General features: G+C 47.3%; 4 protein-coding genes across 4 annotated transcripts; 2 read left to right on the top strand and 2 right to left on the bottom strand.

Annotated features, from left to right (window-relative positions):
• The first annotated feature begins 25714 nt into the window (after positions 1-25714).
• LOC123452148 (putative linoleate 9S-lipoxygenase 3) lies at positions 25715-29358 on the top strand. Its single transcript, XM_045128745.1, has 6 exons — positions 25715-26090; positions 26351-26649; positions 26751-26973; positions 27045-27469; positions 27561-28240; positions 28330-29358. The coding sequence occupies exons 1-6, from the start codon at positions 25895-25897 to the stop codon at positions 29099-29101; spliced, it is 2595 nt and encodes an 864-aa protein (XP_044984680.1). The 5' UTR covers positions 25715-25894; the 3' UTR covers positions 29102-29358.
• Positions 29359-30524: 1166 nt separating this feature from the next.
• Positions 30525-33069, bottom strand: LOC123452150 (probable prefoldin subunit 4). Its single transcript, XM_045128747.1, has 3 exons — positions 32927-33069; positions 32646-32756; positions 30525-31093 (listed from the first exon to the last, which is right to left on the bottom strand). Exons 1-3 carry the CDS (start codon positions 32933-32935, stop codon positions 30833-30835), a joined length of 381 nt encoding a protein of 126 aa, XP_044984682.1. The 5' UTR covers positions 32936-33069; the 3' UTR covers positions 30525-30832.
• A 3744-nt stretch (positions 33070-36813) lies between these two features.
• Positions 36814-42227, bottom strand: LOC123452147 (E3 ubiquitin protein ligase DRIP2-like). Its single transcript, XM_045128744.1, has 7 exons — positions 41599-42227; positions 40681-40780; positions 39315-39642; positions 38708-39138; positions 38551-38601; positions 38213-38285; positions 36814-37460 (listed from the first exon to the last, which is right to left on the bottom strand). The coding sequence occupies exons 1-7, from the start codon at positions 42005-42007 to the stop codon at positions 37287-37289; spliced, it is 1566 nt and encodes a 521-aa protein (XP_044984679.1). The 5' UTR covers positions 42008-42227; the 3' UTR covers positions 36814-37286.
• A 2693-nt stretch (positions 42228-44920) lies between these two features.
• LOC123397126 lies at positions 44921-45977 on the top strand. Its single transcript, XM_045091793.1, has 3 exons — positions 44921-45252; positions 45559-45705; positions 45951-45977. Exons 1-3 carry the CDS (start codon positions 44962-44964, stop codon positions 45975-45977), a joined length of 465 nt encoding a protein of 154 aa, XP_044947728.1. The 5' UTR covers positions 44921-44961.
• Positions 45978-71331: the final 25354 nt, after the last annotated feature.

Raw genomic sequence — 71331 nt, 5'->3', positions numbered from 1 at the left:
AGACTGAGATACGCGGTTCTTATCAGGGTCGTCGACACGTCGGGAGGTCCTGCTAGTCTTGTCTTACCTTAGCGATATATCTTGCCTATAGGAATCCCAGTGAAGGTTTGGTGCTCCCCAGAGATGAGGTTTTGCTCTAAGGAATCCGACGAGATCACGAGATTCGTGATAGAGGATTACTTTGCGGCCTGTGTACGTTTGTGATGTACTAGTTGGAGCACCCCTACAGGGTTTAATCTTTCAGAAAGCCGTGCCCGCGGTTATGTGGCAACTTGGAATATTTTGTTAACATCCGGTAATAGATAACTTAAACATAAGCTAATAAAATTGCCAACTGTGTGCGTAACCGTGACTGTCCCCTCGAAGATCTATCTTCGATCCGGAACACGGTGGGGTTATGATTGACGTAGGTAGGGTTCAGGATCACTTAGTGATCAAGTATTCTTGACCGCTAGTATAGACCACCTTCATAAATGTTCTACGTAAGTTAGCCACCTTATCAAGCTTAGGATGCTGCAACCTTAAACACTCTACCCTATCCAACCACTACTAGAAAACAGTTATTTGCCATCTGTTGCTTCTTTGCCGTCTGCTGGCTGATGGCAAAGACCCTCTTTGCCATCAGCTTCCAGAAACCAGACGGCAAAGAGCACGCTGGTGCCAAAGGTACTATTTGCCATCAGCCAGCTCTTTGCCGTCTGCCAGCTCACGGCAAAGAGCATGCAGGCAGACGGCAAAGAGCATGGGCGGCCCACCCCGCAGCCCCTCTCTCCCCCCTAACGGCCACATTCTTTGTCGTCTGCTTTTCTACTCTGTGCCGTCGGGAGGCGGACGGCAAAGAGGGTGCCCCCCTAACGGTCGTTAGCCCCACCCCCACGCGCCTCTCTCCCCCTAACGGCCACCCCGACACCACAGAGTCTCACCCCCGACACCACCACCGCCGCCGCGCCCTCCTCCGGCCTCCCTACGCCGCCCTGCGCCCTCCTCCTCCCCGGCCGCCCTGCGCCCTCCTCCACCGCCACCCTGCGCCCCCTCCTCCACCCCGGCCGCCCTGCACCCTCCTCCACCGCTGCCCTGCGCCCCCTCCTCCTCCCCGGCCGCCCTGCACCCTCCTCCACCGCCGCCCTGCGCCCCCTCCTCCACCCCGACAGCCCTCTCTCTCACCCCCGACACCACCACTGCCGCCGCGCCCTCCTCCGACCTCCCTGCCCCACCACCGCCGTCGTCGACGCCACCCCCACCCCACCGCCGCCGCCCTCCTCACGCCCCTCATCGTGCCCCTCCTCCCCCTGCTGCCCTCCTCCCCCTGCGGCCTCTCCTCCCCATGCGGCCCTCCTCCCCCTTTCGGTTAGTTTTTTTCCTTCTTTTTTTAATAGTTTTTGTCTAATTAGTTATATGTTTTAGTGAGGTTTTGGCTTAGTTTTAGTTTAGTTTAGGTTCAGTTTTAGTTTAGGTTTAGTTAGGTTAGTTTCTTGTTTAGTAAAGGAGAAAAGGAGAAGAAGAAGAAGAAGAAGGAGAAAGGAGAAGATGAAGAAGGAGAAAGGAGAAGAAGAAGAAGAAGGAGAAAGGAGAAGAAGAAGGAGGAGAAAGGAGAAGAAGAAGAAGGAGAAAGTAGAAGAAAAAAAATAAGAAGAAGAAGGAAAAGAAGAAGAAGGAAAAGGAAGGGAAGGAGAAGAAAGAAGAAGAAGAAGAAGAAGAAGAAGAAGAAGAAGAAGAAAAATAGGAGAGGAAGAGAAGAACAAGAGGAAAAAAGAAAATAAGAAGAAGAAGAAGAAGAAGAAGAGAAGAAGAAAACAAGAAGGAGAAGAAGAATAAGAGGAAAAAAGAAAAAATAAAATAAGAAGAAGAAGAAGAAGAAGAATAAGAAGAAGAAGAAGAAGAAGAAGAAGAAAAGAAGAAGAAAAGAAGAAGGAGAAGAAGAATAAGAGGAAAAAAGAAAAAAGGAAATAAGAAGAAGAGAAGAAAAAAAGAAGAAGGAGAAGAAGAATAAGAGGAAAAAAGAAAAAAGAAAATAATAATAAGAAGAAGAAGAAGAAGAATAGGAAAAAAAGAAAAAAGAAAATAAGAGTTAGGTCACATATTTTTTGATTATCTTATAAAACATCATATTTGTGTTGATCGGATGAATTTCAATGTGCAGTTGTTCGACGACCTCCACGTGTGTTGGACGAGATCCGCCCCTACGTTTGTTGGTGAGCACAAATGACTTCTCCTCCTACCCCCTTAATTTGCTCTGTCCCGGTCTTCGTGTCGATGAAACTTGCTAGCTATATATAGGTTTCTTCAATCATGAGTATGCGTGACCAGTATGCGTCTCCCGTTCGAAAGGGCAACATCTATAAATATGCATGTCTTTGCATATTTATAACCGCCATCCTTTTGAATTGTCCAACATTATCCATGGACAGCCCGAGTATGTGTAGACTGGGTTCGTTTTCCCGTATGTTGTGCTCTCGATCCGATGCGGAATTTCGTCAGTGCCTCCCTGTTGTTCTCCGGATGCACATCCTCTCTGTTTTTTGCGGAGATGTGTATCAGGCGAACAGCTGGGAGGTGCTGCCGAAATTTTGCGTTGGATCCGGAGCAGAGCATGGGAAAACGAACCCAATCTACACATACTCGGGTGGGATTAGGACCTATCTTTACCTATTAGCGAGTAGGTTGCATGGACGTAATAAAAATGGCGAACCTGATTAACCAATGAATATAAATGCTAAATTATATAAAAATATATTTCTTCTGTCTTTAGTAGCTACGCAAGATGAGTGATCGTGCGTGGATGTATACCGGTCACCCTAGTCAGAAAGAGATGACGAAAGAATGGTTTGTAAAAACAAAGGAATTTGTGAAAGCCGCATTCGCAAATGGCCAGGAAAGAAACTATTGCCCGTGTCCTGGATGCGACAACTATAAAAAGACGACAGAGGCTGTAATGATTAAATACCTGCAGAGGAGGGGTTTTAAGCCTAATTATATGGTGTGGACATTTCATGGTGAGTCTATACAACGCACAAGAGCTGAGGTGGTCCGTCGTCGCACGGACGAGCATGGTACCGGGATCGAAGACATGGTGCAAGACTTTGATGATGCTCGGGATTCGGAAGATGAGATGGAGGAATCTGCAAAGGCCTTTTATGAAATGTTGGAGTCTTCAAAACGTCCTCTCCATGAGCACACTGAGCTCTGTCAGCTGGATGCAATTGCACAAGTAATGGCTCTGAAGGCTCACTTCAACTTGGGAAGAGAATGCTACGACGCGATGATGACACTATTTGGACGTTTCCTACCCAAAGGCCATGTCATGCCTGCAAACCTGTACCAGTCAGACAAAATACTTCATGTACTTAAGATGCTCTATGAGAAGATAGATGCATGTGAGAAAGGATGTGTCTTATTTAGGAAGGAGTATGCACACTTGGACTATTGTCCCAATTGCGAGTCTTGCAGGTATCTTGTGGTAGACAACGGTATGGGTGAGAAGAGGCAGACCAAAATCGCAGTTAGTGTTCTTTGGTATATGCCAATCGTACCAAGACTTCAACTTCTTTTCATGGTCGAAGAGACAGCGAAACAGAGGACATGGCACAAATTGGGCAAAATAACCAAACTAGATGCGGATGGGAATAAGATGATGGTACACACATCGGATGGGGAAGCGTGGAAACATTTCAATGGATTGCATCAGGATAAATAGGAAAAATGAAAAGAAAGAAGAAGAGGAAGAAGAAGAAGAAGAAGAAGAAGAAGAGAAGAAGGAGACGGAGGAGGAGGAGAAGGAGAAGGAGAAGGAGAAGGCCAAGGACATTCTAGTCCTTCTCCTCCTCCTCCTTCTCCTCCTTCTTCTTGATTTCTTCTTCTTCTCCTCCTCCTCCTCTTTATTCTCCTCTTTCATATTATCCTTGCTTTAATTTCCCCAACAATGACATAATTAGCCCATTTAGCTCCAAAATACTATAATAAGCTCAAAATGGCATAAGAACCTTGGTTAGCTCATGAATATTATATACTTAGCTTGTTTTCCTCTAAAATGGGATAATTAACCCATTTAGCTCCAAAAAGACATAATTAGGTCATTTAGCTCCAACAAGAGGAGAAGAGGAGAAGAAATAGGCAAAATGAAAAGAAAGAAGAAGAAGAAGAAGAAGAGAAGAAGGAGAAGGAGGAGGAGGAGGAGGAGGCCAAGGACCTTCTAGTCCTTCTCCTCCTCCTCCTTCTCCTCCTTCTTCTTGATTTCTTATTCTTCTCCTCCTCCTCCTCTTTATTCTCCTCTTTCATATTATCCTTGCTTTAATTTCCCCAACAATGACATAATTAGCCCATTTAGCTCCAAAATGCCATAATAAGCTCAAAATGGCATAAGAACCTTGGTTAGCTCATGAATATTATATTCTTAGCTTGTTTTCCTCTAAAATGGGATAATTAGCCCATATAGCTCCAAAAAGACATAATTAGGTAATTTAGCTCCAACAAGAGGAGAATAAATAGGAAAAATGAAAATAAAGAAAGAAGAAGAAGAAGAAGAAGAGAAGGAGGAGAAGGAGGAGGAGGAGGAGGAGAAGGCCAAGGACCTTCTAGTCCTTCTCCTCCTCCTCCTCCTCCTTCTTCTTGATTTCTTCTTCTTCTCCTCCTCCTCCTCTTTCTTCTCCTCTTTCATATTATCCTTGCTTTAATTTCCCCAACAATGACATAATTAACCCATTTAATTCCAAAATGACATAATAAGCTAAAAATGGCATAAGAACCTTGGTTAGCTCATGAATATTATATTCTTAGCTTGTTTTCCGCTAAAAATGACATAATTAGCTCAAAAACATCATATTTTGTTCTTCTTCTGACTTTCTTATTCACATTTTTGCAGATTGGATATACTACATGCATGGAAGCTCGCATTCATGGAGTTGAACAATGTCGATGGATGAACTTTATATGTATATCATCTAGTTTTCATTTGAGTTGATGAACAATGTCGAACTATATGTATATGTATATATGGATAAACAGTGCAATACTTTGTATGTTGGTTCTTTCGATATATGGGGATGTACATTGATTTATATGTATATCATATATGTGTGGTGAATTATATATATGTGTTGGCAAGTATATGTGTGGTGAACTATATATCATATATGTGTGGTGAATTATATAAATGTGTTGTCAAATATATATATATATATATATATATATATATATATGTGTGTGTGTGTGTGTGTGTGTGTGTGTGTGTGTGCTCTGAAATAATATAAAACAAAAAAACAGGTACTATATGGGCTCTTTGCCGTCTGCCAGCTGATGGCAAAGACATGTGCCATCAGCTCGCAGATGGCAAAGGTGCCACATGGCACCCAGCTGTGCATCCTGGGGTGTCTATATAGGATCTTTGCCGTCTGCCTCCAGGGTGGGCAGATGGCAAAGAAGAGGGCACAGAGGAGGGGGAGGAGGAGGCAGACGTCAAAGAGTGGAGGGGGGAGGAGGAGGAGGCAGACTGCAAAGAATAAGGGGGAGGCAGACGGCAAATAATAAGGGGGAGGCAGACGGCAAAGCCTCCGTTAACCCCTAACGGAGGCAACGCCTATCGGCTGCCGTCTCGAGCACTTTGCCGACTGCTCCTATGGAAAGCTGACGGCAAAGAGCTTTGCCGTCCGCTTTGTGCGGACAGACGGCAAAGAAGGTATGATGCCATCGTAGGCTGACGCAGAAATTTTGCCGGCCATGAGATTCTTTGTCGTCTGTGGTATTCTCTTTGCCATCTGGGATTTAGTCTTTGCCGTCTGTGATGGCAGACGGCAAAGAAGCTGATTCCTGTAGTGAACCTAATAACTTGGCTAGTTCTGGCACCGAGGTCATAGATTGCTGAGTCCCCGTGGCTCACAGATTCTTTCACAACACCAACAGGTTCAGGTACCCCAGAGACAGGTGATCCCGACGGCACGCAGCTAGCGTGGCAGTACGACGAGGAGACCGACCGCCTGTACGTGAACTATCCAGAAGATTGAGGCATGGTTGTGATCGTGGGCCAGCAGGCACGGTAGCATAGCCATTTCCCTTGTTTTGTAGTCCGTAGCGGAACTACTTTGATTGTATGCGTGATGTACTCTCGTATATTTATGAGAAGGCAATTGAACCCCTGATTGTCTATCTGTTATTATTATGTATGTGTTGTGATACCTTGTTTGTGAGACGCTTAGGTGCGCTCCTTTCCAATTCGGGGCCTCGATCCCCAGATCGGAAAGGACCGCATCTTAGTCGTTACAAACAACCTATACTAAGTAAGATAAACAACTAAGTGATAACAAGATATATAACAAAAAAAATATGTCTGTTACATAGTAAATTGCATAAGTAAGGTTTCGGGTAAGAGATAACTGAGACACGCGGAGACGACCGTGTATCCCGAAGTTCACACCCTTGCGGGTGCTAATCTCCGTTTAGAACGGTGTGGAGGCACAGTGCTCCTCAAGAAGCCAGTAGGGCTACCGTAATCTCCTCACGTCCTCGCACAATGCAAGATGTCGTGATTCCACTAAGGAATCCTTTCTTGAAGATATACCCTAGAGACAATCATGTATGATGATATTTACTATGTGTTTATGAATAAAGATAGTCCTTGGACATTGTCAATGATGTGTATCAACAAGTACGTGACTTGTTTGTGAGACTATGTATTGTATGATTACTGTCCTTAATGGTCCCTAAACGAAAGGGTTGTGAGGATGCGCAACCATTCAGATTAGCATATGGCACAACAAATGGTTCGGTCTCACTAAGAATATAACATTGGATGCAAGCCAGATAATATGAACTCAGAAAGATCTCGTTGAATTCGATGTAGTCGGATCCGAGTCGAGATAAGGTCTGAGTTGGACAGACCCAACTATGAGACGCAACGATAGGGCATCTGTGAGTCTCTAGTACAACATACATTTTGTGTCCTAAGACCTGAGCTGGCACATGTACGTGAAATGGTGACATACTTGCTTTATGTTGATCAAACACTACTTCGTGACTGGATAGTTTCAAAGGTAGGTTTCGGACTTTTTCAGACCCATGTGGCAAGACATGGTCGAGCAAAATAGGATTTGTCACTCCGGTCAGGAGAGATATACTCTCGACCCCTCGGGTGATATGACCTCGATAAGCATGGCCATGCAATGAGGATTATGAGATAATCCGAATGTTGGTCGGATTCACCGGAACGAGAAAGAGGTCATGCTGCAACATGGATGACCATTTCGCCTTGTGCATGTGAACATATATCGTGTGGCAAAGAGAACACTGTTGGAAATATGCCCTAGAGGCAATAATAAATTAGTTATTATTATATTTCCTTGTTCATAATAATCGTTTATTATCCATGCTATAATTGTATTGATTGGAAACACAATACATGTGTGGATACATAGACAAAACATTATCCCTAGTAAGCCTCTAGTTGACGAGCTCGTTGATCAAAGATGGTCAAGGTTTCCTGACCATAGGCAAGTGTTGTCACTTGATAACGGGATCACATCATTAGGAGAATCATGTGATGGACTAGACCCGAACTATGAATGTAGCATGTGATCGTGTCATTTGTTGCTATTGTTTTCTGCATGTCAAGTATTTGTCCCTATGACCATGAGATCATATAACTCACTGGCACCGGAGGAATACCTTGTGTGCATCAAATGTCACAACGTAACTGGGTGACTATAAAGGTGATCTACAAGTATCTCCAAAGGTGTCCGTTGAGTTAGTATGGATCAAGACTGGGATTTGTCACTCCGTGTGACGGAGAGGTATCTCGGGGCCCACTCGATAATACAACATCACACACAAGCCTTGCAAGCAATGTGACTTAGTGTATGTCACGGGATCTCGTATTACGGAACGAGTAAAGAGACTTGCTGGTAAATGAGATTGAAATAGGTATGCGGATACCGACGATCGAATCTCAGGCAAGTAACATACCGAAGGACAAAGGGAATGACATACGGGATTATTTGAATCCTTGACACTGAGGTTCAATCGATAAGATCTTCGGAGAGTATGTAGGATCCAATATGGTCATCCAGGTCCCGCTATTGGATATTGACCGAGGAGTGTCTCGGGTCATGTCTACATAGTTCTCGAACCCGCAGGGTCTGCACACTTAAGGTTCGGTGACGTTTCGGTATAGTTGAGTTATAGGTGTTGGTAATCGAAAGTTGTTCGGAGTCTGGAATGAGATCCAGGACGTCACGAGGAGCTCCAGAATGGTCCGGAGGTAAAGATTGATATATAGGAAGTCCTGTTTTGGTCACTGGAAAAGTTTCGGGCTTATCGGTAATGTACCGGGAGTGCAGGGAGGGGTGCCGGGGACCATCGGGAGGGGTGTCACACCCCAAGGGGTCTCATGGGCTATGGGAAGAGATAAACCAGCCCCTAGTGGGCTGTAATAAGTTCCCACTAAGGCCCATAAGGTTTCAGAAGGAAAAAACACAAGGTGGAAAGAGTTTCCAAGTGGGAAGGTGGAATCCTACTCCAAGTAGGATTGGAGTAGGACTCCTCCACCTCCAATTTCGGCCAAACCTTGAGGGTTTGAGGCTGCCTCCTCCCCTCCCTCCCTCCTATATATACTAGAGGTATTGGGGGTTTTTGAGACACAACTTTGCCACGTGCTGCTCGACCCTATACCACGCAGTTTTTCCTCTAGATCGTATTTCTGCGGAGCTTAGGCGAAGCCTTGCTGGAGTAGATCATCATCACCACCGGCGCGCCGTCACACTGCCGGAGAACTCTTATACCTCTCCGCCCCCTCTTGCTGGATCAAGAAGGTGGAGATCGTCATCGAGCTGTACGTGTGCTGACCGCGGAGGTGCCGACCGTTCGGCACTAGATCGGAACGGATCATGAGAAGGATCGCAAGACGATTCGTGCAACGGATCGTGAGACCGTTCGTGGGACGGATCGCGGGACGATTCGTGCAACGGATCACGAGACGGATCGTGGGACGGATCGCGGGACGGTTTGTGGGGCGGTTCGAGGGACGTGAAGACGTTCCACTACATCAACCACGTTTCTTAACGCTTCCTGCTGTGCGATCTACAAGGGTACGTAGATCCAAGTCTCCTCTCGTAGATGGACATCACCATGATAGGTCTTCGTGCGCGTAGAAAAATTTGTGTTTCCCATGCGACGTTCCCCAACAAACACAAGTATGATGTACATGTTTGCCTAACCAGCTTCATCGGACACTCGGAGTCGGCACGCTTTGCTAGAGGCCGCTACCGACTAGTCGAGTTAGATGTGATCTGACTCGCGACCAAGTGAACGAGAACCTAACGGATCGCACGCTTAAGGGAAGGAGCACATGGGATTTAGAATCCGTGTGAGGCCCAAGAGTTGAGCCCGCGTCGGATGCCTATATATAGTGGAGGTGTGGCACACTCATTTGGTTGATCGCTTTGGTGTCGTTATTAGGGTTTTTATATGAGTTGCAACTTGATGATAAACTAAGTGAAGAGGAACACCTCGACCATCGGGGCCCGTCGGCCCGACTCGTGCCAGTTCTTCAGATTCAAGCTTGGTGAACCTCGTCCTCATCATTGCCCATGCCTCGTGTGGCACCCTGATTTTTCTCAACTTTTTATTTTCAAAACCTTTTGGATTTTTATTTGAAAACATGGTGGATTTTCAAATCTTTTCAACCAAGTTGGATTGTGAGTCTCTAATTTTTTTTCAAGCAACCCAAAACCCTCCTCCTCTTGCCAAAACATTTCTTGGATTAATTTTCTTAATGTCGGGCTCACTGCGAGGGGCATCCCCAACAACATCTCTATATGATGAGATATGTGGAAGACGGCCACAACACAAACATGCAAAAATGTTGAGTGGGTGGCGGAGGGTTACTGTATTTTTCCTTTTTAAATTTCTGTTCCAATTTATATATTAATAAAGTGAGTTTTGTATCTTTTATGTGGAACAAGTAGCAAGTTTTATTACCCGATCTTCCAAGAAAAAAGTCCTTGTGTAATATTATAGCAAAAGGGTCCATGCATTGCAACGGAAAAGAAATACCACGTACTCTTAATTTACAAAAATTGATCTATGATTTGAGTATTTGTAGCTACGATCCAAACAAAGATGATCTTAGCCTAAAAGATGCAATTCAAGATTTCACATGTCTTCTATTTAAATATGGCTTGCATGTAGATTTAATACATACAAAGAAATGGTCAAGTGATCTTCAATTTCGTCTCTAATCCTGATTTCGTTGACATATTCATCCATAATCCGAATCGGTACCGCTATGACAGAAAGACGGGTAATGCATCCTAGATAGTATTTTTAAAATTGTTAACACGTAAAATAACATCATATTCAGATTCTACATATTTTCTTAATCAAAACCCATATATAACATGTTAAATTTGGAATTACGGTTTAGAAGATATGAGTATTTTTAAAAACATTTCATATGTACTGCGGGTTTATTGTGAGAAACATCATGCGGTTTTCTATAAAATATCATGACGGACTAAGAAATCTATTTCTTTTATTAATAGGTATAGATTTTAAATTTCATTTCTTTATTTAACACTGAAAAACTAATTTCTATTTATTTTTAATGACGAGTCTAAATTGTATGTATTTTGTCACACTTCTATTCAATTTTAGTCTAAATGATACATGAAAAGACTCTTTTGCCTCTGATATGATATGTGTATGCGTGAAAGGACGTGCATGTCGCCTAGAGGGGATGAATAGGCGATTTAAAATAATTACGGTTTATGCTTGAATAAATACGGAATAAAACTAACATTTAATTAGTCAAGCACAAAACCTAAAATAATTAGGCTCATCTATGTGCACCAATAACCTATGCTGAGTAAGCTAAACAACTTAGTGATAACAAGATATATAACAAGAAATAATATGGCTATCACAAAGTAAAGTGCATAACTAAAGGGTTCGGGTAAGAGATAACTAAGGTACGCGGAGACGACGATGTCTCCCGAAGTTCACACACTTACGGATGCTAACCTATTTTTGGAGCAGTGTGGAGGTACAATGCTCCTCAAGAAGCCACTAGGGCCATCGTAGTCTCCTCACGCCCTCTCACAATGCAATATGTCATGATTCCACTAAGGAATCCTTTTTTGAAGATATATACCCTAGAGACAATCATGTATGATAATATTTTCTATGTGTTTATGAATAAACATAGTCCTTGGACATTGTCAATGATGTGTATCAACAAGTATGTGACTTGTTTGTGAGACTATGTATTGTATGACGACTCTTTTAAATGGTCCCCAATCGAAAGGGTTGTGTGGACGCGCAATCATTCAGATTAGCATATGGCATGACAAATGGTTCGGTCTCACTAACCATATAGCACTGGATGCTAGCAGCATAATATGGACTCAAAAAGATCTCGCTGAATTCGACATAGTCGGATCCGAGTCGAGATAAGTATTGAGTTGGACAGACCCAACTATGAGATGCAACGATAGGTCAACTGTGAGTCTTACTCCAACATAAATTTTGTGTCCTAAGACCTGAGCTGGAGCATGTACTTGGGATGGTGACAGACTTGTTTTAGGCCGATCAAACACTACTCCGTGGCTGGATAGTTACAAAGGTAGGTTTCGGGCTTGTCCAGACACATGCTGCGAGACATGGTCGAGCAAAATGGGATTTGTCCCTCCGATCAGGAGAGATCTACTCTCGGCCTCTCGAGTGATCTGACGTGGATAAGCATGGCCATGCAATGAGGATTATGAGATAATTTGAATGTTGGTCGGATTCACCGGAACGAGAAAGAGGTCATGCTGCAACAAGGATGACCATGTCTCCTTGTGCATGACAACATATATCGTGTGGCAAAGGGAACACAAATATGTAGTACACGTTTGCCTAACCAGCTTCATCGGACACTTGGAGTCGGCACGCTTTGCTAGAGGTCGCTACCGACAAGTCGAGTCAGATGTGATCTGACTCGCGGCCAAGTGAACGAGAACCTAAGGGGTCGCACGCTTAAGGGAAGGAACACGTGGGCATTAAATCCGTGTGAGGCCCAAAAGTTGAGCCCGCGTCGGGTCCCTATATATAGTGGAGGTGTGGCACACTCATTTGGTTGATCACTTTGACGTCGTCATTAGGGTTTTTGCATGAGTTACAACTTGATCATAAACTAAGTGAAGAGGCACCTCTTGACCATCGGGCCCCGCTGGCCTAATACGTCTCCAACGTATCTATAATTTTTTATGGTTCCATGCTATTATCTTGTCAAACTTTGGATGTTTTGTATGCCTTTTATATCTTTTTTGGGACTAACTTATTAACTCAGTGTCAAGTGCCAATTCCTATTTTTCCGTGTTTTTTACCCTTTTCAGAGGAGAATATTAAACGGAGTACAAACAGAATAAAACCTCCGAAAAGATTTTTTTCCGGAACAGAAGATACGCAGGGAGCGTGAGAACCAAGGCAGAGGCCACCAGGGGAGGCCACAAGCCCCCTAGGCGCGGCCAGGGGGCCCGCGCCTAGCAGGCTTGTGGGCCCCCTGTGGCTCGTCTGCCCTACTTCTTCCGCCTATAAATCCCCAAAAAATCCAAAACCGCCAGAGAGAACCACAAAAATACTTTTCCACCGCCGCAAGCTTCTGTCTCCGCAAGATCCCATCTGGGGCACGTTCTGCAGCCCTGCCGGAGGGGGGATTCGGATACGGAGGGCTTCTTCGTCAACACCATTGCCTCTCCGATGATGCGTGAGTAGTTCACCATAGACCTTCGGGTCCATAGCTAGTAGCTAGATGGCTTCTTCTCTCTCTTGGATCTTCAATACAAAGTTCTCCATGATCTTCATGGAGATCTATCCAATGTAATCTTCTTTTGTGGTGTGTTTGTCGAGATCCGATGAATTGTGGATTTATGATCAGATTATCTATGAATCTTATTTGAGTTTCTTCTGATCTCTTATATGCATGATTTCATATCCTTGTAATTCTCTTCGAGTTGTGGGTTTTGTTTGGCCAACTTGATCTATGATTCTTGCAATGGGAGAAGTGCTCGGTTTTGGGTTCATACCGTGCGGTGACCTCACCCAGTGACAGAAGGGGTAGCGAGGCACGCATCGTGTTGTTGCCATCAAGGGTAAAAAGATGGGGTTTATAACTATTGCATGAATTTATCCCTCTACATCATGTCATCTTGCATAAGGCGTTACTATGTTTGTCATGAACTCAACACAGTAGATGCATGCTGGATAGCAATCGATGTGTGGAGTAATAGTAGTAGATGCAGAAAGTATCGGTCTACTTGTCTCGGACGTGATGCCTATATGTATGATCATTGCCTTAGATATCCTCAAGAATTTGCGTGGTTCTATCAATTGCTCGACAGTAATTCGATCACCCACTGTAATATTTGCTATCTTGAGAGAAGCCTCTAGTGAACACTATGGCCCCCGGGTCTACTTCACATCATATTTTCAGCCCTACACTTTTACTTTTTGCACTTTCGGCCTTCAGATCTCACCTTGCAATCAATCATGAAGGGATTGACAACCCCTTTGTAGCGTTGGGTGCAGGTTTGCTGTTTTTGCGCAGGTACTTTGGATACTTGCCTTGATACTCCTACTAGATTGATACCTTGGTTCTCAAACTGAGGGAAATACTTACTGCTACTGTGCTGCATCACCCTTTCCTCTTCAAGGGGAAAACCAACGCAAGCTCAAGAGGTATCATGGCCCGACTCGTGCCAGTTCTTCAGGTTCAAGCTTGGTGAACCTCGTCTTCACCATTGCCCATGCCTCCCGAGCACCTTCCTCGCAGGCCGATGTTTTCCACAATTCAAAAGCGCCATGCTCCTTTAAAGCACTCAGCTAGTTCGGCAATCCTTTTCGGAGGATTCTTGGCCGGCCATAATGCCTTCAGCATGCTCTTCATCACCTTTCGCCCTCATTCCTAAACTATGGACAATTCCTTTAGAAGATCACCACTAAATAAACTGGCTTCTTCTTCAGGTTACCCAGTCAATAGTGCTATAAAGGGGAATAGAATTTCTGTTAATATCATAACTTTTATTCGTATATTTACGAGTTCGACATATTACTTACCTAACATTCAACCCTTCAATCTCTTGTTCTCTTCCCGGTGCCCTGCCGGAGGGTACTTTGGAGTTGGAGGGCTTCTTCATCAACATCATCGCCCCTCCAATGACTCGTGAGTAGTTCACTTCAGACCTACGGGTCCGTAGTTAGTAGCTAGATGGCTTCTTCTCTCTCTTGGATCTTCAATACAAAGTTCTCCATGATCTTCATGGAGATCTATCCGATGTAATCCTCTTTTGCGGTGTGTTTGTCGAGATCCGATGAATTGTGGATTTGTGATCAGATTATCTATGATATATATTTGAGTCTTTGCTGATTTCTTGTATGCATGATTTGATATCCTTGTAAGTCTCTCCGAGTCTAGGGTTTTGTTTGGCCAACAAGATCTATTATTCTTGCAATGGTAGAAGTGCTTGGTTTTGGGTTCATACCGTGTGGTGACCTTTCCCAGTGACAGAAAGGGCAGCAAGGCACACATCATGTTGTTGCCATCAAGGGTAACAAGATGGGCTTTTATCGTAGATACGAGATTGTCCATCTACATCATGGCATCTTGCTTAAGGCGTTACTCTGTTCTTTGGACTTAATACACTAGATGCATGCTAGATAGCGGTCGACGTGTGGAGTAATAGTAGTAGATGCAGAAAGTATCGGTCTACTTGTTTTGGACGTGATGCCTATAGATATAATCATTGCCATAGATAACGTCACGACTTTGCGCGGTTCTATCAATTGCTCGACAGTAATTCGTTCACCCACCGTCTACTTGCTTTCATGAGAGAAGCCACAAGTGAACACTACGGCCCCCGGGTCTATTCACACCTATCGTTTCCACTTTCGCTTTTACTTTGCTTTGTTTATTTGTTGCTTTCAGTTCTCACTTGGCGAACAATCTATAAGGGATTGACAACCCCTTCATAGCGTTGGGAGCAAGCTCTTTGTGTTTGTGCAGGTACTTGTGATACTCCTTCACTGGATCGATACCTTGGTTCTCAAAACTGAGGGAAGTACTTACCACCGCTGTGCTACATCACCATTTCCGCTTCGAGGGAACACCAACGCAAGGCTCCAAGGCCACGGGGGAATCCTTTGCATATTTGTCTAGGAAGTCCCTAAAGGCGTAGCCGTAGCAGAAGGATTCCTGGTGCCGTTGCTGAGGAGTATCAAGACAAGAATAGTCTCCCGTCAGCACGCTTGTTTCTGGCACCGTTGGAAGGTCTTTTGTTGCAGTAGCACTAGTCAGTAGCTTTAGTAGTAACATCATAGTTGGCGCGACAACCTCGATGGCAGCACAATGATGGAGATCATGCTGATGGAGATCATGGTGTGGCGCCGGTGACGATGGATATCATGCCGGTGCTTTAATGATGGAGATCAAAAAGCACAAGTTCATGACCATATCATGTAACTTATGATTTGCATGTGATGTTAATCCTTTTATGCACCTTATTTTGCTTAGGACGACGGTAGCATTATAAGGTGATCCCTCACTAAAATTTCAAGATAAAATTATGTTCTCCCCGAGTGTGCACCGTTGCGACAGTTCATCGTTTCGAGACACCACGTGATGATCGGGTGGGATAGACTCTACGTTCACATACAACGGGTGCAAAATAATTGCACACCGGAACACCCGGGTTAAACTTGACGAGCCTAGCATGTACAGACATGGCCTCGGAACACAAGAGACCGAAAGGTCGAGCATGAGTCATATAGTGGATATGATCAACATTGAGATGTTCACCATTGAAGCCAACTCAACTCACGTGATGATCGGACTTGAGTTAGTGAATTTGGATCATGTGACACTCGAATGACTAGAGGGATGTCAATTTGAGTGGGAGTTTATGTTGGAAATATGCCCTAGAAGCAATAATAAAGTGGTTATTATTATATTTCCTTGTTCATAATAATTGTCTATTGTTCATGCTATAATTATATTAATCGAAAACCGTAATATATGTGTGAATACATAGACCACAACATGTCCCTAGTGAGCCTCTAGTTGGCTAGCTTGTTGATCAATAGATGGTCATGGTTTCCTGGCCATGGACATTGGATATCATTGATAACGGGATCACATCATTAGGACAATGATGTGATGGACAAGATCATGTGGTTCGTCTGCTAGAGATTTTATAATATCAAGTATCATTTCTTTAGACCATGAGATTGTTTCACCTCCGAGTTGTCTTCTTTATAAGGGCTCCTCGGACGCTAGTTGAACTGCTTCTTAAGAGTGGTTGAGAATTCGGGCAGACCCCTTCGGACAGGATCAAATAAAGGCTCGTCTTTGATATAGAACCATTGTGAGTACCACTCTTCAGAAGCTTCCCTCGGGCTCCCCATCGGATACCCGGTCCCAGCTATGCGCCATACCTCAGCTTCGCCAACTTCGCAAATAGTCCCTCCCTCAGTTCGGGTGACAAGGCAGATTTTTTTCTCCACAATTCGAAATGGGCTTCACAACCGAGGAACATCTCACAGAGATCGACAAACCCCGCAATGTGGAGGATGGATCCGGGGGTAAGGTGTTGAAGTTGGATCCCATAATAATCCAATAAGCCTCGTAGAAAGGGGTGAATAGGGAAACTGAGACCTCGTAAGAGGAACGGGGCGAAGCATACTCTCTCCGTTGTGTTGGGCATGGCGAATCTCTCTGCAAAGGCCTTGCCATTGGTGGAGGTTAGCCCGGGGCGGGAGGGTTCTAGATCTAAGTCAAGCAAATACCCTTGCACCTCCAGCTCGGGCAGACGAAGGCGCGAGATTGAGCAACTATCCCAATCTCCTCGAAGAGAGCCATGAGAGCGCGAGGATGAGCCTGGAGCTTTCGCCATGTCTTCATTTCTCTAGTGTTCTTCCCGATGTATTGGAGGGCTTGAGGTGCATTGCTGGGGGGCATGCGCAGGTTATAAATTAAGTAACTTATTTTTTTCCTTGGGAAGGAACCACTTATTTTTATTGACGCACGGGAATCAAGGAGGTGGTAACCCTACGGGGGGAATATTTATCTTTGTGGGCCCGATGACATTTCATCAATCGCAGATGAAAAACAACGTGTAATAGGATCAGCCAAATATAAGGTGGAACTCGCCCTGCAAGCCCAAGATCGCAGAAACATGAAGATGGTGAGCCTAGACTGCGGCATTGAAGGCTAGTTCAGGGGCTACTAAGGGAGTTCGGGACTAGAGGGGGTCTTCAGGCCATTTATCTGTTCTTATGGGTCAGACCCCTGGGTCGTTCGATCATTGTTGAAGATATGGAGATCAAGGTGGACTCTTTCGAAGACTTGGCGTGCAGGCCAAGACAACGTGCTAATCCGCATATTCCTTTCCTTTATGTAACTGTCATTATGTAAAACCTAAACACCCCTGGTGTCTATATAAACCAGGGGGTTGTAGTTCATGGAGGGCTTGTGCTCATTACGATTAGGGTTTTAGACCACAACATCCGATCTCGAGATAGATCAACTCTGTACTCTCTACTACTTCATTAATATAACAAGTGCGGGGCATAGGGTTTTACCTCGATCAAAAGGGCCCGAACATGGGTAAAACACCATCTCTTTCATCCCTTGTTACCCATCGGTCCAAGATCCACAATTCGGACCCCCTACTCAAGATCAACTGCTTTTGACACCGACGACCATGCCCCCCTCTAGCTTGCCGCAGCAGGCGGCCGCTCCGTTGTTCGCGTGTCGGATCGCCACCCCAGCCTTCGCCCTCGCTGGCCGGCTGGAAAAAAAATAGGGTCGGCTGCCCAAGTAAAAAAGAAGGTCGTCTGCAAAAATGAGAGAGAGGGAGGGAGAGAGAAAGAAGGAAAAAAGAAGACCGGTTGGCCTACCTGCCCATGTCACCGCCTAGCCGACTGCCTTGCCTACCCGCTCCGACGTCACACTGGTTGGGTGAGGCCGGCTGGAGAGACGACTTGACTGCCCCCACTCCCCTGCCTGGTCAATTGGGATGTGCCGGCTAGGGCGCCCCTCGACTGCCCATAGGCTCGGGGTCCCTACCGAGGTGCACCTCCGCCCCATGTGCGCGAAAGGCAATGTTAGCTCTCGTCCGCATATCTTTACACCATGCACAAAAATGGATAACCCAAAGAGGCCCTCGAGGGTTGTCCTTGCTTTTTCAGCTTCTTTATTGTCCAGCCCGGGGCTAGCCGGTTGGCTCGATACGTCCTCCCTATAGATGGCTTAGTAGCATGTATGATACCGAAGGTCCACTCTTTGTCTCAGCTACAAACTATACACCGGTTGTCCGGCTAGCGAGAGCAAAAGTTGAAGGTCACCCCACACGAAAAACGTCCGAGAAGAAAACTGCTTGGGCGACCCGAGCATTTCCGTTGTGAATGTTCGCTCGATGGAATCCGCTCCCTAGCGTCCAAGTACTGTACGCCCCACTCTGCGACCCACTCTTTGTCCCACCTACATACCGTAACCTAGTTGTCTGGCTGGCGAGAGCAAAAGCTAAAGAGCGAATGGGACACAAAAATGATCGAAGGGGGCTAGGACGAAGCCGAGGCGGCATCCCCTTGCATAAATCTTGCACCGCTAAAGCTAAGTATTTGATATATCTACACCTAATGGCTAGCTTTATCATTTGCATGATCATTTCCGTGCCCCCTCCCAAGCCCTGCTCACTCCCTTGTCCGGAGGCTCGGAGGCTACATCCACTGGGTGCGTCGGCACGCCGTGCTAACCAGAGAGATGAGGCACCCTTGAGCCATTAGAGCATCTACAGCCGGACCCCTCAAATGATCCCTTATACGCCCGTGGACGCGCCCGATCAGTGACCGAACATGAGAGAGAAGGAAAAAAGTGACTCAACCAGACCCCTCATATCGTCCCTATATGCACGGGCACTCCGTGAACTCTCATATTCGTCTCAAATATGGGGAGGATATGAGGGCTCGCAGACGCGCCCGGGCGCGCCCGATCAGTGTGCCACATAGGACGCGACCCCACCCCGGTTCACCTTTTTTTATTCATTCTTTTCTTTCTTTCTCTTCCTCTTCACAAATCACGTGTAAATGACCGGACATATGAGAGCAAAAAAAGAGAAATGTGGCTGCATGGACGGACAAATAGGGAACACATCCGGTCAGTGATCGGATGCGTCCGCGGGCGTTTGACGGACCCGATTTGAAGTTTTGGGTGTAAATGCTCTTAGAGCATCTGTAGCACACCCCATATAATGTTCAAACCCGTAAAAAATGACGTATTTACAATTTCGGTCGGAAAAAAGACGCGAAGCAGACCTCGTAAAACGTGTTCGACCCGTAAACATTTTAAGGGACTAGGTAAATCCATCCGCGAAAACCTTATATGTGTAGTTTTGGAGACAGTATACAGTTCAACCCGTAAACTGGTCAAACCTTGTTGAAGCAAACGCGTCGTCACGGAACTGGTTAGAATCTACCTGGAACTCACCGAAATCCGTCGTCGCATGTCGAAAGAAGCCGCCACACGCCGGTATTTGTCACCACCAGTCCGATTTGCGGCCAACTCGACTTCCACTGTCGAGGCGAGGGCGTCCACAGGCACGGCGAAGCAGGCCACAGGTGGCCTGAATCAGGGCGGGGCTGCCTCGGAAAAGAGCGAGGCAGGGGTGGGGGAGCTCGCATGGCCACGTCAGGGAACGCGTGTGCAACAGCGGGCAGTGTCGAGCTCAAATCGGGGACGAAGAGAGCGACAGGGAGCGTGTGGTCGGGGCGGGCGGCGCAGGGCACCTCTACTGTATGCGTGGCCCGGAACGGACAACGCTGGGGCGTGGTGGGGGCGAGGCGGACGGCGCCGGGGTGCCACGGCGAGGCACACCGTGGCCGGAGATGGCTCACCGGGACGGAAGGAAAAAAGAAAAATGAGCTATTGTGAGATACAGTTTCATTTACGGAGTGTGCTATGGTTTACGATGTCCTTTATACGCGTTTTTAAGGGTCGTTTTTTAAAGAATCTGCTAATGATGGTTTTACACCCTCAAAAATAGTGTGCGGTAGTAGTGTACATCATGCACCACTTGTTTGCCGAAAAACATCTATAATGCATCTCACATGATTATATTTTATAGCCGTGTGTGATATGAGCTACATCGCACATAATTTTGTTTGCAAAAGTTATGCGCGTGACACATGATTTTTTTTAATTGCGCATGATATTTCAACAGCATGTTGAAACATATTGCGAGTCTTCTTCCATTAGTTTGGACTTTTGAATGAAATGTCTGAAGAATGAATTTAATATGGTGTCCGAGTCAAGAGGTCTTGAGCTCAAGACTCCACGTCTAAAGACTAAAATAGCCTAGACGTGGAAGGGTCTAAAGACTAAAATAGTCTAGACGTGGAAGGGGGTGTTGAAACATATTGCCAGCCCTTACTTCATCAGTTTAAATTTTTGAATAAACTGACTGAAGCATGAATCCAATATAGCACACACATTTATTTTACCAAGCCATGTGTGAGTATACATCACAGTTTTACCAAACATATGTCGCAGATGGATTAATAACACGATTCTGCAAGAGACAGGGCATGTGCGAATGAATGCGGCTTATCTGGCCGCGGACACGCCGTACTTCATCGATGCAGCGCGCACATGCAACACGCCTACACGAGCCCCCGCGAACAGAACGCATAGCCTGCTGCATGCGACCATATATAGAAGGCCCTATGGCCCCTATCAGTCAAGGAGTAGTGAAAATGTAACCCGTCAAAACAACAAAGGAAAAGTAAAAGTGTGATCCCTGTTCCAATCTGACCCTTGGTACCGCAGGAGAGGCAGTGCGTGCATTCTACAACTAATCATAGTTCTATACTAACCACTGGACGTCAACCGAAAGGTTAAACTGAGCCTGTCTCTTCATCCACCAATGCGGCGAGGTATGAGTGCAGCGTAGTAGTAGCAGCAGTAGTACTGCTATATACGTGCACGGTTGGTGGCATCGCCTGACACCGCATGCCACGAATTAAATTGTGTGATAGTAGCACGTACGATATGATGAGCGTTGAGCGTGGGCCGTGGGGGACATGGCATGTTTGATCCCAAGGCTGAGGCATATATACTACTCCCTCTGTTTCTAAATACTTGTACAGAGGGAGTAGTCTACACCTAGTGATGAGGAATATATCGGTGCACCCAGCTTTGTGGTGGCTATACGTGCACCGGACGCATAGATTTTTTTTATAAAAAAAACTAGTAACACATCGACACAACATCAATACATGTTACCAAAAGATACGTATCAAAAAATTAAAACAGTTTCGAAATACAAAAACGATAAACTTGACATCAATATGATAAAAGATGCTCACAACGATGACAAACTCCGCATAATGGCATCTTCAAGACCTGTACGGGTGATTGGCGCGGTTGGTCGTGGTGCACTGATTGGTGATAACTATACGTGCTCCCAGGGGGGGTCCGCTCTCCGGCCGATCGGACAGCCACACGTAGGACTCGGCACCTCTGAGTCGCCGTCAAGCTGTGATCATGAAGCGATGAGAATAAAACCCGTGCTCGCGCATGTGCATGATGTGCCCACTTTGGCGGCACGTACGTACTACAGTACGAAGGAGCTTAAAAATATCTGGAACGCGGCGCGCGCGTGGAGCACGAGCCGGCGCCGCGTCTCGCCCGTCGCGGTAGGTGGCGCCACGCCAGCGGTCGGTCTGCGTGCGCGGGCAGGAGCTACGCCGCGCCAAGCAGGGGATGCTGTTCGCACATGCATCACGGCTGCCGGCGCGTGTTGCACATCACACTTTGTTTTCTACTCCTAGTTTTTTCCGAGCGCGTGTCGTCACGTCACTAATGAAACCCGTTCCCGCCCTAAAAGAAAAAAACGTTCCCGTAGCATTGTGTCGTGACTCGTGAGTTGTGGCCATCGACGCAGCGGAACGTCCCGTGCTAAACGAGTTTTTGCTACACCTACGTGGCGAGGGGAGTGACGTGCTGATTTTTGCAATGTTTAATTTGGACTCTAGTGGGGGGTTAAACCGAGCTTGTCGAAATGACTTCCTTTTTTTTTTTTTTTTTGAGGAATTAAAATCTTTATTCATAAAAGACATTCACTATGCAGTCAGCTAGAAGGCTACTGATAAGGAAGCTCGGTGTCTCTGTGAGTCAGCTTTCGGTGACAATCACCTCGCAGGCACGCTTGACGCAAAGATGAACTGGACTGTTAGCTGATCTACTTACATGCTGAATTACAAAAGAATGAAAAGGGATAGATAGCTCATTGATTTTTAGAAAAATTGATGCCATAACTGAACGACTGTTGTGACGAGAGCTCTAGAGGTTGACCACCTCGAGACTGTTGGTTTCCATTACTACGTGCGAGTACCCTCTGAGATTGGCGAAGGTGACACCGTCTCAAACTGCTAGGGCCTCTGCGATCATGGGGTCAGTCACTCCTGGGTGCAGCTTGCACCAAGCGCCCAAGAAGGCTGTAGGTGCGCGTACCACGCCACCAGCTTCACTCTTCCCTTCGTCTCGGAGGGTTACCGCATCGGTGTTGATATTTACCTCGTCCTCCTCAGGGGGCGCCAACCATGGCCTCGCAAGACAGTTGCCACCTGCAATGGAATATCCAACATAGCAAAATGCTTCTCGGGTGAGCCGCATTGAGTTGGCCGGATCCAGTTTATCGCCGTCATGCGTCCAGCGATTGCGTGATGTCCATATGGATCATATCACAGTGATGATCGTTGCTTGTTCTTGCGCCGACAAATCTAGTCCGCATAAGATATCAGCCGTTCATGTGGAAGGATGGAGCCGCGGGAGTTTGATAACCATCAGTTGGCGTGCTTCCTCCCAGAACCCTCGAGCATGTGAGCAATGTATGAGGGCATGCTACAAATCTTCTTCCTGCGACTCACATAGCTTGCACGTGCTTATATTACGTATGTGCCGATGTTGAAGCGTGCACTCATCTCGTAGAATTTCATGAAGAACCCACCATGAGAATACACGCATCTTCGGGTTCATCTTAAGAGACCATAAAGTTTTCGATAAATGATTTCCGCTATTCAGAAATCCTATTTCTACGAACCAGCTAGTATTACTAAATCTTTACATAGTAATGTGTGAGGCAGGATAACTACCTGGAGCAAAACACGTGAATAACATGTTTCTAAAGTAAAATGGTTACCTAAGAGCTACTCCAATCGTACGATCCATTACATCCTTGTATGTCTGTTTGGATCATCACAAATACAGAATGCAACCCATCGTGCCGATTCAAACGAACGCGCGTCTGTTTTTTATTCGTCCGCGACCCATTTCAGTCCTTCAATCTGCTAAAAAAATACGCCCACTAGCGCGCGCCATGGACGACGACGTGCCGACTCTCAACACCGTTGCCAGCCTCGCCTTCCTCGTCTCCATCGGTCCCGTCTCTGCCAAGGGCGGACGCAAAGGGCAGGCGACGACCATGAAGAAGAAGGTTCTGACGCGTGGGGAGCTCGCCGTCCAATCGGCGAGGAGGAAGCACCGCCGACATGAGCAAGAGGCCAGGAAGGAGGCCGCGACCGCGTGCAGGATCGCCCCCAACAAAGATTCAAGCGAGGAGAAGCGCCAGCCAGACAAGAAGGAGCAAATTAGGGTCTCTATCAACATACAAAACAAAAAGCTCGCGTTGGAGATGAAGAAGCACACGAAGATGCTGGAGATCGATGCCACCAAAGCAAACACGGGAGCAAGAGAAGTCTGGCTCGCTTGCATGACGAAGGGAGTCAAGATCATGAAGGTGATCTTGAGCACGGTGTCACCGATGAAGCGGTCTTGATTTGAGAAGATGCAGGCCGACATGCTCAATCTCGAAGACGGATGATCCATAACGTGGTGTGCGAGCATGATAACCACGAACGAGCTGACATGGTGAAACTACTTCCTAATTTTATGTGGTGGCATGTATGCCGACCTGCTGGCAAGTGTGCCCAACTCAAAAACTGTGTATTCCTTTTGTATGCTCGCATATGTATGCCGACCACTGTCATATCACGGACGTAAACTCTTGACGTTGGCATGATGTGTGGTCACGAATCATTTTTTACCTTTGAAAACTGTTAGGCATGGATGGAAAATGGGTCAACGTGTTAAACGCACGACCAATCCTATTTCTACTAACCAGCTAGTATTATTAAAACTTTACGTAGTATGGTGTGAGGCAGGATAACTACGTGGAGCAAAACACGTGAACAACATGTTTCTAAAGTAAAATCATTATCTAAGAGCAACTTTAACCGTACGATCCATTACATCTGTGTATGTCCGTTTGGATCACCGCTGATATAGAATGCAGCTTATCGTGCCGATTCAAACGGACGTGCGTTTGTTTTTATCCGCCTGCGACCCATTCCAGGCTTGAATTTGAGCCAAATTTGCGTCAACGCGAATAAGAGAAGGACGCACACGACTTCCGCCCTTCTCCTTCACCTGGCCCGCCCGTCGGTGGTACGGCGCCATCATTTTCCTTCATTCTCCCAAAAAAAGTACGCCCACTAACGCACGTAATGGAAAACGACGCGCCGACTCTCAACGTCGTCACCGGCCTCGCCTCCCTCACCTCCATCGGTCCCCCCTCTGCCAAGGGCGGACACAAAGGGCCGACGGCGACCATGAAGAAGAAGGTTCTGACGCGTGAGGAGCGCGCCGTCCAATCGGCGAGGAGGAAGCACCGCCGACATGAGCAAGAGGCCGGGGAGGAGGCCGCGACCGCGTGCAGCATCGCCCCAACAAGGATTCAAGAGAGGAGAAGCGCCAGCAAGACAAGATGGAGCAGATTAGGGGCTCTATGGACATACAAAACAAAAAAGCTCGCATTGAGGACGAAGAAGCCGATGAAGATGTTAGAGATCGAGGCCACCAAAGCAACTACTAGAGCAAGAGAAGTCCGGCTCGCTTGCATGATGAAGGGAGTCAAGATCATGAAGATGAACTTGAGCACGGTGTCTCCGATGAAGCGATCTTGATTCGAGAAGATGCAGGCCGACATAGGCCGACATGCCCAATCTCGAAGATGAGTGATCCATAACATGGTGTGCGGGCCTGATAACCTCGAACGAGATGACATATTGAAACTACATTCTCATTTTATGTGCTGGCATGTATGCCGACCTGCTCGTAAGTGTGTCCAGCTTAAAAACGATGTATTCTTTTTATAGGTTGGCATATGTATGTTGGCCGTTGTCATATCACCGACGTGAACTCTTGACGTTGACATGATCTATGGTTACGAATCATTTTTTACCTTTGTAAACTGTTAGGCATGGATGGAAAATGGGTCGACGTGTTAAACGCGCAACCAATTCATTTACAACTGGGAACGAAAACGCCAACCCAAACAAATAAAAAAGAATAAAACGTGTATTTGATTGAATCGCGCGGTTGAAGTTGTTCTAAAAATAACATCGCTCTCCGCTATTTGTGTACTCGAAATATTTTGGGAGGAAGATCACTCCGGGATCCGGACATCTCCACCTGCCTGCATGCCACCCTCCTCCTCTGTAGTCTATACACAACTGAGCTGATGCATTTGTCTTGATGCCGCAATAATCAATCAGCCCACGCCATCCCGATGCACGCAGCATATACAACCGAAATCCTATCTTGATCTTGATCCCCTGAATAATAAACAAAACTTATCGGCCACAGTAGAGCCCGGCCGGACTCCCAGCGTCCACACAGTGCTCGCAGTGGCAGGCCATCACACCCTCCCCCTCGCGCATCTATAAATTGGCCTCCCGGTCGCTCCTGGAGCTCTCACACAGCAGCACCACAGCGAGCTAACTTAGCAAGCGTGCCACACTCCCCAGAGATCGAGCGAAGATGTTTGGCGTCGGCGGCATCGTGAGCGACCTGACGGGGGGCCTCCGGGGCGCCCACCTCAAGGGCTCCGTCGTCCTCATGCGCAAGAACGCGCTCGACTTCAACGACTTCGGCGCCACCGTCATGGACGGCGTCACCGAGCTCCTCGGCCGCGGCGTCACCTGCCAGCTCATCAGCTCCACCAACGTCGACCACAGTGAGCACTCACTCGCCACTCCCCGTTTTGTAATCCCTGCCACTGTGATACATGGAAAACGGAAGCAGATCCGCATCCTCACGGCCGAACCAAGCAAATAATATATATAAAGAACTAAAATGCACGTATGGTTACGGATGCATGCTTGAGCTTGAGCTTGAGAGACAGGGACGTGCAAAAAATAACTTAATAATGGAGTAACTAATGTGAGACATGACGCACGGAGGAGTTTACCTTACTACTAATTAATTGTCGAGCAGACAACGGTGGGCGCGGGAAGGTGGGCGCGGAGGCGAACCTGGAGCAGTGGCTCCTGCCGACGAACCTGCCGTTCATCACCACCGGCGAGAACAAGTTCGCCGTCACCTTCGACTGGTCGGTGGACAAGCTGGGGGTGCCGGGCGCCATCATCGTCAAGAACAACCACGCCTCCGAGTTCTTCCTCAAGACCATCACCCTCGACAACGTGCCCGGCCGCGGCACCATCGTCTTCGTCGCCAACTCATGGGTCTACCCGCAGGCCAAGTACCGCCACAACCGCGTCTTCTTCGCCAACGACGTGAGCATTTTATACGAGTACCACTCCATGGTAGCTAGTACGATGGATTTCGCTTGCTCGTTGCCTGACTGGTCGGTTCCGTTGGGACATACGTGCCGCAGACGTACCTGCCGCACCAGATGCCGCCGGCGCTGAAGCCGTACCGCGACGACGAGCTCCGGAACCTGAGGGGCGACGACCAGCAGGGGCCCTACCTGGACCACGACCGCGTCTACCGCTACGACGTCTACAACGACCTCGGCGACTCCCGCGACGTCCTCGGCGGCTCCAAGGACCTCCCCTACCCGCGCCGCTGCCGCACCGGCCGGAAGCCCTCGGACAGCAGTGCGTGTCTCCTTCCTTTCGATCTCCCCATAACGTGTACTTGGTCTGACAAGCATGTGTGGCCGACGCAGAGCCCGACCACGAGAGCCGGCTGCTGCCGCTGGTGCAGAACGTCTACGTGCCGCGCGACGAGCTCTTCGGCCACCTCAAGCAGTCGGACTTCCTGGGCTACACGCTCAAGGCGCTGGTGGACGGGATCATACCGGCCATCCGCACCTACGTCGACCTCTCCCCCGGCGAGTTCGACTCCTTCGCCGACATCCTAAAGCTCTACGAGGGCGGCATCAAGCTGCCCAACATCCCCGCCCTCGAGGAGGTGCGCAAGCGCTTCCCGCTCCAGCTCGTCAAGGACCTCATCCCCAAGGGCGGCGACTTCCTCCTCAAGCTCCCCAAGCCGGAGATCATCAAGGTAGACCAGAAAGCGTGGATGACTGACGAGGAGTTCGCCAGGGAGATGCTCGCCGGCGTCAACCCCATGATGATCAAACGGCTCACCGTGAGTGACCCACTCCATCTACCGGCCATTGAACAAAATCGTCCATACATGTCACTAATCAATACTCACACCGTTTTGACCGCGTGTGCAGGAGTTCCCTCCCAAGAGCACTCTGGATCCGAGCAAGTACGGCGACCACACCAGCACCATGACCGAGGAGCACGTGGCCAAGAGCCTGGAGGGCCTCACCGTGCAGCAGGCGCTCGCCGGCAACAGGCTCTACATCGTAGACCAGCACGACAACCTGATGCCGTTCCTGATCGACATCAACAACCTCGACGCCAGCTTCGTGTACGCCACAAGGACGCTGCTCTTCCTGCGAGGGGACGGCACGCTGGCGCCGGTCGCCATCGAGCTGAGCTCGCCGCTGATCCAGGGCGACCTGACCACCGCCAAGAGCGCCGTGTACACGCCGCAGCACGCCGGCGTGGAGGGCTGGATATGGCAACTCGCCAAGGCCTACGCCTCCGTGAACGACTACGGGTGGCACCAGCTCATCAGCCACTGGCTCAACACGCACGCCGTCATGGAGCCCTTCGTCATCGCCACCAACAGGCAGCTCAGCGTCACGCACCCGGTCTACAAGCTCCTGCACCCGCACTACCGCGACACCATGAACATCAACGCGCGGGCGCGCGGGCTGCTCATCAACGCCGGCGGCGTCATCGAGATGACCGTGTTCCCGCACAAGCACGCCATGCCCATGTCCTCCATGGTCTACAAGCACTGGAACTTCACCGAACAAGCTCTCCCCGCCGATCTAATCAAGAGGTGCAACATTTTTACATTATATAATTGACGAAACGGTCCTTGATTTGATCAAAATGATTAATCCATCTTGATGGTTGATGATGATGTAGGGGCATGGCGGTGGAGGACGCATCGAGCCCGCACAAGGTGCGGCTGCTGATCAAGGACTACCCGTACGCGACGGACGGGCTGGCCGTGTGGGACGCCATCGAGCAGTGGGTGTCGGACTACCTGACCATCTACTACCCCAACGACGGCGTGCTGCAGGGCGACGTGGAGCTGCAGGCGTGGTGGAAGGAGGTGAGGGAGGTCGGGCACGGCGACCTCAAGGACGCGGCGTGGTGGCCAAAGATGCAGACGGTGGCGGAGCTGATCAAGGCGTGCGCCACCATCATCTGGACCGGGTCGGCGCTCCACGCGGCCGTCAACTTCGGGCAGTACCCCTACTCGGGCTACCACCCCAACAAGCCGTCGGCGAGCCGGAGGCCGATGCCGGTGCAGGGGAGCGAGGAGTACGCGGAGCTGGAGCGAGACCCGGAGAAGGCCTTCATCCGCACCATCACCAGCCAGTTCCATGCCCTGGTGGGCATCTCGCTCATGGAGATCCTCTCCAAGCACTCCTCCGACGAGGTCTACCTGGGCCAGCACGACACGCCGGCGTGGACGTCGGACGCCAAGGCGCTGGAGGCGTTCAAGCGGTTCGGGGCGAAGCTGGAGGGCATCGAGAAGCAGGTGGTGGCCATGAACTCGGACCCGCAGCTCAAGAACCGCACCGGGCCGGCCAAGTTCCCATACATGCTGCTCTACCCAAACACCTCCGACCACACGGGACAGGCCGAGGGGCTCACCGCCAGGGGCATCCCGAACAGCATATCCATCTGATCTGAGCACGTCCGTCGTCGAGACCTCATGCTTTTGTGCTATCCTTGCTTGCTTACACCGGAGCTAGCTTGTGTGTGTGTGTGTGACAGAGAGTTGTGCCGGTGCATGAATAATTAAGGCAATAAGGGTGCGTGCACGACGGGTCTGATCGGCATGCGGAAGCTCAGCTCAGCTGGCTACCGGTCAATGCATCGTCGTGTGCAGAAAAAATCCCTTGTTTTGCCCAATAATGAAGTCGATGGTGTGATGTTCCCTCCGGCCCTCCGTTGTTTTTCTTCTTCTTGGCAAACCTCAGGCATTGTTGTGATCTTCAGTTTGGGCGTTGCAAGCTCCTCTGTTTCCTCTGTTTCTGGGTCAAGCTCAAGTTGCCCAAATAGTATCCAGATATTCTCCAAAAATATGAAAATGAGAGCTCACTCTCTGTCCAAGGCACATCTAAGCGACTCAATCAAACATAAAAAAGAAAAAGAACAAAAAATATCTGCATAAAACTTAGATGTGCAATACTTAAGGCACAACTAGATATGCTTTAGCAAAACTGTTTTACTTAAGAAAAATGCTGTACGTAGCATGGAGACTGAAGGAGAGCCCCTATGCTGGGAGCAGCACAAGAAAAGAAAAATCAAGGACTTTGCACATGACATCAAGCTTTCTATCGTATTACATCAAAAGGACACTATTTCAAGCAACATATAGTAGTTCGGTAAAGACATCTTTCCAGCAACCTGAAGGATAATCTTCGTTTTTCATCTTCAGGGTTGCCATCAGTCAGCTGTAATTTGCCCAATCCCAAAACGTCGTCCATGACAAAAGACTTCATCTGCTAATTAGTTTGAACATTTTTGTACACCAATGATTTATCATGTTAATAATAATTAATCCACTCGCTCGTTTTCAAAGCACGCACTCTTCTGTTGAACTTCCAAATTGTCAAGAAAACAGCTGACAAACCAACCATCATTTGCTATTTCTCCTTTTTCTAACTATAAACTTATTAAGACATCCTTACAGGAAGGGGCTGAGCTGCCCCAGGGCCCAGGTCCGGGGCATGCCTTTTTTTTAGCTATTACTCCCTCCGTCCTAAAATTCTTGTCTTAACTTTGTTTAGAAATGAATGTATCTAAATACTAAAATTTGACTAGATACATTCATATCTAAACAAATCTAAGACAAGAATTTTGGGACGGAGGGAGCACCTATGTACAAAATATTTTGCTATATGCCCGGGACCTAGCACAGCACACAGCCTAGGCCCAGCAACAACAAGTCAGCCCAGCACAGGCACACCAGGCAGCGTTGCAGCCCCTAGCCAGTCGACGCACACACGGAAACTCAAGGCACGACCTAATCACACAGCTCCTACCCCTAAAAAAACACAGCTCCTGCGGTCCCCTAATCACACCATTGTGACACTGCAGGAATCTGAAGAAAATTACATGTAAAGCCTAATGACTTCATGTAATACAATCATGCAGGTTCAAACCATACTCACTAGCTTAAAACATTGTAAACATCCCCTCATTGGTTTCTCAAGTGCCCATTTACGTCTACTCTCCCCAGGCTTCTGCTGGACAACCAGCCCCAATCTATAGTCCAACCGAGATCAACCATGCCAATGCATAATGGGGAACAATCATCACGAGAAACAATGTAGCGAGAAGAACAAAGCACCTGAACAAGAACAGGTGTCATACGACCTGACACCTAAAAAGGCAGCTCCGGTTCTCGACATCAATCTTCCTCCAGGTTGATGGCCTCTCCAAATTTCCCGTAGAGGATCTTCTTCAGTTCGGCCATCTGGGCAAGGATGGATTCCTTCTCTTCCTCCAGCTTCTCTAACTTCTTAGCCGCATCCTCTTTCATCTGCTCTAGCCTAGTTTCCACATCGTCCACTGGCATGTGGGCAAACACTTCCCCAATTTGGAAACGCACCACATCTTCATCAGACAAGATGAGTTCATTCCCCGCATCCTCAAGGTTTTCATTTGCTTCCTGGTACATAGAGGGAAAAGGCAAATGACATTTATGTATGGTTCTTTAAGCAGCGTTTTAATTTCAATTATAAATGTAGTATCTATGGTTCTATCAGAAATGAGCCTACTGTACTGTACAAATATTTGGCAGCCAACTTTGGTAGCAGAAGATCAAAAAAATCAAAAACATGTCATAGCAAAGATTAAAATTTTGAAAAATGCCACTGGATGTCTCAATGGCATGTCAGATACTCGGACCTATAAACAAACATGCCATGATCACAGATTCACAGCCAAAAATGTCGACTTTGCGGTCACATTATTTTGGTCTTCCGAATGAGTAAAAATCCTCATTAGGCAATCTTTCATTGCTCATTTGCACATGCAAAGCACTTGACTGCAGCTCAATTTGAGATAAACTGGATATTCAAAATGCCTAATGGCTATAAGATAAACTGGGTATTTAAAATGCCTAGATGGCTAGATATCTAACAAATAGAACGGCCTTTCCAGCGGCATTTCAAAGTTTACGACTCGTGTCAATGTTTTACATGGCATCTCAGAAGGTAGGTTTAGATAGACCAAGGCATTGATCAATACTACTACCTCCGCTCACAAATATAAGACGTTCTATCTTTTTACTGAATCGGATGTATACATACGCCTTTTAGTGTATTTGTTTACTCGTTTCAGTCCGAATGTAGTCCATGTTGAAATATTCAAAACATCTTATATCTGTAAATGGAGGGAGTATTTCCTAACACTTTTCCCTATTTATCTAGCAAAATCATGAGGAGCATAGTAACACATGCCATTGTGTCACTGGAAAGTTCACAGACGGCAAAACAAAATTACTGATGGATTAGAGAATCTCTCAAGTCCTATTGGGTCATTGCTTATATCTATGTGAAGCTTTCACAACTGTAATCCCAACTGCTAAAAAAACGAACCCTTGACTTAGGCTCCAAATCCACAATGCCCCGTTTCTTGGGTGTGGTAGTTCATTAATTCGTATTCTAAAAAAATAGACATATGAAGCTAAACCAAGGGAATTGGCAATGGTAAAAACTATGAAGACATAGGTAGGGTTTGTTTTGTAGTACACAGAATCGCCCTAGCTTCCCAAGAAGCTTTAGTTCTTTGATCAACACTTCACAAAATCTCCCAAGCGTTGCAAACAAGAACTCTGTACTATTCTCAGTTTTTAATGTTAGTATTCATGAGCTGCATAATTGATAATCTACAAACATATAAATCTGGCCTTAGCAAATCTCATCACCTAAACTATCATAGGCATGAAAAGCCCATCATCAAATGACTAAACCAGATTGTGATGCCATACTGCAAGGAATGCATTTGCGAGTCCCTGGAATCATATTATTAACTCTGTCTCCATAACCCCAAGAACCTTGAGACACCCTCAAGTACCATAGCCCTGGACCCTCCTAGCCCCTCTTGCAAAGGGCAAAAGCCCTAATCTCGTATTTTTCTTTCAATGGAAGCGAATTGAACAACTCATACAACAAGAGCATCTGAGAAACAGAAGGGGGGGTGCCAGAAGGGAAAGAAACCTTGGCGAGCCTGATCTCGTCGGCGAGCTCGTGGAGGCGGTTGTTGAGGCGGCCGAACCGGTTGATGTTCTGCTGGTCATCCCACGTCACCTGCGCCTCCGTGCCATCGCCCTGCAGGATCAATCCGCCCAACACCGCAAGAATCGCATCAGATCGGAAGCACGCACGAGAAGAGATGGAGCATCGACAGAAACAGCCAACTCTTTCTTTGCGATGAACAGTAACAGCCCCTGACCATGGGTGGATCTGGTTGGGGCGGCTAGGGTTTGCCTCTTTCCTACCTGCTGCATCTCCGGTTCCCTTCGGAATTCGTCGGCGTCGGCCCAGGGTGAGATGCGCCGGCCGTCGCTGCTGGATTTCGAGCAGTAGGGGGCTGAGAGAGGACTGGAGAAAAGCGACGAAAGAGAGATGGAGAAATATGGGCCGTTGGATTTGCTTGTGTGATGGTAAAGAACACAAATGGACTGCAGCTAGGTTAACCTGCGAGAACAAACGTAGGTAGCGTCTATTTGATTCGCCAGATTCTAAAACCATTTTGTATTATAAATAGAAAAAAACATAGAATTAGAATGTTGTGCACTTTTCAAATCCTATAGGGTTTGCCAAAGGAAAAATATTAAAAACAACCGGCTGATTTTCTCGTAAATCAGCTGCGTCGGCCGTGCGCCACGCGTTTCCCACGGCCCATGAACCGCGTGTCTTTATCCCCAACCACAAGGTGAGCCACTCGTTTCCATCCTATCTGAACGAGAACCTCACTTTTTTCTTCATTCGCCTCCAACCTCGATCTCTTACTCCCACCTATTTTACTGTGGCCTCAACGAAGCAGATGTTGGACGAGTTACAGCATCCACGTTGGCATGCAGAACCTCCGTCGGCTTGTTTTGCACGAGTGTCGTCGACCTTGCGCGGAGGGGGGTGGATGGCGTGTGGCCGGTGTTGCAAAGCTCACATATGCAGCGGGAGGAGCATATGGTGCTGCAAATCTCGCCACACCTCGCGACGACGTCTGTTGCCACGCCGGCGACGGAGCTGCGTTGCAGCAGGCGAGGCTACGAGACGTTAACATGTCACGCCGGTGGTGGAGGTTACGGGAGCGTGTTGCATGCCAACAGGCCACGTCAGTGACGGAGCTGCGTTGTTGTAGGCTATGGGGACACTGCTGCCATGCCCCTCGGTGGAGCTGTGTTGTAGGAGACGGACTATGATGACGGTGCTGCCATGCCAACCTATACGTTGCAACAGTGGTCCATTGCAACTGGGTGGGTGGAGACAACACTGTCATGACCAACGATGATGTTGCTTCAAGGTTTAGGCCAGAAGGAGGTGCTAGGCACTACTGTTGATAACGACTACCACGGCGGGATGCAGCGGGACGAGCATGTGTGTGGTGGGGATGGGCTGTAACTGGATTTTCCTGCTACTTTTTGTCGCAAGGCAATGTGGGATGTAACTGGATTTCTAAAACCGATGAAATGACAATCAAATATTGGAAAAAATGTATGGTCAATCGTAGAGAGCTACTTGGAAGCAACATTGTGGGTAGGCCAAGAATGGGAGACAAGATGATCTCCATTCTCCATAATGGAGAGTCAGGGCCTGTCTTGTTTTATGATATTCTACCTAAGAGAGGGTAGAGTAGGTCCTATGAGAGGGAAGTAGGCCCTAGGTACAGTGTGTTATTATGTGCTACAATGTGTTATAGTTGATGATGATGAGGAGGAGGAGTTGTGATTATGACTAGTGGCCAACTTTTGTTATATGATGTCTCATTGACAAAAATGATGATTAAATAGTGTTGGTGGTAATGACTATGATGATTATTAGCTATAGTGATGCAAGAGTTTTTATATTAATATGATGATGATGTTGATCATGATTATCATGATGATTTGTTATTATGATCGTGATTGGTTATTATATCATTGGGGGAAGGAAAGCGGATTAGATCATGTGTGGATGAATCTTCGACGTTGGGTTCATTAGCCCAGATGTTGTAAATGAATGGTCGGTACGCCACAATACCTAAGAGACCGAGGATAACTTGCTAAAGTCATTACTTCTACATCACGAAGAAAGAGAGGACATTTCTCTCTATTAGTTAGCTAACACAATATGAAACCCTTAAATTAATCCTCCAAAACCCCCATTCAAAAAAAACACCTCCTGCTCCCGGTTGGTATTACCAACCGGGACTATAGGCCTTCCTGCCTGGGCTCCCCGCAGAGGCCACGTGCAGGCCCTTCTGTCCCGGTTGGTAAAGGAATCGGGACTAAAGGTTTTGGGCTTTAGTCTCGACCCTTTAGTCCCGGTTCCGTAACCGGGGCTAATGGACCTCTGGAACCGGGACAAATGGACCATTTTCTACTAGTGCTTGTTGCTCTTCCTCTCTTTATAGAGAGTGGGAAGAGGGCAATGATGTCAGCGGTGTGCAGGATTGCTAAGCCACCAACTTTGGAGCTCCAGCGGTCTAGCTCATAATGGAGCCATGGCCCTGTTTGGATCCCAGGGTTAGAGTTAGATTGGGTTAGAGTTGAGCTATCTAACCCTCAAAAATCCAAACAGGTAGGGTTAGATTGGGTTAGATGCATCTAACCCACCCAAAAACTCTAACCCACCCAAGAGGTGCTTTTTTGGGTTAGAGTTAGGTGGGGACAAAAAAAAAAGAAAAAAAATCACTCCTTACCGCACCAGATCCTCCCACCAACCCCCCGTCCCTCCCGTCGCGCTCCCTCCTCACCGTCCCAGCCGCCGGCCGCCGCGCCCTGCCGCGGCCCGCCCCGCCCCGCCCCAGCCTCTGCCCGGCGGCGAGCGCGACGCCGTGTCACCCGGACGACCTGCGCGCGCTGCGGGGCTTCGCCGGAGAGCTCGGCGGCGGGGGAGCCCTCCTCCGCACCGCATGGTCCGGCGCCTCGTGCTGCGACTGGGAAGGCGTGGGCTGCGACGGCGCCACCGGTCGCGTCACGGCGCTGCGGCTCCCCGGCCGTGGCCTCGCCGGGCCTATCCCGGGAGCTTCTCTCGCGGGCCTCGTGTGGCTGGAGGAGCTCTTCCTCGGCTCGAACTCTTTCGCCGGCGTCCTCCCCCACGAGCTCTTCGGCCTCGCCGGGCTAAGGAAGCTCTCACTCGCATCCAACGAGCTCACCGGCGAGCTGAGCCCACGCCTCGGCGAGCTCACACAACTCACCTCGTTGGACTTGTCCGACAACCGCTTCTCCGGCCGCCTCCCGGACGTGCTCGACGACCTCACCTCGCTCGAGCATCTGACGGCGCACTCCAACAGTTTCTCCGAAGAGAAGGCCACACAACGATCGGCCACACCAAATCCGACAATGAATATGGACAAAAGTAACCAAATGATTGAGAAAGGGCATTTATTGCCAATCTAACCCTCTTATCCAAACACCTTTTGGGTTAGAGTTAGTTTAGGGTTAGTTGAGGGTTAGAATCTAACTCTAACCTCTAACCCGGTTAGAGTATCCAAACAGGGCCCATGTCGATATTGCTCCGAGAGGCCTCTTACATGGCTCTGGTGCTCCCGGTCTTCAACATGCTTGTGAGTAACAAGCAATGGTTGTTTTTCAGGACGAGTATTGTGTTTGATGTGGTGGTTTTAATTATTCGTATTTTATGTTGCAGCGAGAATGGATTATTTGTGCGGGTCTCTTTTGGGTTTGTTGCAAGTGTTGTGTTCCAGCCACATTAAAGGTTAGTTTATGTTCCATACAACCAGTAAAATTGTTGCATAAGTTTTTGTGTAATTGACATATATGTACTTTGTTTTGTTGCATTGTTAGTTTAGTTTTTTCCCGCACTCCGCTTCCATGCAATTGGTTTCCCTTAAACAATGCATAAATTATGCTAGAATTTCAACCATATATTCAGTTATTACCACATGATTTACAACTTTGAACCCATGTCTGTTGTTTCCTGAAACCTCCATCCATGCGTACGGTGTACTTCATTGACATGCAATGCATGAAACATTGACAAAATAGTTCTGACTTCCTCAGAAAGAAATAAAAGTAGAACATCTATATGATTCAGGATACTGCCCTAAAAAACAAATATGATTCAGGATAAAAAGTTGACTTTGAAATTCTTTGACTCGTCTTTGGAGATACTCCAAAGTTAGGAAGACCAACATTGTAGAATCCAAAACACCAGTACCAATTACAACCTACATCTTTATAACAGCATTTAATTTAGCATCCGTGCAGGTCTTCTTTAGGAGTATCCATTAAAATACATGTCGCGCCACAGCAAGTTATGACACGACCAAATGGCAATTTCCAATCCACTCATAGTCATAGTCATCCTTACAATCAGAAGCATCAATGGTTGAGACTGTTCCCTCTCTTTATATCCAATCTAAAGATCATTTTTCATCTATCTTTGGTGTATAATAAATAAGAAAAAAAATATCATAATGGAATCGAAGAACAACAATACCTACCAACATGAATGAATACATGAATATGTCGCCGAGGGCTGGCTGTCGAGGGAGCCAGCCACATCACGACGTTGTGTACCAACGGGGACTTCATCTTTCGACAACCTCTTCCATTGGCCCAGCAAATGGCTGGCTATGGCAGAAAAAACCTGACCTTTCGAAAGGAAATGGGTTGAATCATTACGGTGCACTCAAGGTTCCATGGCCTTTGGCCGTCCATAATTTAGCACCATCACAAACTCTTCCGCAGGGGAGCCTACAATGGCCTGTGTTGCCTGCGGTGATCGCCCCCTCAGCCACAACTCTACTAAATTGCGCAGAGGTTGTGTAGGGTTCACTGGCTGCCCGCAGCAATTTATTTCCACCTGTAAATATGAAGATTAAGTACTATTTGGACGAGTGAACATGCCCAGTTGGACTTACAGGGGAATGCAGAGTTCCAAAAACTGGCCTGACATATACTTGTGCAAAATGTTAAAAAAAGTTATGAACAGCATGCAGGATGAACTACATGTTCTTTTAGTAAAGTATAAGCACATGCCACAAACTCAAAGCTATTTGGTGGCGGGACTGCACATCCACTAACTGAGCTAGGCTTGGTTGCTATTATGGGAGTGAAAATATCATGTGCGGTGAAACAATTGCATGGTAATGTGTGATGAGCATTTGAAAGCCAACAGTTAAAAATAATAATTGAAGCAAATTTTCAAATTTTATTATTGATCGGCATATTTCAGCAAAGCACCTAGACAACAAACTCAGGTTTTACGAATTCACTCCCCATTATCAATATAACATGGATTTTGATAAGTGAACTTTAATGTTCAAATGGCAAGAAGTGGACCATATTAAAAAACAGATAGTAGAAATGAGGTAACTCTGCTACAACCAGATGAGAAGAGAAACTTGTATTTCAAATCTCGGTCATTTATACAAAAAAATTCCAGCTGTGCATAAAACAGTAATTTATACTCCCTCCGTCCCAAAATAAGTGACTCAAAAATGACTCACTTTTGTACTAACTTTAGTACGTACAAAATAGAGTCACTTTTGAGTCACTTATTTTGGGACGGAGGGAGTACATCATACATGAGTATGACACAGATGTGGCTCTTACCTCGGACTCACTTGGGAGACTGAGTTTCTGCACGAGGTACTTTTGGATAGACGAAGCGGGTATATTTGCATCTCTGATGTAAAACGATTAGTGCATTAGCCACAGGGAACTTTCACAGGATATAGTTGAGAAATAACACAAATGCATGCTTATGGTGCTGTTTAAAAGGTTAACGTCTGATTTCAATGTGAAGCAATCAACATGTCAAGACATGGCGAAAAAAGGTTACTGAGGTTTGTGCTTATTTAGCATATATCTACTGATAACTCAGCTTATAAATTTAAACAAGACTTGTTAACCTCAGATCTACAAAAAACAGGGTATAAATACGAGCTTACTTTATTCGCAAATAGTGTGAAGGTATCTGTGGTAGAGGTGAGTCTCCTTTCCTGACAATTATAGTGTCACAAGAAGAAGATAAGATACAAATGTGTGTGTTCTTGCTTCTTCTGAATTTAAAACAAAGTGACAGTGTGATGAACTGATCATGCTTACTGTTCGAGTGAGGCAACCAACGAAAACCATATGCAGTTGAATCTCTTTTCGTTCTGCTTAAGTGCCCCATCAGGATCCCCATCGGCTGGAGCTCGAAGTCCGCTCCTTCTCCGCCCAGCCCCTTTAAGTTTCCTTTTTAGCGTCACTGCTGGAACTGGAGCATCTTTATTATCATCCTCAGTTTTGGGTTTCTTCGGATGCTCTTTTGGGTTTGTTTTGTTACCATTTGTGCTACTGGGAGAACCATTAAGCTGCTCTCTTTTAACACCTGAACCTTGTAAACTCGACCTAAAGGACTTTGTCCTGTTTGCAGCTTCGACCAGACAATTTAAAGGTCTCCAGAGCTCAGCATTATCTGCCATGTCCTTACTATCATCTTCAGTATCTTTATTGCTGGAACAGTTAGATGCCTCCTCCGCATTTGACAATATCTGGAGAAAAAAGGTTCAAGTTACAGCCGAGGTGTACAGTCTTCTAGCTAATAACCAATTGTTGTTTTGGGAATTCGGTGCACATTTCACAGCTAACTCCAACACAACTAGTCTGTATTTTCTAAAAAAAACTCTAACGCAGCTAGCATGAAGATACTAAGGTGTGGTTCGTTTACCTGTCTCTTTGTTTTTGGCACTTTGCCCAAATTAGCAGGCAAGCTTGAGCTATGAGCACTCTTGTCACTGTTTTCCTTTTTCACAGGATTGTCAACGGTAGGAGCAAGGCCATGCAACGCAGCAGCAGCTTTCCTGGTAACTACCTTTGTCCGCCGTCCAGTCGATCCTGTCGGTGTTAATCTAGGTGTATGGACCACTAATGAAGAGATGGATCTCTCTTTCCTTTTATTAGGAGGTGAATCAGGAGATGCAACATCTTCAGCCTTAATCTTCTTTCTTTTGAAGGGGAAGATTTTGGATCTTACATCGTGCAGACTGTGGTCAGCTCTGAATACAGAAAATGTACAAATACAAGTATAAGGAATACATGTATTAGAAAGAAAAAAAGTATACTGTTATGGTCTTTTTTAGAAACACCGTCTACCAAGTACAATGCAGGTACGCACACCACCACTCACACAGCGGGTACTGCAGACTGGACTCATGGTCATGGAACATCAAGATTGACATACTATTAGTGCGAGGATCTTCTCAAAACTATGTAGGTGTATATTATGGTACAGCTCATTTTAACAGGCAAACTATGAGTATGGCAAACTGACTGTTTTCGCAGGCCACGAATGAACTTGCCATTAACCAAGACTTTCACAGTCTACCAGTAGTCCAATATAGTTAAGTGAGAGGGGGGAAATTGGCATCAAAGCACTGAAAAAGAGACCGCAGCAAAACAAGAAACGGAGCAAGCTTTCTTTTAGAGCATTATGACAAGTGGGAATCTCTACTTCAAATTACTTATCCTGAAGAGCCCAAGAGCCAATCTTTATTCAGATTGGAAGAATTTAAGCACAAAAATCCTAGTCTGTATAAAAGGCAACAAATTTAGCCAATCAGAAACACAGCAGCCTACAGCTGAAATAGGCCCATATGATTTCAAATTGCATCATCATCAGTGTAGAAAGCATACAACTGAAGCAAACAGCATTGGGGTATTACAGCAATCATATAAATTGCTTGCTGTGTTGCCGAGAATTCTAAGATGTAAGGGCCCTTAAAAATCTATGTGTCCACCGGATTTATGCAGATGGTTTCTAAGTTCCAGCGCAGATTGCAAAATTTGTACACTTTATCCCAGTGTGTTACCTCCTATTGTGTTCAAACTTTGCTAGCGAAAATTGAAGTGAGCTAACAAGTTCTACATGTAGTACTAACTACGCAAAGTTATTTTGCGGTAAAAAGATATCCAGAAAACTTGACGATAAGGTGAAAACTGGTGGTACCACGCGCAGTTACATTGACCCTAAGATGTACATACATCGACAAGCAAAGTGGAAACAACGGAGTAGATAGTCGTAAGCATAAGCATACCTAAGCTTCTCGACTGGAGTGCAGCCAAGATCAATGTTACATACTGGGCAGGACTCTACCTCCTCGTCATTAAACTTCTTGTATATACACTTTCTACAAACTGCATCAAATGCAAAATTAGAGCTCTGAAATAACGAACAACGTAAGAAAATAAATTTAGTAACAACTGAAGTAAATGGAGGAAAAATAGCTTCCCACAACATATATTACTCTGTTGTGCACTGAGCTCAATAGTTAATTATAGGGTCAGAGACATATCTGTAGAACATACCATGGAACAAACAATGAAAAGAAGTAGTATCACGGTTACCCAGGAAAGAAGAAACAACAGAAATGCTGCAGAAGCAAGTCCGAGATCGCACGGGGCCTCCATGCTGAGTAGGCGTCACTTATTTCTAGTCCGAAAATGAAACAGAGACTCGACATCGACATGGACGAATCGTAGAAGAATAAATAATGTGTAATCAAGTCTTGGTCATGAATGAATGAGGCATCATGGCAAGCACTCAAACCGGATAAAGTGGCAGCGATCCAGGAGGCGGCAGGTTTAAGATTGGCATGGCATCCATGCAGATCAATAGCCGATGAACAGAAGCAGAGGCCACGTAAAACAGAGGCAGCGACGACGAGTCAGACGGCATGAGGTGGAACTAAACTAGCCAGGCACGGCAAGCCGTAGTAAATTAAGCGGAATCCCAGCGCGCGCGAGGCGTCAACGCGGTGGAGCGGACGAGCGCCCACGTCCGTCCAGGGGTCACGCCGGCGGGAGCAGGGGCCGAATCTCTCCCACGTCCCGGAGGCGCCGTATGCGCTGGCCAGATCAGGGACGTCGGGGGAGAACTAAGCGTGACGAATCGTGGCGCGGCGGGGGCAGAGGAGGAGGTGGAGGAGGGACGGGAAGGAGAATTCGGTGCTCACATGTGTGGAGGCACTCGGAGACGGTGGTGGCGTCGCGGAGGAGGCGGTTGCAGAGCGGGCAGGTCATGCAGCGCGCGAGCAGCTCCCGCTTCACCATGACGAGGCCCCTGGGCGCCCCGGGCCGCCTCCCTCGCTTCCGCCCCCTGCCCCTCCTCTCCTCCGCCTCCTTCTCGTCCCCGTCCCTGGCCTCCTCCTCCTCCTTGTCCCTGTCCACCGCCTCCGCCTGCTCCTCATCCGCCTCCGCAGCAGCAGGCGCGTCCTTCACCTCGTCCGCATCCGGGCTGGGCACCGCCTCCTCCTCCGTGGGCATGGGCTCCGGCGGGGGCGGCGGGGTGTGCTCCTCCTCCTCCTCCTGGCGCGGGCGCGGGCGCGAGCGCGACGCGGGGTCCGGGTGGGGCTGCATCTGCATGGCTTGGCTAGCGGCGCATGGGTCGTTGCGGGATGGTGGATGGGAGGAGAGATCGAGGACGAGGAGGAGGAGGGGGTGGGAGGACGGTAGAGGAGGGAGGCGGAGAAAGGAGGTGCGTCGTGGATGCGTGCTGCGGTGCGGTGCGGTGCGAGGCCGCTGAGAGCGACCAAGACAAGCAAAAAAGAGAGAGAGAACGGAAAACAAAACAAAAACAAAAAAAGCGGGCGAGCCGGCGGTTCGTTCGTTGGCTCGTTATAACGTGTCGTCCCAGCTGGGCGCATCGTGTATCACGAAACCGTGATGCTCTCCTCTCCTCTCCTCCTCTGATTGTTCCGTCTGTCTTGCTGCTGAAGATTGATGGTCTGGTCGCTGCTGCTTCTGTACTAGCGGCCACGCGGATGCGATCTCGGGTCCGTCTCTTTACGTGTAGTGCTAGTATATAAAACAATGGGCAGTGGTGCTACTGTGCTAGCATGTTTTCTTTTCCACACGTGACGACTACTCTCTATATATAGATAATCAGGACTGAAATGGCTTTGCTTGGTTGGGTTTGGTGTTATTAGTCAGTCAGTCACGCATAGCCTGCCTGCCCCACCGGTAGCAGTACCCCGCACCGCATGTTCGGGGCTTCGGGCTGCATATATGTTGTGTGTTGCTGGCTTGCTGCTTGCTTACTTTAAGCCGGATCTTAACTAACCCTCAACCTTACATACAGGATACAGCCGTTCTGTGCCAGATCGGGCGCAGAACCCTGGCTATGCTACTACTAGTATCCATCCCTGGCTGTGGCTGGCGCAGTTCCGTTGGAAAACGTTCCTGCCTGCCTGTAGTAGATAGATCGTATGGTCTGGCGGTGCCGGGCGCATTGTGCTCTGCTCTCTTGTTCCTGAGGAGGACCTACTGCTGCTGAATGCTGATCGCCGAGAGAGAGGGCGACGGGGATGGACCAAGAAAACTAGTAATCTGATCACCAAGGCGTGAGGCGAACCCAACCTACTTACGTATGGAACGGAACACGCGTGCCGTACGTAGGTATGCTGCCGCCCATGTACGTACACTCACTCGTGCTTCTGCTGTGTGTGTGTGTGTTTTTTGAGAGACGATGGGCGCCACGCGGTGCCGGGCCCATGGGTTTGGATCACGTCGCGCGCACACATAGAGTTATCCACAAGTTTTTTATTATTTTTTTGAGAACGAGATAGGCATAGGCTGGTGTTTGTTTCCTGGGAGATCGTGCGACAGGTGCCTGTTGCTGAATCCGCCAACGTAGGATACGGGTACGGAGCGACACATCTGTATTCAACTCTTGCATTTTCTATTTCAATAAAAAAAGAACTCTACTAACATCTTTGGTGAAATTCAAGCCGAGCCGAGCTCGACTTGCTAGAGCTCGTTTCGTTAAAAGAGCTAGCTTGACTCGACCCATTGTAATAACGAGCTCAAATTCAAGATTGGCTCGGTTCGCATAGCTTGCGAGCTAACTCGTTTAGCTTGTTAAGCATGATATAGATACGAACATAAACATTTATGATTATGTTAAAAAAATTAGATGACTCAGCTATTTAGAGAACTCTTTTATAAAAATATGCCTTTAAAGGTTAGTCTTAGATAGTCTCGTTTTAAAAGCGAGGAGCTCTCCCGAAAGTACTGACTAGTGAGACAAGGTTTCACTCAGTCCATTCGGGTACGAATCTCCTCACCCACTATGAGCTACGGCAAGGGGTTTTCTTCCCCCCTTTCGGCCTAGTTCTTTCTTAAAATATTAATTTAGAATGTAACATGTACATAATAAACATGTAACAGGATGACGATGGATGGCTCTGATTTTTATACCAAACCTAACGAGCTACACGAATACTCATGAATTTGGCTTGTTTAACTCAGCCTATAACGATCTTAAAATAAAGCTTGGCTCGATTCGTTAGAGTCAATTCGAGCCGAGTCACGAGTCAATGTCCAGTCAGCTGTCTGGAAGGGAAGACAACTAAGATGTTAGATGATGTAGACGAGAGAGAATGAAGATAGAGAAATAGTCCGTCGGTATAATTACCAACCATCTGTAGTCTTAGAAATCTGGTCGCTACAAATGGCTTTCTACCGTTGTATGGTGTGCCGTCTATAAAGTTGCATGTAACTATGTCCTTAAGCGGTGGATTAGTCTTTTACTCCTTCATATTGTAATGTGCTATGGACAGGTAAACATACAATCTATTGTATGGGGTATTTTTTACCTCTGTCTATAGTTAAGGTGGACTGTTGCTATAGACAACAACCGTTTTCTAAATTAATGTACATGCCCCTAAAGCATGTGACCGCGATGTGATAAAAGTGTTTTGTAACTTTACCGACAAGTCTGGTCCGAGATTGCGGAACGAGAGCAAGCGTAGTGGATGAAGTAGTCGAACAAACAAAAGTAGATAAACAGAAAAAAGTAGAAAGAAGATTATTTTGACCAATGATTGATCTATATTACAGTGATTGTTTTTCATCTCTTTATAAGGGATTAAAATATAAATACCGACTTAACGCCAAGTGTGGAAAACGGAAGCGCTAGTCACGAGTCCTCCGTCACCCCTGTAATGGGCCCGGTTTCCCAACAAAAAAAAATCCAAAACACCGCTACTCCAGCAAAGACCACGATAGGACCAGGATGGAACGTTAGAATCGTTCAAAGTTGGTTTGGTATTTTCACAGAACGTTTTGACTCCCGACAGCAACGTTGTGTGGTTTCCTTGCACCAAACTCGACGCGGCCGTACGCCTTTTTAATCCGGCCGTGCGCGCACCGTTGGGTCGTCGACGAGGCGGGTTCGAGTTAATTGCAAATGAATATCACAATTCAGACCGTATTGACAGGTTGATGTCATCTTTCAAACTTTTTGCAAATACATATCAAGATACAATCCGTATGTTGTAATTCTTATATTTGTACGTATAGATGCCCTTTTGACAGATATGGCCCACCGGTCGGTCCCTCAAAGAAAAAAACGGCCCGGACCGCTGCGGCTAGGGGAAAACCGGCTCTCTCCCTCTCAATGCGGCTCGGATCGGCTGGGGGGAACCCCGCTCGCACTGCATTCTTTCCCAGCCCGACTCCCTCTCCTCTGTCCAACGCTTCTTCGCCGTCTCCGCCGTCTTTGCCGTCGGCGCCCCGCCATGGAGTATGAGGAGGAAAGCAGCGACGACAACCGCCAAGACTACTCCCAAATGCTCTGCGAAAATAGTCAGGAGGACGAGAAGTACGAGGTGAGTGCTCGCAGCTAGGGTTAGGGTTCTAGTCGGGTGCATTTCGGGATTTGGGGATTAGGTTCTATTCTGGTAGGGGTTAGGGTTGTAGTCTGGTTAGGGTTAGTGTTCTAGGCTGCTGCATTTGGGGATATAGTGTTTGGGTTAGGGTTTCTAGTCTGGTTTGGGGTTTAGGGGATTTGGTGATTATTGTTTATTCTGGTAGGGGTTAGGGCTCTAGTCTGGTTAGGGTCAGGGTTAATGTTCTAAGCCTGCTGCATTTGGGGATTTATAGTATTTCTCATTCCTGATTTTTGCTCGCTTTAGATTCCTGATAGCATTGAAGACGAGGATTACACAGGGCTTGAGTTGGAGCTTATGGTTTTCAGCCAAAAGCATGGCAAAGCAACAAAGAGATTCGTAGCTTTTGAAGGAACCAGCACTCGGAGGAGGTTCTTCGCATGTGCTGAGAAGGTATGGATTAGTGCTGCCATCTTGTTTAATAGAATTATTAGTAAATATTGCACAGTTAGAATGGTTAGTAAATATTGTTAGTAAATATTGCACAGTTGGAATTGTTAGTAAATATTGCACGGTTAGTATTGTTTAATAGAATGACTGACTAATAGAATTGTTAGTAAATATTGCACAGTTCTATTTATCACCTTCAAAGCTAATATGCTATGCTCACTGTGCTCTGTGTATTGTTTAATTTGCAGGGAGCTGATAACTGTGGATTTGTTTAATGGGTTGATCCATATTGGCCTATACCAATGCAGAATGCCCTGTTGAAGCTTTGGAAAATGTATGGAGATGCCAAAGCTTACAGGAGGAGTGACAATCTGAATAATGCAGTGTCAATTCAGACTTTGACATGTGAGAAGAAGAGTCTTGAAGATAAATTTCAGGAACTAGCTAAACATGTGGACACCCTTTTTCAGGCCCAAGAAACTAGGACTAAAGAGCATTTGTATGTGGTCACTGAGTACAGAAAAGAATTTGAAGGGCAGAAGGCAGAGATAGCAAGAAAAGAGGGAGATAACCAGAAGCTTAATGACAAGTATGTTATTCTCCAGAACCTTTCAAGAGCTCAAGGTAAAACGATCCAAAATCTAAAGTGCAACCATTTGAAAGAAAATGAGAGGATGATTGAAGAGAGGAGGAACATGCAGTTGTAGATCAGTCACCTACAGGAGGTACTAGCCAATTCAGAAGCAGAAATCACTCATGAAGTGACCAAGTTGAAGAATGAACTTGCTTGTATGACAATTTCAAATGAGAAGCTCACTGAAGAAGTTGCTAGCAACTCAAGTTGGAACCAGCTGCTCAATGAAAAGATGAAGTGATAAGATGAATGAATGAGTCGTGTTGTTGTTTGACTTATGTTGAGTTATGTTGTTGTTGCTTTATGACTTATGTTTAGTTGTCAATCATAGTTTGAATGCTAGTATTGAGATCAGATCTAAACAATGGCTCATATGTCTTTGCAAGCCACTTTGAAGTGACCCTACTCTTATCTGTAGTAGTAGGGCAAGTCTGTTGCAATCTCATTTTCTTTATTGCAAATATTTTCTCTCCTCTTATAACTGCTACCACCATAAAGAATTTGCATATTTTATTTGTTTTGCATTTCACAATTATTCTTTTATCTGAAATCCCGTGATACTGAAAAGATCTACTCTGACTGATGTGCAAACTCAACAAAGCATCCCTGACTTGCTGCTGATCTCTGAAACACATTTTCAGACATAATTGATTATGTGGTCTTCCCTATTTTCATCATACCATTTCCTAGGTGGCTGTTTCTTTGCCCTCTCTTCCTTCCTTTAGGTGGTACAAAACTATCTGGCTCAAACCCATCATCATCACTTTCCTAAAGGAAACCTTCCTCTTCTTCATCTGATGAGGGTTTAAAATCTGGTTCAAATATTTGTAAGGCACTGGAATGTGACCTGCTTGTGGGTCCTCCACCCAATGGCAGTTTCCTCCTCTTTATGACAGGTTCACTAATGTGTTCTTCTTGAACAACATGATCCTCCTCATCCAACTGAAATAAATCTTCCACATATGTTTCACCATCATAATGATGTAAGACCTCTCGTAGCACTTCATCATCAAGTCCACTGCCATCTGTTTCATCATCATTTGTTTCTTCCTGTTCAGATTCTTCTAATGTAAGCCCTCTTCCTTCATTTTCTTCTTGTTCAAATTCTTCTAATGTAAGCCCTCTTCCATCATTTTATTTTGGCCTATACTCCCACATGAAGCAAGGATCATTTTCAATATCTCTTTGACCCTCGGAATCAAATGAAGATGCATCAGTACTATCTTCTTCCACTAGTTTTTTAAGCTTGAGCTTGCCCTTCCGCTCTCTTCCTTCATTTTTGCTCTCTTGTCTTCCAACCACAATTTGGCTCTCTTGTGTCACAGACACATCTTCAATGACAGGTGCACTCCCCCTGTACACTGACAAAATCAGCAACTTGGCATCCTTGTGCTGCCTCTTGAGCTGTTGCAACTTAGTATTGGTATCTATTTTCTCTAGACCATCTAATCCTACGTCTTTATCAAAATACACGGAGTCAGTGCTTCAATAGCCTCGTGTCTCCATCAGTTCTACCACACTAGAGAGGAAAATATCATCACCGCACAGTTTCAACTGTAAACTGTCAACTGTAAACTGTCCAGATCTTGAAAATGAATGGCAACATCCCAAATTTCTGGATATAAACTACAATTTCAGAAAATATGGCAGTTGTCAGGGATAAATTTACATCACATGACACAAATGTAACCCTAAATTTCAGAAACTCGAACTGTAGCTAATTAAATCTAACCCTAAATTCCTATTCCTAATCCCCATTTATATAAATTTCAAAAATATGGCACTTGTCAGTGATAAATTTACATCACATGACACAAAATGTAACCCTAATTTTCAGAATCTCGAATTAGAACTAATTAAATCTAACCCTAAATCCCCATTTCATTAATTCCCCAATACTATAAATTTCACAAACTAGAACTAATTAAATCTGACCCTAATAATAATTTATCAAGAATACTTACTCAACGCCGCCGATCCCAGACGTCCAATGATGGCTTGTACATGGATTCGCCACCCAAATCTGTGCTAGCCTCAATATCCCCGCCTTGGACACAGCAGGCTCGGAGAACTCGCACGAGCCCTCGCCATCGGACGAGTAAGAGTCGTTGTCGTCGTCGCCGCCACCCCAAGCTACTTCGATGTGGCCGCCGTCACCCTCGACGTCGCCGTCACCGTCACCACCAACTATGCTTCTAGGAGTGCCCGCCGCCATGGCCGGGAGAGAGGAGAGGGAGTCGGGCTGGGAAAGAGATGCGACTGCGAGAGGGATTTCCCCCAGCCGATCTGAGCCGCATTGAGAGGGAGAGAGCCGGTTTTCCCCCAACCGCAGCGGTCCGGGCCGTTTTTTTCTTTAAGGGACTGACCGGTGGGCCGTATCTGTCAGAAAGGGCATCTATATGTACAAATACAAGAATTGAAACATACGACCTGTATCGTGGTATGTATTTGCAAAAAGTTTGAAAGATGGCACCAATTTGTGAATACGGCCCAAATTGTGGTACTCTTTTGCAATTTCGGCGGGTTCGGATTCGAGTCAGACGCGAACGAACGTGCGCCCGATCGACGTACGCACGGCGCCCTTGCGAGTCCTGACGTTGTCGGCCGTCTACGACTGTATGTCCATGTTTAATTTGATGACGCTCATCACATACGCCCAACGATCCAAACCTAGCCGCCCCTGCTCGAGAACCGAGCTCGGTCGCGGCCGCCGTACGTACGTCGCCTTCAGGCGGGTTCCATTGCATGGTTGTTTAGATGAGGTGCTAAGTATAATAAATGACTTGGCAACCAAACTCTTCAATGCATAGGTTCTTAGTTTTTTGTAGCTTAGCTCTCTTCATTTAATAACTAGTAGGATTTGAGTAGTATGTAAACTTTGTAGCCTATTTGTGGTATGTATGTAGCAACTAAAATTTCTTAAATAAATCATATGGACATATATTTGAACTGAGTCCATACATAAAGTGCCAAAATTTATCATTAAAATTCATCGAATTATACTCAGGGGTGCATAAAGTAAGTATTTATGGTGTTCTATTTTGGTCCAAACTTTTTTCAAATATGCTCTACCAAATCATTTTTGAGTGCCCTATGAGTCAGGCGATCCCGGATTCTTGCATCCCTTTGTAGCACTTGCACGAATACGGGTATATCACCATGAGTGAACACTGTTGGTAAGACAATGAATGTGTCCGCCTCGTCGTTTAAATCAAGAATATTAGCCGCCTCATCTTTTTCATCCTCGACTACCATATTGTAAAGAATGATGCAAGCCATCATGACATTCTTGATATCGTCCCGATCATACAATCGTGCAGGACGACGCAGAGTAGAGAATCGACTTTGCCAAACACCAAAAGCGCGTTCCACATCCTTCCTTGCCCCTTCCTGATGTGCAACAAACAACTTGTGTTTCTCTAATTGTGGCATCGTTATTTTCTTCACAAACGCTACCCATTCTGGATATATTCCATCTACAAGGCAATAATCATGTTGATATTCCTTCTCGTTGACAAAAAAGTTCACTCGAGGAGCTTGGCCTTTCAGCTGTTTGATGAACAACGGTGATTGATTCAGTACATTGATGCCATTGTTTGACCCTGCAAGACCAAAGTAGGCATGCGAGATCCGAAGATCTTGTGAAGCAACTGCCTAAGAATAAGAGTAGGACACCCTTTATCACCGCGTTTGCTTTGCATCACGTCGCCTCATATCGTCGACACCAGGTCCACCATCAAATCGCCGCCATCGCATGTCCACGTATCGGAGATAATCCATGAAACATCTCTCAATAATCCTACATCTATGAACCTGTTAGGAAGATGTTACATAAAAGCATCTCTAGCAAACCCCGTATAACACCGACTCGCAAAACACGTTTACAATTTACAGAAAAATGACTTTGCGGGTCGACGCGGATAAGGGCAGAGTCATACCTCGTAAAAGGGACCCGTAAAAAAGATATTCACAGAAGATGTTATTTTATGGTTTGGTTTGAGTTGTGACGGAACAGACCCCTTAAGCTTAAACTGTAAATCAAATTTTCGCTTACATTTTTTCTTCACATCTTCTTCTTCCTCTCGCCCGTGTCCATGATCAACTAAATTTGTTCCTAAAAGTCGGCAGAGAACGTATGAAACAGCTCAATACGGAGTCGCCGGTTCCTGAATCCATGCAGGAGCTTTTAGCTAGCTTCTGCGTCCACGAATCCATCCAGCTAGCTCCTCCATCCACGAATTCATTTAGGAGCTAGCTAGCTCCTCCCTCCACGAATCTATCCATGTCAATGCCTCACCCTAAAGATAAAGGGAAAACCTTCTTCTTGACTTCATCTTCGGATAAACCTGCAAGCTTAAATGATCCACAAACTTCATCCACATAGATTAGGTGCATACCGGGATGTTTTGTTCCATCTCCTACATAAGGATTAGCTAGCAGTTTCTCTATCATACCAGAAGGAATTTCATAATAAACATTTTTAGTAGGTGCAGCAGGTTGAGGGACAACTCTTGGTGTTTCTGGTCGAGGTGAAGATACCCCGAACAAGCCTCTTAGAGGATTACTTTCAATAGTGACAAGTAACAGTAAATTTCAACATGTAATATAAATTTCCCCTTACCATATTCCGCTCACAGAATGCGCCTCACTCCCCGGCAACGGCGCCATAAAAGAGTCTTGATGACCCACAAGTATAGGGGATCATTCGTAGTCCTTTCGATAAGTAAGAGTGTTGAACTCAATGATGAGCATAAGAAAATGACAAGCGGTTTTTAGCAAGGTAATTACTGCAAGCACTCAAATAGCGGTAACAAGTTGTTTGATAGCAAGATAACTGTAACAAGTGACAAGTGGCAATAGTAACAATAGGTCCATCAAGATAGCCCAACCCTTTTGTGGCAAAGGACATGCCAAAACAATTTCTTATAATAGGCAAAGCGCTCTTGATGGCACACGGGAATTTCATCTAGTCACTTTTGTCATGTTGGGTTAATTCGCGTTTGGTATTTTGATAATTTGATATGTGGGTGGACCGGTGCTTGGGTGTTGTTCTTACATGAACAAACCTCCCACTTATGATTAACCCTCCCACAAGCATCCGCAACTATGAGAAAAATATTAAGAATAAATTCTATCCATAGCATTAAACATAGGGATCCAAATCAACCCCTTACAAAGTAGTGCATAGACTGGGTTTAAGTTTCTGTCACTCTCGCAACCCATCCTATAACTACTACTCCACAATGCATTTCTTTAGTCCCAAAATATGGTGAAGTGTTTGATACGTCCCAAACGTATCTATAATTTATGCTTGTTCCATGATCTTTTGGGTGATTGTCGTGGGTATAAGTCTGACAGTAGAAATACGGGGTACGAAAGTATATGGGCAGAGCCTTAGATACGGCGAGGATGTATGAGTTCAGACCCCTCTACGGTGGAGGTAAAATCCCTACGTCTCAGTGCTCTTGGGAGCTTTGTGTCGAGTGAATAAAGGGATTACAGCCAGTGCCAACCCCTGTACCAGTGGTGAAGGGCGGCTTATATAGAGTGCGCTGCCCTTCATAATGGCCCGGTGGACAGGGGTGGAATAGTGGCGAGTAAACGCTGGCGTTACAGGTAACGTAAGCTTTAAATGCTAATTATGGTGTATGAAGAAGTATGACCGTTGCCCTCCTGGGAGGTTACGATGTACACAGTGGATTCCAGTCGGTACGTTAGATATGCTCCGAGTGGATTGTCGCCGACTGGATGATGGGGGCGTCCTTAGTTCAGTCGGAACTGTCTAAGGGCCTTGTCCTCTATGAAGGGTAGTCCTTGGGTAGGACCTATAGGGCAGACCTATGACCCTACCCTGGGACTATAACCCCATCATTAGTCCCCGAATGGATCGGGGTTGGAACGATGAAGTGATGCCCGGAGTTTGGAGCCGACTTGTATTGAGGTGATCTTAGCGTTGTTTGCCTCGATCCATTTTATCTTTGCAGCTAGTGATCCGAGTGAATATGCAAGCGAAACGAACCGTGAGGGACCGATTGCTTCCGCGGAATCTTTCGACGTGACCGGTCATACTACCAGCACCGGATTTTCCGGGATCCTCAAATTTCGGTTGTCGCGCGCTCAGTGGGGATGACAACATCGCCATCGAGTAGATTTTGCCTCCTCGATTACCGTGCCGCGATCTTCTCCACTGATCTTGTAGCAGCCGGTTGGGAGGATAAGATCTTGGGCCCACCTGTAGGTGACTCAGTCGGAGGCCTATTAAAGCCTTCCCGGCGGACCTTCCTGTTGCGTTGTTCGTCTTCCTCCCATTGATCTCGCCCTCCCCCGCAACTCCCTACACACCCCAAGCCACCTCCTTCCCCTCCTCCTCTGCGGATCCATCGCCCTCGCCATGACGAAGGCGCAGACCAGCAAGCTTGAGGCGAAGAAGAAGAAGAAGGGGGCGGCCTCCACTCAGCGGCGGCAGCGGGCGTTGCCGGCGGGCTGGATCCAAGGGGACTTCCTCCCCTCCACGGTGAGGGAGAACGACGTGCTGGACCTGGTGGAGCACGACATGGTCGTCAACAAGTCTTGGAGGCTGCCGGAAGGCGAGATGGAGCCGACACCGAAGGAGGGGGAGCGCGTTCTGCTGCTCAGCCACGTGGCCAGAGGTTTCTCCCTGCCTCCCCATCCTTTCTTCCGAGGTATCATGAATTACTTCGGGGCGCAGCTCCATCATTTTCCACCGAATGCGATAGCTCATCTTTCCGCATTCATCACCCTTTGCGCGTGCTTCATAGGATGTCCTCCCCACTCGGGGCTCTTCAAATATGTTTTCTCCGCTAGATCTCAAACTGTTAAGAAGCTTAGCCAGTCTGATGATAAGACACACATCCTCCAGCTTTGCGGGGGTTTAGGATTTCAGAAGAAAAGTTGCTAGAACGCGGTTGATGGGGTCGTACTCGCGGCGATTCAGATCGCGGTGTGATTCCGATCTAGTGCCGAACTACGGCACCTCCGCGTTCAACACACGTGCAGCCCGGTGACGTCTCCCGCACCTTGATCCAGCAAGGAGGAGGGAGAGGTTGGGGAAGAACTCCGGCAGCACGACGGCGTGGTGTCGATGGATAGACGAGGTCTCCCGGCAGGGCTTCGCCAAGCACCGGCAAAGAGGAGGAGAAAGAAGGGCACGGCTGTGCCGAGGGAGAGGGAGAAGTCTGTCTCCCAAGGGCCAAAACCCTTCTCTATTTATAGGAGGAGGGGGAGGGGCTGCGCCACCCCTAGGGTTCCCTCCCTAGGGTCCGGCGGCCACCAGATGGGAAAGGGGGGGGGGCGGCGGCTAGGGTGGGGAGGTGTGGCGCACCACCTCGTGGGCCTTAGGCCCACCTAGCTTAGGGTTTGCCCCCCTTTTCTCTCCCCCACGCATTGGGCTGAGTGGGGAGGCGCACCAGCCCACCTAGGGGCTGGTTCCCTTCCCCACTTGGCCCACCTTACCTCCCGGGGTCGTTGCCCCACTTCGGTGGACCCCTGGGGCCACCTCCGGTGGTCCCGGTGGTCCCGGTACGTTACCGGTGATGCCCGAAACACTTCCGGTATCCGAAACCATCTGTCCTATATATCAATCTTTACCTCCGGACAATTCCGGAGCTCCTCGTGACATCCGGGATCTCATCCGGGACTCCGAACAACTTTTGGTAACCTTGTATAACAATTCCCTATAACCCTAGCATCATCGAACCTTAAGTGTGTAGACCCTACGGGTTCGGGAGACAGGCAGACATGACCGAGACACCTCTCCGGCCAATAACCATCAGCGGGGTCTGGATACCCATGGTGGCTCCCACTTGCTCCACGATGATCTCATCGGATGAACCACGATGTCAAGGATTCAATCAATCCCGTATACGATTCCCTTTGTCTGTCGGTATAGAACTTGCCCGAGATTCGATCATCGGTATACCTATACCTTGTTCAATCTCGTTACCGATAAGTCTCTTTACTCGTTCCGTAGCACGTCATCGTGTGACTAACTCCTTAGTCACATTGAGCTCATGATGATGTTCTACCGAGTGGGTCCAGAGATACCTCTTCGTCACACGGAGTGACAAATCCCGATCTCGATTCGTACCAACCCAACAGACACTTTCGAAGGTACCCGTACTGCACCTTTATAGTCACCCAGTTACGTTGTGACGTTTGATACACCCAAAGCACTCCTACGGTATCCGGGAGTTGCACAATCTCACGGTCGAAAGAAAATATACTTGACACTAGAAAAGCTTTAGGATACGAACAATGCGATCTAGTGCTATGCTTAGGATTGGGTCTTGTCCATCACATCATTCTCCCAATGATGTGATCCCGTTATCAATGATATCTAATGCCCATGATCAGGAAACCATGATCATCTGTTGACTAACGAGCTAGCCCACTAGAGGCTTGCTAGGGACACATTGTGATCTATTTATTCACACATGCATTACTGTTTCCTGTTAATACAATTATAGCATGAACATTAGACGATTATCATGAACAAGGAAATATGATAATAACCATTTTATTATTGCCTCTAGGGCATATTTCCAACAGTCTCCCACTTGCACTAGAGTCAATAATCTAGTTACATTGTGATGTATCGAACACCGATAGCATTATGGTGTTGATCATGTTTTGCTCGTGGAAGACGTTTAGTCAACGGGTCTGCAATATTCAGATCCGTGTGTACTTTTCAAATATCTATCACTCCACTCTGGACATGGTCCTGGATGGAGTTGTAGCGGCGTTTGATGTGCTTCGTCTTTCGGTGAAACCTGGGCTCCTTTGGCTATGGCAATGGCCCCAGTGTTATCACAGAAGAGTGTCATTGGACCCGACGCACTTGGAACTACTCCAAGGTTGGTGATGAGCTCCTTCATCCAAATTCCTTCATGAGCTGCTTCTGAAGCAGCTATGTGCTCCGCTTCACATGTAGATGCTGCCACGACTTCTTGCTTGCTGCTGCACCAGCTCACTGCCCCACCATTCAACACATATACGTATCCGGTTTGTGACTTAGAGTCATCCGGATCTGTGTCGAAGCTAGCGTCGACGTAACCCTTTACGACGAGCTCTTCGTCACCTCCATAAACGAGAAACATTTCCTTAGTCCTTTTCAGGTACTTAAGGATATTCTTGACCGCTGTCCAGTGTTCCATACCTGGATCACTTTGATACCTCCCTACCAAACTTATGGCAAGGTTAATATCAGGTCTGGTACACAACATAGCATACATTAGAGAGACCACGGCTGAAGCGTAGGGGACATAACTCATCTTCTCTCTATCTGCTGCCGTGGTCGGCGACTGAGTCTTACTCAATCTTATACCTTGCAAAACTGGCAAGAACCCTTTCTTTGAGTTTTCCATGTTGAACTTCTTCAATATCTTGTCAAGGTATGTACTTTGCGAAAGACCTATGAGGCGTCTTGATCTATCTCTATAGATCTTGATGCCTAATATGTATGCAGCTTCTCCAAGGTCCTTCATTGAAAAACTCTTGTTCAAATAGGCCTTTATGCTCTCCAACATCTCTATATTATTCCCCATCAATAATATGTCATCCACATATAGTATGAGGAAAGATACAGAGCTCCCACTCACTTTCTTGTACAGACAGGCTTCTCCGTAAACCTGTATGAACCCAAACGCTTTAATCACCTCATTAAAGCGAATGTTCCAACTCCGAGATGCTTGCACCAGCCCATAGATAGAGCGCTGGAGCTTGCACACTTTGTTAGCACCCTTAGGGTCGACAAAACCTTCTGGTTGCATCATATACAACTCTTCCTTAAGGTTCCCGTTAAGGAACGTTGTTTTGACGTCCATTTGCCAAATTTCATAATCATAATAGGCGGCAATTGCTAACATGATTCGGACTGATTTCAATTTTGCTACGGGAGAGAAAGTCTCTTCGTAGTCAACTCCTTGAATTTGTCGAAAACCCTTTGCGACAAGTCGAGCTTTGTAAACGGTTACATTACCGTTTGCATCAGTCTTCTTCTTGAAGATCCATTTATTTTCTATGGCTTGCCGGTCATCGGGCAAGTCCACCAAAGTCCATACTTTGTTCTCATACATGGATCCTATCTCGGATTTCATAGCTTCAAGCCATTTGTTGGAATCCGGGCCCACCATCGCTTCTTCATAGTTCGAAGGTTCACCATTGTCTAACAACATGATTTCCATCACAGGGTTGCCGTACCACTCTGGTGCAGAGCGTACCCTTGTGGACCTTCGCGGTTCAGCAGTAACTTGATCCGAAGCTTCATGATCATCATCATTAACTTCCTCTTCAGTCGGTGTAGGCGCCACATGAACAACTTCCCGCGATGCGCTACTATCCAGTTCGAGAGGGGGTGTAATTACCTCATCAAGTTCTACCTTCCTCCCACTTACTTCTTTCGAGAGAAACTCTTTCTCTAGAAAGGATCCGTTCTTGGCAACAAAGGTTTTACCTTCGGGTCTAAGATAGAAGGTATACCCAATAGTTTCCTTAGGGTATCCTATGAATACGCATTTCTCCGCTTTGGGTTCGAGCTTTTCTGGTTGAAGTTTCTTCACATAAGCATCGCAGCCCCAAACTTTAAGAAACGACAACTTAGGTTTCTTGCCAAACCATAGTTCATACGGTGTCGTCTCAACGGATTTAGACGGTGCCCTAGTTAAAGTGAATGCTGCAGTTTCTAATGCGTATCCCCAAAATGATAGCGGTAAGTCGGTAAGAGACATCATAGATCGTACTATATCTAATAAAGTGCGATTACGACGTTGAGACACTCCGTTGCGTTGCACAGGCGGCGTCAGTTGTGAAACGATTCCACACTTCCTTAGGTGTGTGCCAAACTCGTGACTCAAATATTCTCCTCCACGATCAGATCGTAGACATTTATTTTTTCTGTCACGTTGATTCTCGACCTCACTCTGAAATTCCTTGAACTTTTCAAATGTCTCAGATTTGTGCTTCATCAAGTAGGTATACCCATACCTACTCAAATCATCGGTGAGAGTGAGAACATAACGATAGCCACCGCGAGCTCCAACGTTCATTGGACCACACACATCAGTATGTATTATTTCCAATAAGTCGGTTGCTCTCTCCATTATTCCTGAGAATGGAGTCTTAGTCATCTTGCCCATGAGGCACTGTTCGCATGTGTCAAATGATTCAAAGTCAAGAGACTCTAATAGTCCATCCGTATGGAGCTTCTTCATGCACTTAACGCCGATATGACCAAGGCGGCAGTGCCACAAGAATGTGGGACTATCATTATCAACTTTACATCTTTTTGTACTCACACTATGAATATGTGTAACATCACGATCGAGATTCATCAAGAATAAACCATTCACCAGCAGAGCATGACCATAAAACATATCACTCATATAAATAGAACAACCATTATTCTCTGACTTAAATGAGTAGCCGTCTCGCATTAAGCAAGACCCTGATACAATGTTCATGCTTAAAGCTCGTACTAAATAATAATTATTAAGGTTTAAAACTAATCCCGATGGTAGATGTAGAGGGAGCGTGCCGACGGCGATTAGATCGACCTTGGAACCATTCCCGACGCGCATCGTCACCTCGTCCTTGGCCAGTCTATGCTTATTCCACAGTTCCTTCTTTGAGTTGCAAATGTGAGCAACAGCACCGGTATCAAATACCCAGGAGCTACTACGAGCGCTGGTAAGGTACACATCAATAACATGTATATCACATATACCTTTAACGTTGTCGGCCTTCTTGTCCGCTAAGTATTTGGGGCAGTTCCGCTTCTAGTGACCCTTTCCCTTGCAATAGAAGCACTCAGTCTCAGGCTTGGGTCCATTATTTTTCTTCTTTCCGGCATCTGGCTTACTGGGCGCGGCAACAGCTTTCCCATCTTTCTTGAAGTTCTTCTTACCCTTGCCCTTCTTGAAACTAGTGGTCTTGTTGACCATCAACACTTGATGCTCTTTCTTGATTTCTACTTCTGCAGACTTGAGCATCGAGTACAACGCGGGAATGGTCTTCTCCATCCCTTGCATGTTGTAGTTAAGCACAAAGCCTTTGTAGCTTGGTGGGAGAGACTAGAGGATTCTGTCAATTATAGCATCATCCGGAAGTTCGACTCCAAGTGAAGTCAAATGACCGTGTAACCCAGACATTTTGAGTATGTGCTCACTGACAGAACTGTTCTCCTCCATCTTACAACTAAAGAACTTGTCGGAGACTTCATATCTCTCGACACGGGCATGATCTTGAAAAACTAGCTTCAACTCTTGGAACATCTCATATGCTCCGTGTTGCTCAAAACGCCTTTGGAGCCCCGTTTCTAAACTGTATAACATGCCACACCTAACCAGAGAGTAGTCATCACTCCGCGTTTGCCAGACGTTCAGAATGTCCTGGGCTGCTGCGGGAGCGGGAGGGTCACCTAGGGGCGCATCAAGGACATAAGCCTTTTTAGCTGCTTCAAGGATGAGCTTCATGTTGCGAACCCAGTCCGCATAGTTGCTACCATCATCTTTCAGCTTGTTTTTCTCTAGGAATGCGTTGAAATTGAGGTTGACGTTGGCCATCTACAATATTTATAAAGACAAACCTTTTAGACTAAGTTCATGACAATTAAGTTCATTTAATCAAATTAAGTATGAACTCCCACTTAAATCGACATCCCTCTAGTCATCTAAGTGTTACATGATCCATGTTGACTAACCCGTGTCCGATCATCACGTGAGACGGACTAGTCACCATGGTGAGCAACTTCATGCTGATCGTATTCAACCATACGACTCATGTTCGACCTTTCGGTCTCTTGTATTCGAGGTCATGTTTGTACATGCTAAGCTCGTCGAGTCAACCTAAGTGTTTCACGTGTGTAAATCTGGCTTACACCCGTTGTATGCGAACGTTAGAATCTATCACACCCGATCATCACGTGGTGCTTCGAGACAACGATCCTTCGCAACGGTGCACACTTAGGGGAATACGTTCTCAAAATTTTAAGAGGGGTCATCTTATTATGCTACCGTCGTTCTAAGCAATAAGATGTAAAACATGATAAACATCACAATGCAATCATATAGTGACATGATATGGCCATTATCATCTTTGCTCTTTCGATCTCCATCTTCAGGCATCGCATGATCATCATCGTGACCGGCGTGACACCATGATCTCCATCATCGTGTCTCCGTGAAGTCGTCACGCCAACTACTACTATCACTACTACTATAGCTAACCGTTAGCAATGAAGTAAAAGTAGTAAGCACATGGCGTTGCATCTCATACAATAAATTAAGACAACTCCTATGGGTCCTGCCGGTTGTCATACTCATCGACATGCAAGTCGTGAAACCTATTACAATAACATGATCATCTCATACATCATACATGCAACATCACAACTTTGGCCATATGTCACGCCCAAGATGCGACCATATCCTCAATTTGGCACGAAGGCCTCGTCAGGGATAGAAGCGCATCTCGTCGTGTCGCAAGAATGGATATCGTTACAAGTACATGTACTGAAAAGAAGAGGTATATATATAGAATTGGCTTACACTCGCCACAAGCTACATCAGAGTCACAACAGTACATTACATATTCATCAAAAGTAAGAGCAGGGTCCGACTACGGACGAAAACAAACGACAAAATAAGAACGACGTCCATCCTTGCTATCCCAGGCTGTCGGCCTGGAACCCATCCTAGATCGATGAAGAAGCCACTCCAAATGAACAATCAACGCGCTCGTGTCAAGTAACCTTTACCTGTACCTGCAACTGGTGTTGTAGTAATCTGTGAGCCATAGGGGACTCAACAATCTCATTTCCAAAGGTATCAAGACTAACAAAGCTTAATGGGCGAGGTATGGTTAAGTGGTGAGGTTGCAGCAGCGGCTAAGCATATATTTGGTGGCTAAACTTACGAGTACAAGAAATAAGAGAGGGATATCTACGCATAGCGGACGGGAACTACAGATGATCAAATGAATGATCCTGAACACCTACCTATGTCAGACATAACCCCACCGTGTCCTCGATCGGAGAAGGAACTCACGAAAGAGACAGTCACGGTGACGCACACAATTGGCATATTTTAATTAAGTTAACTTCAAGTTATCTAGAACCAGTGTTAAACAAAGCTTCCACGTTGCCACATAACCGCGGGCACGGCTTTCCGAAAAGATTTAACCCTGCAGGGGTGCTCCAACTAGTCCATCACAAATTGCCACAAGCCGCATAGAAATCCTCAATCACGAAGCTCGCGATCTCGTCGGATTCCCTAGTGGAAAACCTCAACTCTGAGATTACCCAAAGCATCACCGGAATCCCGATGCACAAGATATTTCGTCAAAGGTAAAACTAACCTAGCAAGGCCGCCCGACGTGTCGACGATCCCGATAGGAGTCGCGTACCTCGTTCTCAGGACACGACGGATGGGTCACACTAGGAGATACCAAACCTCGGGTTGCCCCGCGGTGGCCCCGTAGTCTGCCAATTTGGACCAACACTCATGCAGAGCACTGGCCCGGGGGGTTGATTAAATTATCCTCAGGGTCCGGAAAGTCCCTATGCAATTTTATTAGGTGCTTAGGCAAATGTAGTATCAAAGTTGGGCCTTGCCAGACCAGTCTTAATCTAAAACAAATTATCAAGGGGGTCCCCATAACAACCCCGATCGTGTTAGGAGCGCTCAATTATGGAACATAACACCGGTAGCCGAAACTAAGGGGGCAAAGGTGGAACAAAACACCAGGCTACAAAGGCCAAGCCTTCCACCTTTTACCAAGTATATAGGTCCATTAAATTAAATAGCATTAATATGGTGATATAACAAGGGACCCATGCTTTCACATGGAAGCATCTGCACCTGCAACTAGCAACACTATCAACAGGGTTAAGCAAGCGGTAACATAGCCAATCAGTGATTTGCTAGGTCGAACAGGTTGAAGGTAATCATGGCATTGTTGAGAGGCTGATATTTAACAGGTGGTAGGCAACGAGACATGAACGATAGAAGCGATAAACTAGCATGGCAATGATAGTAATGGTATCTGGGGAAATGATCATCTTGCCTGAGATCCCGCTTGGAAGAAGAATGCCTCCGTGAAGGAGACGAACCGACGTAGTCGAACGGGTCCTCACCTCCGACACGCTTGCGGAACTCTACCGAGACGAAGCAAACCGGAAACACAAATCAACACACGATATTCACCACATGATGCACAACACATATGATGCATGAGCAGCTGAATACATGCAAGACACGGCATGACACTTCACACAATCAAACACTACACATTAAGTGATGTTCAATATGCAACGAGTTGCATATTGACGAAACTCCATGTTAATTATTTAGTTCTATCCCGATTAAATACACGGCAATATTAAATGTGGTTAAACATGGCAAGAGGTGAAGCGTAAATAAACTACCTATCTAGGCATTTTAAATGAGGTCGGAAATGACATATAGCACCTCCGAGACGACCTCACATGTTAATTTACAATTCTGTCCAGATCTGAACTAATGCATTTAATTAGTTGTTAAACAGCAAAACAAATAGGTTCACGTGATTCTACGCGTCAAGGTAAGCAATCTACACATAAAGAACATCTCCAACGGAGCTACGGATCAAAAGTTACAAGCACCGCAAGATATGATGGCATGAATGCAATATGTGTGCAACGATGGCTACGAGCACTTCAAAACATACAACCAGCAAGATAAAATGAAACTACACGAGATTCTAAGCAAGTTTCATGTAGGACACGTTCAAATCGGAGCTACGGTTCAACAACTACGAGCAAAAAAAGAACTGACTACAATCTGCCAAAATCAGCCACATAGCACTTTCTACGCCCCACAACTACGGCTACACAACTCCGATAAACTCAAGCAAGGCATGGCACAAAAGAGGGCAAGACGCTCTACTACAAACAACTAACAACCACTATCATGACAGCAAGGAGCACTAGTACAAGAAGACACAAAACGACATCTCACACTCTATTTCAGACTTAGTGAAAATTACACCTCATGAAAGTGCAGTTTTCGATCTGAAGCAATATTCACAGCAGCAAAACCTATATCTACAGGACTCCCAATGGCATGAAACTTCACAGCATGCTAGAGAAACACAAGGGGTACAACTAACTCCATTGGACCAACCTCAAAAGAGCTACAGATCTAAAGATAGAAGCAAAACAAAACAGCAACAAAATAATAACACATCCCAGACTTAGAAATATTTCAGCTACTCCAAATCAGCACTATTTCTAGCAACTTGAGAGCAAGCAAACAACACCTAAACATGCATTTCTATTGCAACCAAAAATACCAGGGGCTAAACAAAACACCCAAGATCAACTCTCTAGTTGACAACTCCGTCAAACGAAGCCCGGAATAAATCCTACGAATTAAACAAAAGGGCATCACGGCAAAATATCGCGCAAACTAATTTGCTCTAATGCTAAAACTAATTGCACATAAAAATCCCATGGATTTTTCTACCCCGGAAACATATAAAATATGTGGGGTTTGCAACACAAAATAAAGCCACACATAAATGCGAGATAATAACCTATACACGGGAAAATAAACTACCGGCAAATCCCTACACGCAAAAATACAAATGACTGCTCTAGAATACACGGAAAAATAGTTCCTAAAACGTAGGCATTTCTAATACAGCATTCGGGCTATACGAACATGCGCGGAAAATATTACGGGACACGAACTTAATAGGACAGCACACTAAACTAGGCGTTAGGCACGCTAAACAACTTCAAACAAATATGCAAGTGGTGAAATCGTGTTCTACTCACGAAGCTACCCCAAAACCATATAAAATACTCCTCGTTCCGACTTACGGATAAAAACTTACGGGTTTTTTATTAAACGTCTAATTCCTGAAATTAACTAAACCGAAGAAAAATCCCTAAGGGAAAAAATAAACTACCGGGCGGGCTAACAGGGGCGCAATATAGGTAGGCCACGCTCGGGGCGCAACTTAGGGTCTGGGGGGATCTCACCTTCGCGGGCCAAGGCCCAAGTCGGAGGAGAGGCTGGTGGAGGAGCCGGCTCGAGGCTAGGCCTGGGGAGGTGCTGCGGCACCGGACTGGGCCTGCTGCGAGGCCCAGCCGAGGGGGCGGTTGGCGCTGGGCCGCGGTAGGAGGCCGGGGCTGCTGGGCCGCGGGGGAGGAGCGCAGTCAACGCCTGGAGGAGGGATCGAGCGCTGGCCTCCCGACGCATCTGGTAGCCAGCTACGAGGTCCTCCAGCGACGGCTGCTGGCGGCGGCTCCACGGGCTCAGGACGTCAACGCGGGGCGGCTCCGGCGCAGGCGGCGCGCGCGGCTGATGGCCCTGGCAGTGCGACGGCGGGCGGATGGCGGCGGCGCAAGGATCGGCTTAGCCGATGCGGTGCAGGGAGGCGCGGGAAATGGAGCTGGGCGATGGGAGCTCCGGCAGGGAGGCGGCCTCCGGCGACGGGAGCGGGCAAGGGGCAGCCCTGGCGGCCGCTCAAGACGCAGGGCCAGCGGGAGGAGCTGCGTTGGATGCGGCGGCGCAGGAGGGATCCGGTCGAGCTCGGGGCAGGAGCTCGGGCTCCTCGGGCAAGGCGGCGGCGGGATGGGCTTGGCCGGGCCCGATCTGGGCTCGGCGGGCCGGCGGCGCGGGGGAGGAGAGAGAGAGCAGGAGGGAGGCTAGGGTTTCGGGTAGGTGGCACGGATTTCGAGGCACACGGGGAGTGGCTCTCTAATTAATGGCATGGGGGCTATATATAGACAAACGACGGAGGGGGGGCTCGGTTAACCGGAATCGCGTTCCGGATCCAACCGCGGGGTCGGATTCGGACGATTCCGAACGCGGGAATGGGTACGCGCCGTGTAGAGGGTATATCCGGAGACGAGAGGGAAAACGGGCGGCGCGGCAACGATTTTTAAAACACCGATAACCGTCCGATGGTAGACTGAATACGGTGCCGCTACGGTCGACCGTTCGGGTACCAGACGGTCTCCGATTGTGACGAAACTTGACAGGCGGCCTACCTATAACTAATCATGACCGCATGCCAAGTTTCACCTCGATCAGAGAAAGTTTAACGCACACTTTTAAAACAGGGTTTCGACGGTGTCGCGGGCTCGTGCGTGTGCGGTCCGACTCAGAACGGACAACGACGTGAACCGACAACCAACAACGGATGCAAGTTTTGAAAACTAGCGGCAACGGAGATGCCGATGCAATGCAGATGATGCGCATGATGCGATGAGGACACGACAAATAAAATAAGCCACACGACGAAAACAGAAAGAGAGGGGAATCTTCTGGAACGTCGGCATCGGGCTGTCACACCATATCACATCACATGTCAAACGCTGCAAAAACAAGTTAGACGTCCTCTAATTGTTGTTGCAAGTTTTACGTGGCTGATTTGGGTTTCTAGCAAGAACACCTTCTTACCTACGTGACAGCCACAACGATGATATGCCAAAGCTATTTACCCTTCATAAGGACCCTTTTCATCAAATCCAATTCGACTAGAGTGGGAGAGACAAACACCCGCTAGCCATCTTTATGCACGGTGTGCATATCTGTCGGTGGAACCAGTCTCACGTAAGCGTACGTGTAAAGTCGGTCTGGGCCGCTTCATCCCACAATACCGCCGAAAAAGAATAAGACTAGTAGCAACAAGCAAATTGACAAATCATCGCCCACAACTTTTGTGTTCTACTCGTGCATAGAATCTACGCATAGAAAACCTGGCTCGGATGCCACTGTTGGGTAACGTAGCATAAATTCAAAATTTTCCTACGCATATTCAGATCTTCCTGTGGAGAGACCAGCAACGACAGAGGCGTAAGATCATCTTCATACCTTTGAAGATCGTTAAGCGGAAGCGTTGCTAGAACACGGTTGATGGAGTCGTACGCGCGGCGATTTAGATCGCGGTGTGATTCCGATCTAGTGCCGAACTACGGCACCTCCGCGTTCAACACACGTGCAGCCCGGTGACGTCTCCCGCACCTTGATCCAGCAAGGAGGAGGGAGAGGTTGGGGAAGAACTCCAACATCACGACGGCGTGGTGTCGATGGAGAGATGAGGTCTCCCGGCAGGGCTTCGCCAAGCACCGGAAGAGAGGAGGAGAAAGAAGGGCAGGGCTGCGCCGAGGGAGAGGGAGAAGTCTGTCTCCCAAGGGCCAAAACTCCTCTCTATTTATAGGAGGAGGGGGAGGGGCTGCGCCACCCCTAGGGTTCCCTCCCTAGGGGCCGGCGGCTACCAGATGGGAAAGGGGGGGGCTAGGGTGGGGAGGGGTGGTGCACCACCTGGTGGGCCATAGGCCCACCTGGCTTAGGGTTTGCCCCCCCTTTCTCTCCCCTACGCATTGGGCTGAATGGGGAGGCGCACCAGCCCACCTAGGGGCTGGTTCCCTTCCCCACTTGGCCCACCTTACCTCCCGGGGTCGTTGCCCCCCTTCGGTGGACCCCCGGGGCCACCTCCGGTGGTCCCGGTGGTCCGAGTACCTTACCTGTGATGCCCGAAACACTTCCGGTATCCGAAACCATCCGTCCTATATATCAATCTTGACCTTCGGACCATTCCGGAGCTCCTCGTGACGTCTGGGATCTCATCCGGGACTCCGAACAACTTTCGGTAACCTCATATAACAATTCCCTATAACCCTAGTGTCATCGAACCTTAAGTGTGTAGACCCTACGGGTTCGGGAGACATGCAGATATGACCAAGACGCCTCTCCGGCCAATAACCATTAGCGGAGTCTGGATACCCATGGTGGCTCCCACTTGCTCCACGATGATCTCATCGGATGAACCACGATGTCAAGGATTCAATCAATCCCGTATACGATTCCCTTTGACTGTCGGTATAGAACTTGCCCGAGATTCGATCGTCGGTATACCTATACCTTATTGAATCTCGTTACCGGTAAGTCTCTTTACTCGTTCCGTAGCACGTCATCGTGTGACTAACTCCTTAGTCACATTGAGCTCATGATGATGTTCTACCGAGTAGGCCCAGAGATACCTCTCCGTCACACGAAGTGACAAATCCCGATCTCGATTCGTACCAACCCAACAGACACTTTCAAAGGTACCCGTAGTGCACCTTTATAGTCACCCAGTTACGTTGTGACATTTGATACACCCAAAGCACTCCTACGGTATCCAGGATTTGCACAATCTCACGGTCGAAGGAAAAGATACTTGACATTAGAAAAGCTTTAGCATACGAACAATACGATCTAGTACTATGCTTAGGATTGGGTCTTGTCCATCACATCATTCTCCCAATGATATGATCCCGTTATCAATGACATCTAATGCCCATGATCAGGAAACCATGATCATCTATTGACTAACGAGCTAGCCCACTAGAGGCTTGCTAGGGACACATTGTGATCTATTTATTCACACATGTATTACTGTTTCCTGTTAATACAATTATAGCATGAACAATAGACGATTATCATGAACAAGGAAATATGATAATAACCATTTTATTATTGCCTCTAGGGCATATTTCCAACAGTTATCCCTCCCTTCAGCTATCCGAGTCGGTTAGGAAGTGGCAATCGTCCTGGTTCTATTGCCAGGACATTGCCTGTCCGAATGCTTCGAGTGGGTTACCACCCTTTAGTTTAGACCGTCCGGGCCCTCCCATGAAGCTAGCGCTCTCTAAGGGAGAAAGAACTCAGATCTAGCCTTTGGTCGACGCGCTGATAGCCGTCGTCTGGAAGGGAGTCACCGGCATGGACCTGTTGGAGACTTCTCTGGGTCAACGCATCTAGCCGCTCCAGGCCCGAGACCACGCAATGTGGCATTACACGGGGCCTTCGGATACCACTCGGTCCCATCCTGAAGACGTGAGCGAGGAGACCGTGAGTGCATGGGTCCGCAGCATCACGGGCACATGTGATAACCCCGTGGGAGCTCGGCGGGTGAAGGCCTTCCGCGCCGAAAATCCTCCTCCGAATGAGGTGAGTACATGTTGTCGAGTGCTTTTAACCTTCTCAGTTTTATTGTTTTTCTTGTCTCGCTGACTGACCTTGCCGACTGTGTTTTGTGCAGGAGTGGACGAACTGGCATTCTACAGTCTCAAATGGGAATCCGGTCGAGGAAGAAGAAGGCAGCATGGAGGGTAGCGCGGGTAGTGCCGAGGACGTCTCTGACAGTAGGGAGACGGAGGAGGAAACAAAAGAGGAGGGGGAGGAGAGTGAAGAGCAAAGCTCGTCACCCTCACCACCAGAACACCGAACCAAGCACCGTCATGACCCCGCTGTTCCGCCGGCTCCTCCCGTGGACCCGAGTGCTCGGAGTGTGAAGAGAACCAGGGGTGCTTCTGCCGAGCCCGTGGATCAGCCGTCCAAGGTGGCTAAACCCAGCGGGTCTAAACCTCGGAAAGCTTTTCCCCGGATGAGGATCGCTGTTCCGGTCGCCTCAGCGTAAGTATCTTTGCTCTCCCATCTTCCTTCAGTATTCGATTGGACTCTTCTTTTTGGGAATTCATGTTTACCCGTCGAATGGATTTCACTCAACAGAGCTGCTACCTCTGCCACCTCTCTGCCGCGTCAGGGTGACGATCCCATGGACACTGATAACGCCGCCACGTCCCAGCAAGGTACGTTGTCACGACTCCGAGAGCTGTATTACCGTTTCGCGAGTGCTGTCTTTGATCTTGATCTTTTTCTGTATTTTTATTTTGTTCAGTCGGGCTTCCTTCGGAGGTGATCCATCTGGACGACGACGACCAAAGGAGGTCGGAACCAGCTTTGGCACCTGTCCCTGGGGTTATCCAACCTGCTGCCAACCCCGCCATGAGTGTGCCGTCGACTGAGACGGTGGCCTTCACGACGGAACCGACTGGAGCGGAGCTCGAGATGCCCAGGGAGCTCGGGATACCTAGGGCGCCTTCTGCCACGCCGGGTCCGTCGACTGTTCAATATTATGCCCGACGCCTCCCGAAAGATCAAGTAGGAGCCGCCAAGGACGCCATGGTACAAGTGGAGCTGATGGTGGGTGAAGCCAAGGGAGCATATGACTCCATTGCGTTCCTGTACAAGAAGAGCTTGGAGCTTCGGGATGATATCCGAGTAAGTGCGCTAGTAAGTGTTTACATTCCTCTTGGTGCCCACTGGGGGTTTCAGGGAGATACTCAGATACAGTAGGTTGATTTTCCAGTGGGTTCACTCCGAGTAAACCCAGTGGGTGTAGTCCCCAAGACTTCTGCCGAGTGCTTGCACCGGCAGTTGTTTTTATATGTATTTTCCATAATCTCTACAAATCAGAGCTGATCTGCCCGAATGGTACCAGTGGGGGCACGCTGAGTGCACCCACTGGGTGTAGTCACCGAGAGTAGTGTTACTCGGGTCGAGTAATAGCAATCTCATAGTGTTGTTGGTTTGCTATGGAGCTCAATGGGACAGACCTGTTCGAGCTTCATACTAGTGGGGTCACTCTCAGTGAACCCACTGGGTGTACTCCCCGAGACCGTTGTCGATTGCTTGCATCGGCAGGGGTATGAAGAATCTTGAGTTTTGATTGTTTTGTCATATATGTCGAGACTTTTTCCTTGTTGAATCTGGCTGATCCTCCCTTTGTGTCTCTTTGACAGAAGACTTGTGAAATGGAATCGGCCTATAATGCTCTGAAGGCTGAGAAGACTCAACTTGCTGTCGACTTGGAGGTAGCTGCGAATGATCTGGCTGGCATGAAGAAGGCTCTCGCTAAACGAGAAAAATCTTTGGAGGAATCTCGGGAGACTAACAAGGCACTGCTAGCCGAGGTAGAAAAAATGAAGAAGGAGAGATCTGAATCGATGGGCCAGCTGAAGTTAATGAACACTCAGTGCAGAGCGCAGGAGAACTACGTCGGTGACTGGGCGAAGAAGATGGTCGCACTGCTTGGTGGTAAGTTGCTTGTCGAGTGCTCTTTGACTTTGGAGTTCACTCCGCGCTTATTTTCTCACTGTCTTTTCTTCGCAGATTTCTGTCGGGACGTTGAAGCCGAAACTGCCGAAATTGAACGATCGCTTGGGCAACCGAATGTTCCACTCGGTGATGAAGCTAACCGGGACATGTTCCGAGTGAATTCGTGCCTTAACAAGGTGGGTCCTTTCATTGGTCGCCTGAGAGGAGTTGTCGGCCGAATTGACAAAGAGTTGTGGCCTCAAGATGACTCCCGGAATGAGACAGAGGGGTTGATGACTCGACTGGAGGATGTTCCAAGCACAGTGCAGGCATGGAAGAAGTCTGCCGCTCGGTGTCGCGCGGACGTGGCGTTGTCTCTGGTCCGAGTGCATTGTAAGGAAGCCCGCGAAGACAAGCTGAAGACGTTGCAGGTCGCCAACACCAAGAAGCTTCGATTTGAAGACTTTATGGAGACCTTCCTCGACACGGCCACTCGGATTGCAGATGGGATCGACCTCGACACCTTCGTGGAGCCTGACAGCCCCGGCAATGCTTGATTGACTTTATGCTGAACGCGCATTTACCTCGGTATGTCGAGTGGAGTTTGTATTAAACTTTGGCCACTTCTGTTGGCCGGTACATTCGTGGCTCAGTGTGGATAAACTTGATTCACACCGAGCCGACTGATCGTTGAACTCAATTTGAATTCGAACCGGATCTTTTGCTCTTCTTTCGCTGAGTTTTTTTTCGACACGATTTTGGCTCGTGGTTTTTGTTTACGCGACTCAGCTAAGCCTCCGAGTGTAACTTGTGTGCCCACTCGGAGGAAGCTTTTTACTTAGGCAACTCTGGTTCGCAGCTACGTCTCCGAGTGTGACTTGAAATGCACACTCGGAGCAAGTTGTTTACTTAGGCGACTCTGAGTCGCAGCTAAGTCTCCGAGTGTGACTTTTGGTGCACACTCGGAGTTAGTTTTTACTTAGGCGACTCTGAGTCGCAGCTAAGTCTCCGAGTGTGACTTTTGGTGCACACTCGGAGTTAGTTTTTACTTAGGCGACTCTGAGTCACAGCTAAGTCTCCGAGTGTGACTTTTGGTGCACACTCGGAGCAAGTTGTTTACTTAGGCAACTCTGGGTCGCACCTAAGTCCCCGAGTGTGACTTTTGGTGCACACTCGGAGCGAGTTTTTACTTAGGAGACTCTGGGCCGCATCTAAGTCTCCGAGTGTGACTTTTGGTGCACACTCGGAGCAAGTTTTTACTTAGGCGACTTTGGGTCGCAGCTAAGTCCCCGAGTGTGACTTTTGGTGCACACTCGGAGCGAGTTTTTACTTAGGCGACTCTGGGTCACAGCTAAGTCTCCGAGTGTGACTTTTGGTGCACGCTCGGAGCAAGTTTTTACTTAGGCGACTCTGGGTCGCAGCTAAGTCTCCGAGTGTGACTTTTGGTGCACACCCGGAGCGAATTTTTACTTAGGCGACTCTGAGTTGCACCTAAGTCTCCGAGTGTGACTTTTGGTGCACACTCGGAGCAAGTTGTTTACTTAGGCGACTCTGTGTCGCAGCTAAGTCCCCGAGTGTGACTTTTGGTGCACACTCGGAGCGAGTTTTTACTTAGGCGACTCTGGGCCGCAGCTAAGTCTCCGAGTGTGACTTTTGGTGCACACTCGGAGCAAGTTTTTACTTAGGCGACTCTGGGTCGCAGCTAAGTCCCCGAGTGTGACTTTTGGTGCACACTCGGAGCGAGTTTTTACTTAGGCGACTCTGGGTCGCAGCTAAGTCTTCGAGTCTGACTTTTGGTGCACACTCGGAGCAAGTTTTTACTTAGGCGACTCTGGGTCGCAGCTAAGTCTCCGAGTGTGACTTTTGGTGCACACTCGGAGCGAATTTTTACTTAGGCGACTCTGGGTCACAGCTAAGTCTCCGAGTGTGACTTTTGGTGCACACTGGGAGCGATTTTTTACTTAGGCGACTCTGGGTCACAGCTAAGTCCCCGAGTGTGACTTTTGGTGCACACTCGGAGCAAGTCTTTTAGACCGGAGTCTGCAAACGCGGAAGAATTTTGAATCG

This window comes from Hordeum vulgare, chromosome 5H (assembly GCF_904849725.1).
Source record: "Hordeum vulgare subsp. vulgare chromosome 5H, MorexV3_pseudomolecules_assembly, whole genome shotgun sequence".
Taxonomy (NCBI): domain Eukaryota; kingdom Viridiplantae; phylum Streptophyta; class Magnoliopsida; order Poales; family Poaceae; genus Hordeum; species Hordeum vulgare.
Note: the sequence above shows the minus strand (reverse complement) of the source record. Positions and strands in the feature narration are given on the sequence as shown.

What these genes read in the sequence shown, in the direction of transcription:
- LOC123452148 (XM_045128745.1), top strand. Translation starts at nt 25,895, where the DNA reads ATGTTTGGCGTCGGCGGCATCGTGAGCGACCTGACGGGGGGCCTCCGG. An exon ending in TGATGATCAAACGGCTCACC is followed by an intron (nt 27,470 to 27,560) that starts GTGAGTGACCCA and finishes CCGCGTGTGCAG; the next exon opens with GAGTTCCCTCCCAAGAGCAC. An exon ending in CCCGCCGATCTAATCAAGAG is followed by an intron (nt 28,241 to 28,329) that starts GTGCAACATTTT and finishes ATGATGATGTAG; the next exon opens with GGGCATGGCGGTGGAGGACG.
- LOC123452147 (XM_045128744.1), bottom strand. Translation starts at nt 42,007, where the DNA reads ATGCAGATGCAGCCCCACCCGGACCCCGCGTCGCGCTCGCGCCCGCGC. An exon ending in CTCCGAGTGCCTCCACACAT is followed by an intron (nt 40,781 to 41,598) that starts GTGAGCACCGAA and finishes CATTTGATGCAG; the next exon opens with TTTGTAGAAAGTGTATATAC. An exon ending in GTCTCCCAAGTGAGTCCGAG is followed by an intron (nt 37,461 to 38,212) that starts GTAAGAGCCACA and finishes TCATATTTACAG; the next exon opens with GTGGAAATAAATTGCTGCGG.
- LOC123452150 (XM_045128747.1), bottom strand. An exon ending in ACGAGATCAGGCTCGCCAAG is followed by an intron (nt 31,094 to 32,645) that starts GTTTCTTTCCCT and finishes TCTATGTACCAG; the next exon opens with GAAGCAAATGAAAACCTTGA.
- LOC123397126 (XM_045091793.1), top strand. Translation starts at nt 44,962, where the DNA reads ATGGCCCACCGGTCGGTCCCTCAAAGAAAAAAACGGCCCGGACCGCTG. An exon ending in AGGAGGACGAGAAGTACGAG is followed by an intron (nt 45,253 to 45,558) that starts GTGAGTGCTCGC and finishes TGCTCGCTTTAG; the next exon opens with ATTCCTGATAGCATTGAAGA. An exon ending in TCTTCGCATGTGCTGAGAAG is followed by an intron (nt 45,706 to 45,950) that starts GTATGGATTAGT and finishes TTTAATTTGCAG; the next exon opens with GGAGCTGATAACTGTGGATT.